Genomic DNA, 71,433 nt, shown 5'->3' on the forward strand with positions numbered 1-71,433 from the left:
GTCTACATCATCCGGGGGGGTGACCACGCGTTTTTTCCTCCTACGTGTCCAAGGTTTGCACCTCATCTTCCCAGTGAATTCTTTCAGCATCTCGCTGATATAACGGACCATAGCTTTAGTTCTTTTTTTGGGAGGGACGTGCTCTTCAAATTCACTGTCTGAATCGTCCTCGCCAGTAGAGAGGACAGAGTTGACGCTCTCAGCCACATCTAGGGCAATTAAGCTGGTCAACACCTCTGAGCTCTCAGAGCAGACCACTTCTTCAACGTCCAGGACTTGAGCAAAGGTTTGAGAAAGTGTGTCGCCCATGCTGGACAAGACAACCTCCTGAGAGATAAGACATCTCTGTTTGGTATTGTCCAGGAAGGATTTGGAAATGACCGCTATCAAGTCTCTGATCAGCTGTGCCAGGGAATATTTGGTTTCATTGTCTGGTTTACCGGAACTCAAACATGCCCACTGGTCCGGTGTGACCGTGTTAACAAAGGATTCGATCAGTGGACGAACTGTGTCCACTGTGATCTGTGGGATCTCCTCTGTCTGTTCAAGCTCCTCAAAGTCTTGGACTGGTTTGTCTTCTGGTAACTGGTGCTGAGGCACAAGGATCTCCACGGTGGTAGCCTCTGGTGAGATGCGGGCAGGGGTAACAGTAGGTGGTTTCCCAAAGATGCCACCAAATGCAGTACTCAGTCCTTTCAGAGGCAATTTCTTTTTAGACTTTGGACGTGTGGCTGGAGCAGGTCTTTCTTCCAGACCCTGGACTTCTTCAACCTCACGCTGAGCAGTGCTGTCCAGAGAGAAGGTTTCCAAGTCTTGGGCTGGTTTGTCTTCAGGGTCTATGAGCACCACAGCGGTGGGCTCTGGAAATTGCTCATCAGGAACAGTGATCAGCAAAGTAGTGACCTCCTGCTGAGGCCCAATGCTCTCTGTAGCACCAACTTCTGATGACTTTATTGATGCTGATCTGACTACAGCAGGTCGCACCTTGAAAATCCTTTTAGCAAAAAAGCCCTTAGTTTTGATTTTCAGAGACAGTTTCTTCTTGGACTTTGGGGGAACAATTGAAGACTTGCTTTCTGCCAAGCTCTTGGTCTCTTTATCAGACTGAGCACTTTCATCCTCCACTACTATGATCTCCAGAGAGGAGGCTTTCATCTGCTCAAAGTCTTGGGCTGGTGTGTCGCGTGGTATGTGATGCTCAGGTACAACCACCATCATAGAGTTGCCTGCCTGAAACTGCTGCTCAGGTACAATGAGCACCACAGCAGCAACATCTGGAAACTGCTGCTCAGGTACAATGACCTCCACAGTGGTCACTTGTGGGACGTCTGTTGACTGTGTTGATGACACTGTGACTTCAGCAGGAGGCTCTTTGAATGAAGGTTTCACAAAGAAGCCTTTAATCATTCCCCCCATTCTCTTCAGGGACAGTTTGCACGTCCTGCGCTCAGGGCTCTTGTCCTCTTCATCTTCAGACTTAGCAGCGTCATCTTCAACTACTTTAGCCTTGAGAGAGGAGGACTTTGGGGTTGCTTGTTCTTGGATCTCCTCTCTCTCTGTGTCAGCTTCTGTTTTCGTAGTCTTACAGCTCTGCCTGCTTCCTGTGGAGGCCGTTTCCCGGGTGTCTGTGTCTAACGACTGAATGTAACTTTCAGATTTTGTAGACACCACATCTTCTGACGTTTTGCCAGCGTCTACGTCTTCCGGGGGGGTGACCACGCATTTCTTCCTCCTACGTGTCCGAGGTTTGCACTTCATCTTCCCAATGAATTCTTTCAGCATCTCGCTGATAGAACGGACCATAGCTTTAATTCTTTTCTTGGGAGGGACGTGCTCTTTAACTTCAGGCTCTGAAGTGTCCTCGCCAACAGAGAGGACAGAGTTGACACTCTCAGCCACGTCTAGGGCAATTAAGCTGGTCAACACATCTGAGCTCTCAGAGCAGACCACTTCTTCAACGTCCAGGACTTGAGCAAAGGTTTGAGAAAGTGTGTTGCCAATGCTGGACAAGACAACCTCCTGAGAAATAACACGTCTCGGTTTGATTTTCTCCAGGAGGGATTTGGAAATGAGCTCTATCAAGTCGCTGATCAGCTGTGCCAGCGAATATTTGGTATCATCGTCTGGTTTACCGGAACTCAAACATGCCCACTGGTCCGGCGAGATAGTGCTAACAAAGGATTTGATCAGTGGACGAACCGTGTCCACTGTGATCTGTGGGATCTCCTCTGTCTGTTCAAGCTGCTCAAAGTCTTGGACTGGTTTGCCTTCAGGGTCTATGAGCACCACAGCGGTGGGCTCTGGAAATTGCTCATCAGGAACAGTGACCAGAAAAGTAGTGACCTCCTGCTGAGGCCCAATGCTCTCTGTAGCACCAACTTCTGATGACTTTATTGATGCTGATCTGACTACAGCAGGTCGCACCTTGAAAATCCTTTTCGCAAAAAAGCCCTTAGTTTTGATTTTCAGAGACAGTTTCTTCTTGGACTTTGGGCGAACAATTGAAGACTTGCCCTCTGCCAAGCTCCTGGTCTCTTTATCAGACTGAGCACTTTCATCCTCCACTACTATGATCTCCAGAGAGGAGGCTTCCATCTGCTCAGAGTCTTGGGCTGGTTTGTCACCTGGTAAGTGATGCTCAGGTACAACTACCTCCACAGAGTTGCCTGCCTGAAACTGCTGCTCAGGTACAATGAGCACCACAGCAGCAACATCTGGAAACTGCTGCTCAGGTACAATGACGTCCACAGAGGTCACTTGTGGGACATCTGTTGACTGTGTTGATGACACTGTGACTCCAGCAGGAGGCTCTTTGAATGAAGGTTTCACAAAGAAGCCTTTAATCATGCCCCCCATTCTCTTCAGGGACAGTTTGCACGTCCTGCGCTCAGGGCTCTTGTCCTCCTCATCTTCAGACTTAGCAGCGTCATCCTCAACTACTTTAGCCTTGAGAGAGGAGGACTTTGGGGTTGCTTGTTCTTGGATCTCCTCTCTCTCTGTGTCAGCTTCTGTTTTTGGAGTCTTACAGCTCTGCCTGCTTCCTGTGGAGGCTGTTTCCCGGGTGTCTGTGTCTAACGACTGAATGTAACTTTCAGATTTTGTAGACACCACATCTTTTGACGTTCTGTCAGCGTCTACGTCTTCCGGGGGGGTGACCACGCGTTTTTTCCTCCTACGTGTCCGAGGTTTGCACGTCATCTTCCCAGTGAATTCTTTCAGCATCTCGCTGATAGAACGGACCATAGCTTTAATTCTTTTTCTGGGAGTGACGTGCTCTTGAACTTCAGGCTCTGAAGTGTCCTCGCCAGCAGAGAGGACAGAGTTGACACTCTCAGCCACGTCTAGGGCAATTAAGCTGGTCAACACATCTGAGCTCTCAGAGCAGACCACTTCTTCAACGTCCAGGACTTGAGCAAAGGTTTGAGAAAGTGTGTCGCCAATGCTGGACAAGACAACCTCCTGAGAAATAACACGTCTCGGTTTGATTTTCTCCAGAAGGGATTTGGAAATGACCGCTATCAAGTCTCTGATCAGCTGTGCCAGCGAATATTTGGTATCATCGTCTGGTTTACCGGAACTCAAACATGCCCACTGGTCCAGTGAGATCATGCTAACAAAGGATTTGATCAGTGGACGAACCGTGTCCACTGTGATCTGTGGGATCTCCTCTGTCTGTTCAAGCTGCTCAGAGTCTTGGACTGGTTTGTCTTCATGGTCTATGAGCACCACAGCGGTGGGCTCTGGAAATTGCTCATCAGGAACAGTGACCAGAAAAGTAGTGACCTGCTGCTGAGGCCCAATGCTCTCTGTAGCACCAACTTCTGATGACTTTATTGATGCTGATCTGACTACAGCAGGTCGCACCTTGAAAATCCTTTTAGCAAAAAAGCCCTTAGTTTTGATTTTCAGAGACAGTTTCTTCTTGGACTTTGGGCGAACAATTGAAGCCTTGCCCTCTGCCAAGCTCTTGGTCTCTTTATCAGACTGAGCACTTTCATCCTCCACTACTATGATCTCCAGAGAGGAGGTTTCCATCTGCTCAGAGTCTTGGGCTGGTTTGTCACCTGGTAAGTGATGCTCAGGTACAACCACCTCCACAGAGTTGCCTGCCTGAAACTGCTGCTCAGGTACAATGAGCACCACAGCAGCAACATCTGGAAACTGCTGCTCAGGTACAATGACATCCACAGAGGTCACTTGTGGGACATCTGTTGACTGTGTTGATGACACTGTGACTCCAGCAGGAGGCTCTTTGAATGAAGGTTTCACAAAGAAGCCTTTAATCATGCCCCCCATTCTCTTCAGGGACAGTTTGCACGTCCTGCGCTCAGGGCTCTTGTCCTCCTCATCTTCAGACTTAGCAGCGTCATCCTCAACTACTTTAGCCTTGAGAGAGGAGGACTTTGAGGTTGCTTGTTCTTGGATCTCCTCTCTCTCTGTGTCAGCTTCTGTTTTTGGAGTCTTACAGCTCTGCCTGCTTCCTGTGGAGGCCGTTTCCCGGGTGTCTGTGTCTAACGACTGAATGTAACTTTCAGATTTTGTAGACACCACATCTTTTGACGTTCTGTCAGCGTCTACGTCTTCCGGGGGGGTGACCACGCGTTTTTTCCTCCTACGTGTCCGAGGTTTGCACGTCATCTTCCCAATGAATTCTTTCAGCATCACGCTGATAGAACGGACCATAGCTTTAATTCTTTTTCTGGGAGTGACGTGCTCTTGAACTTCAGGCTCTGAAGTGTCCTCGCCAGCAGAGAGGACAGAGTTGACACTCTCAGCCACGTCTAGGGCAATTAAGCTGGTCAACACATCTGAGCTCTCAGAGCCGACCTCTTCTTTAACGTCCAGGACTTGAGCAAAGGTTTGAGAAAGTGTGTCGCCAATGCTGGACAAGACAACCTCCTGAGAAATAACACGTCTCGGTTTGATTTTCTCCAGGAGGGATTTGGAAATGAGCCCTATCAAGTCGCTGATCAGTTGTGCCAGCGAATATTTGGTATCATTGTCTGGTTTACCGGAACTCAAACATACCCACTGGTCCGGTGTGATAGTGTTAACAAAGGATTCGATCAGTGGACGAACCATGTCCGCTGTGATCTGTGGGATCTCCTCTGTCTGGGAAGGACTCCTTCTGTCCATTGGAGCTGTTGTTGACGTGTTGCGATACATTACTTTGGATGTGTTCGTTTAGTCTATCAACTACCTAAATGTCGTCGGTTCAGCGAATATCAAGTGAATCTCTGATGAATTTGTGTCGTAAGAACAAAATTTAACCTGGCAAATTACCTGAATGTCGTCAGTTCAGCGAAGATCTAGAGAATCTCTGATGAATCTGGTCCTATTTAAGCTATCTGAGATCAAAGGCAGAGATTCCTTTGATCTTTTGATGATGTCACAGATTTGACCTCACCAGTGAGGTCACATTTACTGTTACCATGGTAACATGGCCGTCAACAATCAATCGAACGACAGAGATTCCATCATTTATTTAGTAGAAAATAAAGAGTTTATTACTAGATCAACTGTTTTCAGTTAATTTCCCACATTTCCATCAGCGTATTGCAGAATTTTACAAAAATGTTTTTCCTCATGATAACAATGGACTTTTGTAGAGAACACTGCAAGCTGGAGTGATATTTGTGCGGTCACTACAGCTTGCAGAACTACACTTGAGGTCTGTGTTAGGTTAGGATACGCTGTAGATATGTCTCAATATTATTCGTATATGCAAACACTGCAATCCACGCGTATGATATAATTTGCAAACGCAAAGTCAAAATTCGTGACTTGTAAATTGGTATTTGCACAAAGGTGTAATGATTTTTTCAAACGTTTGGAAACTTGCAAATTAAATTATACCCATTTGTAAACATATATCACTTCTCGCATGTGCATCTGTCTTGAAATTTCATTTGCGACCCTTACGTTCCGTGTGTGAAGTGCTGAATCTGCATTTGCAGATCATCCAACACGCACATTCATCCCTGCTTCCGTTTGGGTAATTTAGAGACATTCCTTTCGCCTTTTTCCAATCCGATCCATAAACGAAGGTCTGAACCCAAGCATGAGTCCACCTCGGCCCCCAAAACATATTCCAGTAGGTGGCGGTGTTGATCATGCTCCGATGTACATTCGTTCCCCACTCTATGAAGGCTGATTGCTGCCCATGCACTCCGGTGAGACAGACGATAAAGATGTGGTGAGTGAAACGCATCAGTTTTATGTTTACGATAGCGTTTGTTTTTGAGACAATGCTTTGGCAGTTGGCACACAAAGACAATTCCTGTCTGGAGTCTCGCCTGAATGTTAACAAGGGGCGCTAACGTTTAGCGATGTGGCTAACGATTAGCGTTAGCCTAAAATGCGGCTCAGGAAAGGATGGACTGCACTGTTTTGCTGTTAAACTTGTTTATTCATTTTGAATAAATGATATAGACAAACTTAAAATAGGCGACGTTTTGTCGTAGGGGTCGTTTCCTTTTTCCGGCTCGTTAAACATTAGGGCTACTGCCATAGCTTCTGCTAGCTGACCATATGCTAATATGCTAATTTATAAATTTTTGCTTATACTATTTTTATTTTATTTTACTAGATTTTATTTTACTTATTTTATTTTATTTAATCTTTCTTTTATCTGTGGTCCTTAAGTGTTTTTTATGTACAACTAAGCTACTGTGACCAAGCAATTTCCCTTGTGGATGAATAAAGTTTATCTAATTCTAAGTCTAAAACCATTGGCGTTTTTATTCTGCTGGCCTGGCAATTGCAGATGTATCGTGCTTCAATCCAAAAATAGGGTTTAAAAAGGCAACTGTTTTTTTTTTTTTTTTTCGAGAGAAGAAGACGTTTTACAACTCATCCGAGTAGCTTCTTCAGTTCAGGGGACTGGTGGGAAGTTTGAAGTTTTTGGAACTTATACTGAAATATTGTTTGTGTAAACAACCATAAACCGGGTCAGTTTGTTGTGTTTACAAACTGCAATTAACAAACCTACCGACTCTAGTTTTAAGAATCTTAAAGTGTTATATTTATTGATTACATATTGATAGTTTGCGTAACACTGTAAATCCTTGTTTTTACTATGCATAAATTTAAAAACTGCATTTAAATGTCTTGTACAAAGAAGTAGATGTAGGGGAAACACTTGAGATCTGAATATTGTCATCAGGATCAGTTTTAATAGAATTACAGTAGCTATATTACCTAATGATACAAAAATGTTAATTTCCAATCATTTGTGCTTTGTGTGTGTATGTTTCAGCTGCTGTAAGGCGTAACTGACTAACATCTGGGGCCACAGACCAGGAAATAGACTGGAAGATGGTTACATCTCTCTCCAGGTAGAGATGGTGGCAGACTGAAGAGGATGAAGAGGAAGCAGGGAATGGACAGCACCAGATCTTAAACTCGTGCTGAGAGTTTAAGATAATTTATCCAGTTTATGGACATGTGTACTGTGCTGACATGACTAAAAAAAATAAACATTTGCTTATAATACTGTACTTGTTGAGTTTTGTTATATTTATATAAATAATCTGGATCAAATATGACACATAAATTAAGTGACTGAGTTAAGGTTGAATTAAGGCTGACATCAGGAACCACTTCTGAAAATAGTTTGGCCAGATTAGGGCCAGCTCTGGTTGCAGTTTGTCTGAGTTGCGGCCCTTACGTGGCACACATGTTGGATGCCAGATGTGGACCACAAAAGGGCTGCAATTCATTCATGCATGTGGGCCAAGTGCAAGTGGGTTGTGTGGCCCACCACTGGGCCAGACCAGTTTTGCTATGGGGGAGGGGTTCTTGGTTCCAGGAGGATTTCTTTTATACATAAAAATGTGTTTTACAATTTCACACCGAATAACTAACCCACCTGTGCCGCCTTGACAACATTACTCTTAGTTACTTAAAGTATAAAATATGTATTAATATGTAAACTGTCAATGTTGCTTGACTGACATCTTGTGCACCTCACAGGTATGTAATATTGGCTCATTTTCCTGACAATAAATACCAAAGCCTAATACTTCTGTGATGTTTTGACTCATTTATTTTTATGTAGAAATGTGGAAAATTCTGCAGGATGCAATCACTCACCGTGGTGTTAGTTTTATGATGATTATGCAAATGCAATAACTGAACCTGTGAGCAATGAAAGCGGCGTACTGCAATGTTGCAATGACATGTCCTTTAATAAAGTAAAGTAAGTGAATCTTACACATCTCACATTGTATTTACATCACAGATGTACTTTCTCTAAAACAATGCCTTAAGGTTGCAGGTGACATCTGAGTAAAGCAAATACTTAAGTGTCAGGGTTTTGTGTTCTGCTCCCAGTCCCAGCTGATCCCTGGGTGGCTCCCCCCTCTCTCCACCCCTCGCTCCCCTGGTTGATTGAACTCACCTGCATCCCATCTACTCATCAAGCCTCCTTAAATGACCCGCTGGTCTCCGAGTCCAGCATCTGCAGCCAGTTTGTTCCGTCTCGTTCAGCGGTGGTTTTGCGACAGGGCCTTTGAGATCTGTTTGAGTTATTCCAGTTCTGACCCTTTCTTTTCTTTGTTCACTGTTTTGCTTGGTTGATCTTTAATCTGCCTCTGTGTTCACCCCAGCTCTCTCCAGACTACCACACCACAACCACATGCCATCATTTATTTTTTATTTTTTTCATTATTTGTGTCCGTGTCTGCAAAGTTCATCTAACTTAAAATGTTTAAGTCGGATAAAACTAACTCTGTTGTGTGTTACCAAATAAAGAAAGTGTACTGCACTGTAAATGCAAACAATGTCCTGACTTATGATGAAATCGTGCATTTAACTTAATTCATACTAGTTTTTTAAGTTTACTTTCTCTCACTGAGTTTTCTGCACTTTTTACCTGCATACTTGTTTCATTACAGTTTTTCTCAATTGCTAAAACACTAAACCCTATTGTCTGAACCAAATGCTCAGTTACCTGAACCCACTGATTGAATCAGCCACTCCTTTGGCAAAACCATAAGCACCTTTTGACCTGTTTAGAAAACAACTTGCCAACACATTTTCATTGTGATGCACCTGTGGTTCAAAATGGTGAGCGCAGGTGGCAAAAGTCAAACACAGTTAAAACACTTGTGTCACCGGTTGAACTCAAAATTGATCACACCTGTGGCTGATGATGTGAGGGAACATATATAAGCCAGTTCAGAGAGCACTGGTTTGTGTGGCACTACAATCGATAGAAATCTCCTTTGTATATTTTTGTACTTCATTTTTATGTAGGCTTACTGTATGAAAGTGCTAAATGCACAAGATTTCTGTTTGTTTTTGTACTGTACAAGTGCTAATGCACAGTTTTTTTTTGTTTTGCAACATGCATTTAGCCTACAGTGAACAATAAACATTTATTTCTACAGCTTCATGTCCTGAGCATTGTGTTTTCTATTTTTCTATGTAGTGTATAGTGACTGCTCAGTAGTGTTATTAATTTTGATTGACTTGGGGCACGATTTGACAACATGGTTCAGTTTTGAGCACAGATTAAACTGTTCTGAGGTGAAAGTTTGGTTTGGCAAGAAGAGTCTGAGATTTTGTGAATGTAGCTTGAAAATTGGGTTTTGAGTTCACAGTTTAGAGAAAAGGAGAGCTGCTTTTCGAGAAATGTGTCTTAGCAATCGAGAAAAACTAAGTTATATATGAACTTGGTTTTTCTGAGTGTGTAGCATGGTTTGTGGTATGAGACTTACACTACTCACAATAAGTTAGGGATATTGTGAGAGACTCAGTGGATGTCATACATACGGTGTTTGTTTCACTTCAGAGATTTTTGGGATAGGGAGGCAATTGTATTGGGGTGATAGACACACCTCATTTTGTGTTTTTCACTGTGTACAGTGTGCCTTACATATTGGGGCCAATACCAAAAATTACTAAAAGACAACCCTTTTCAATGTGGCATCAATTTTCAACATTCTGTGGGTATAAAAAGCTGGTATTGTCAGTAAGTCATTCCAAGTTCATCATTCAAACAGCCATGAACACACGACGTCACCTAATGGACGAGCAGCGCCACCTGGCCATAGCGCGCCTTCGGGTGCTGACAAAGTCATGTCTGCTTGTTTTGGCAGAATATATTAAATTAAATGTGACACAAGGTATTTGAGTTGTAACAACTTGATTTGAATTTAACTGTACTGAGATACATTAAGTTCTTACTTCAAAAACAAGTACAGCTCACTTAAATATAATTTCACACTACTTCAAAAGTTGAAGATGTGTAAAACTTCTTGCCATATATATTATTTGTTGTTTATGGCTTCTATAGTTACTGTTTTTAAGTCATTTTTACTTACTGTTAATAAAACAGGAACTTGCATTTTGTCTGTGTTCATGTGTTCTTTAGTGTTACTGAGAATATTTGAATTTTGGGATTTTGGGTTAAAGAAACATGAAAATATTTGTGTAATCTGTTTAAAAAAAAAAGATTTAAGTTCTGGAACATCTCATTTTGAGTTGAAATCAAGCAAAGTTTTTAACGACAGAGGAGTTTGAACAACTTAATTGAACTCAAAAAGTTAAGTAAACATAGCATGAATAATTTCTTACAGAGAAATGAAGTACGTTATTTTAAAGATAATAAGAATGTTCAAGTTTCTTATACTCGATTTTTATTTGTATTATGAAAACAAAATTCCTAGCGAAATGTAATTAAACAGGAATGTTTCGCTCACTCACAAAATTAAGTTAGTGTTACTTAAAATTACTAGTATAGGCTACTTAATCTATAACTATTCTTATACTTATAAAATCTAGTTACTTTTACTCAAAATTTTCGATGTAATCAGTTTAAAAAAAAATTGAGTTGAATTAAACTTATCGGGTTTTACAGTGCACAATTAAGTTCGTTTACTTACTTTTCCCAAGGTAATCAGTTTCCTAAATTTAAACTCAACTTGTTAGAATTTACTGGGTGGGGGTTTTAGCTACAGCTTGTGTTCTATGAGCTCATATACTGTATGTTTTGTATGCATAAACATACGAGTATACTGATCTGCAAAAAAGCTAAGATGAATTTAAAGTTAACTGCCCCCAGAAGACGATAGCATCAGCAGAAAAAGCCATAACTTTGTACTAAATCTTCACACGAGGAGCTGTTTAGTGTTACAGTTCTGGTGTCGTTATAGTCTTGTGAAACAAGGTGGGAAAGGCCTTTCCTTCCTCTATCCTGTGAATGCAAGAGATGCTGGGAACACAGCGGAAGCCGCATTGTTTTGCTGCCGTTTCCCGGGGAATTCTTCAGACTGTGGGAAAAGCATCCTTGAGTAGTTGGAATGAGGGAGGTCAGCGCACAAGTGGTGCACAAGAGATGTCTACTGCTACACTGGAAGAAGGTGAATTTCTGAAGAAAGGAAGGTTTATCCGTTTGGGTAAACTCCGTAAGGGAGTGTCGCTGCCAGTGGGAAGGCAAACAAAGGTGGGAGTGTTGGACAGAACATTTCAATTCACCAAAGATGGAAAAAAGCCTGAGATATCTTTTAGAGCATGGAGTATAGGGAAGTGTCCGGACCTTGGAGTTAAGGTGGAGGCAGGTTAGCAGCATCTTAAAGGCCAACAAACCTCAGCGGAGGGCATATGGAGAGACCCAGCTGCAGCAAAGCAGTGGCCGGCGCTCAACAGTTTGGTACTTGACTTAGGGGTTTGCTGCTACCACAGATGGCTTCTGCAGGGATTTTACCAGTGAGCAGGTCAGACAACAGCGCCAAGCTAGGTCTAAAAGCTCGTTTGACCACGTCATGAGTCACTTATCAGCCCCCCTCCTCTTGGTTATGCCAGTTTCTCCCTCCATTTAATTGTTGAAACAGACGCTAGCTGTTTAGGCTTGGTTGTAGCTCTGTGTCACTCGCAGGAAGGCAGATTAGATGGGATAGCATAAAAATGCAGAGAATAAATCACGGGCAGTTATGAAACTAGAACTCATTGTTCTCAAATAGGCAGAGAAATTCAGAGGGTGCCTGTTTGGTTCCAAGTTCACTGTAACGACAGATACGAAACCCTCTGTGTCACATGCAGCGAAACGAGGCGCTATTGAACAACGTTGGGTTGTCCAGGTTCACTTTTGAGGTGCGCTACCACCGTGGTTGACGTAATATTGCGTCAGACACCCTTTCCAGATGGCCACTGGCAGGGGAGCACCAGAGAGATGATGAAGAATTTGATGGACGTGTATCAGTTTGCAATGTGGTCAAAAGAAGAAGAGCTTTAGAGCCAGACTTGGTTGGCGCAGGTGTTGTGTAAGGTGAGGCAGGCTCGTGTCCCAGCAGTTAAACATGATAGTCATTCTACTGACTCCCAGGGTAACACTCTGACTTCACCGATTTACTCTAAACGATGCCACAAGAGCGTACTCACCAAGTCGTCACAGCCCAAGGTACGTGCCACCAGAAAGCGTTTCGTAGCTTCTAGAAGTCTAGAGTTCAAACCGGGCTTGCATGGATGAGAAAACGTTTTGATTGTTTATGAGGTCTTCACCAAATTTACTTTGATACTCATGGAGGCACGTTTCCCGGGACAAAGTCCTGTTCCAGGATGTTATTTGAACTTCATCACATCATATCTCCAGGAGGCAATGAAGGATTAGAGCAAGTCATAAACTGTGAAAGTAATGTATTTTATGTGTTTACTAAGAAAAGACACCGGCACCCAGAGTCTGCACCTTCCATTACGTACTTTGGATGATTAGCTTAAGCTCTGAGTGCTTTGCGTCAGCCAAAACACCAAAATACTGTATAACCATGGATACATCAGACTTGACTGAGAGAGTTATAGTACATACAGTGTGTATTTAAGGACTGTACTTACCTTTTAGATTAATATTTAGTTTGAGTTTCTGTGTCTTCTATGGACAAATGACAATTTACGTTTTTTTCGTTCAGAATAAAACCTGAACAATTTTTTATTTTAGAAAGTTGCTAAATTGCATCTTTTTGCAGAAATATCTCAAAGTCTAATGTAGGTGAACTAGGGCCGACTGGGGCCTTTCTGTGTGGAGTTTTCATGTTCTCCCGGTGTCTGCGTGGGCTCTGGGTGAGCTCTAGGTGGGCTCTGGGTGGGCTGGGTACTCCAGCTTCCTCCCACCGTCCAAAGACATGCTGGTTAGGGTCATTGGTGATTGTAAATTGGCCACAGGTGTGTGTGTGTGAATAACTGTCTGTCTCTCTATGTTAGCCCTGTGATAGACTGGAGACCTGTCCACGGTGTACCCCACCTCTCGCCCCAAGACTCCAGCTCCATCCCCCCATGACCCACCAGAGGACAGAGGACGGTTACAGAAAATGAATGAATAAATGTAGGTAAACTAAAATATATCTTCTTCTGCGTGGTGGACCAAGAATAGAACCCTGTGGTACTTCATGTTTATATGCAAAGGCTGACTTTATGGATCTATAGCACCGGTGGTAGTGCAGGTGCTGTATATTGGGGAGGTAATGCAGTGAAACACTTTACTGTACTTCCTTTCACGGCATTAAACTGTGCAAGTTTATGCAGAAATGGGTCACCCAGATAGCTGGTATGAATCAAGGAGCTTGGTAGCTCTGCAGCTTACTGAGAGACATGCCAACTCTGATCTACAGGCAACCCACAAGGAGAGAGATAGTCTGAGTGTGTATATATGTGTGTGTGTGTGTGTGTTTGGTTTGTGTGTGAGGCTGAGAGAAAAAAAAAAGAGGTATAGCGAGATCAAAACCAACGCTAGATTGTGTGAGACGAATCAAGAGACAAACAGAAAGAAACATCAAGGGGAGAGACGAGAGAGAGCATCACCGAGAGGCATGCAGGGAGCCAAAGATGCAGAGAGAGGAAAAAAAGGGGGGAAAGGAGAGTTTTAGAAAAGGTGGGAGGAGAGCGCAGACACTGGGGAGGAATCGAAATTCAAAGGGAGAAAAATTCCTAAAGCAGGAGAGAGAGTCACGCCGAGATGCAGGAGAGAACAAAGGAGAGAAATGTAAGAGGGAGAGATTGTGTGACAGCAGCGCAGAAGACAACGGGCTGAGGAAGGAGTGTAAGAGTAGATCTGACTTGATGTTTGTTGAAGGGTGAACGTGATAGTCTCGGCTCCAGCACCCTCGTCAACCCCTCACGCTGCTGTAGTGAATCTAGTCCAGTAGTGGACGGTGGGCGCCTGAAGTTGAACCGAATGCCACCGCTGGAGGAGACTTCAGGGATCCAGTCTATTCAGTGTTTGTGTTTCCGTTATCTTCCTAGCTATCTTTAGAGCGCACGCCACATTTTCCAGAGGAAAAAAAAAAAACAGCTGCTCTTAACGGTGCAATTAATTGGAGGTTATACAAAACAAACATGGGCTGGCACTGAGATATAACACTGAACAAACAGAATACAAGCACTCTGCACAGGAGATTGTTTGGAAAATACACACATATTTCACATGCCTGATCCATTAGTCTGATGCACTATATTGGTTTCAGTGCTTACAGTAGATAAAAAAGGTTTTTTAATGACAATAAAAAAAGAAATATGTAATTTTTTTTTAAAGCAATGCATGTGATGGTTTGGGGGCTGGTCTGGTCTAGGTGGGTGCTACATGTCTAAGTAACATCCACACCAATGGTCTAAAAGTTTCCCATCAGAACATTTAATTGTCACAAGATGGTCAGTGTTATTTACTTCCCCAGTCATAATGTTGTGGCTGATCAGTGTAGTTACTAAATAACACTGTAAATATGTAAATGTTTTTTTGGCCTTTTCTTAAAAATAGATGCACATCATTGCAGTTTCATCTTAAGCCCTACTAACATGGGACTAGTAATACCTAGTGACATGTCTGTAATTTGTAAAGTACCAACCATATAACTCCAAACAGAGATCCTGTCAGAATACTGGACCATTGCATATCAGTTGGGGTGTGTTTTTAGGTTTTGTTTCAAATCCGATTTTTTTTTTTCTGCGTGTGGAAACATGCACATTAAGGAAGCCGTGGCTGCACAGGACAGAGAGACCCAACCACGCCAAAGACTAGCAAGAGACCATCAGCAGAGTAAAACCCTAAAGGCGGATGACATAAAGACACATTTATACGTTTTGTTTCATTTTATTGAATCGAATAAAGTAATTAAAGTTGGTAAGACGCGTGGTGCTGTAAATACTTACCTCTGATGTGAAGTGGGGTTGAAGCAGAAGGCAGCAGAGCTTTGATGTCATATCAGGGGTTAAAGTCAGCAGTAAAACACTGAGAGTGTAGGGCGGCCATTTCTAACTGACACGATGTCCCCAGGTAATGCCAGTCCCCTGCAAATAGGGCTTTAGGCCACAAGGCAAATGACACGAGGAGGCGTTAACGTGATTTAGCATTTTCTTTGGTTGACATTTAAGCTCTAGATGGATTGTCAAGGTCGCACAAGGCAAGTATGAGAAAAGTTCACTCTATGCAAAGAGGAGGATTTTAAAAATCAAATACACACAATGACACACACTCGCTGGGGTTTCACTTATTTATTTATTTATTTATTTTTTTAAAGATGGTTCTTTGAAACATTTTCAGTTCTCACATGTGCATGACCTTTGGGGCACTGAATGAATGAAGCTTAATCATTTTCCAGTTTAGGTTTTGTTAATGGACGGCACAGCGGTGTGGTGGTTAGCACTGATGCCTCACAGCAAGAACGTTCACTCATTCATTCATCTTCTGTAACCGCTTGTTCCTGTGAAGGGTCGTGGGGTCTGCTGGAGCCTATCCCAGCTGTCATCGGGCGAGAAGGCGGGGTACACCCTGGACAGGTCTCCAGTCTATTGCAGGGCTAACACAGAGAGACAGACAACCATTCACACTCACACCTACGGACAATTTAGAATCACCAATGAACCTAACCAGCATGTCTTTGGACGGTGGGAGGAAGCTGGAGAACCTGGAGAGAACCCACACAGACACAGGGAGAACATGCAGCAAGAAGGTTCCGGGTTCTAATCCATGGGCCGTCTGGGCCTTTCTGTGAGGAGTTTGCATGTTCTCCCTGTGTCTGCGTGGGTTCTCTCCGGGTACTCCGGCTTCCTCCCACCGTTCCTAACCCTGCAATAGACTGGAGACATGTCCAGGATGTACCCCGCCTCTCGCCCGATGACAGCTGGGATAGGCTCCAACCCAGAAAATGAATGAGTGTTTTGTTTGTGCAGTTTTCTATTGAATTATTATTCTGCATTATCTCATCTGAAATCTATGTGCATATCCTGCCCTGTCCTATTAAACCCTAAGCACTAACATTGCTAGTGAGTTTATTATTGCTAAGAGTTTATTATTATTCCAGCTGATTAGAAGAGATCTATCATTGTGAACAGTGAAGGTTGATGAGATCCTGCTGTGGACCAGGGAAGAAGAGGAAGAAAGTCAAAGCAAGTTAACTGAGGAAGGCTGGGGGTGGTCTGGGAGTGATTTCACCAGATTATCCTATAAATAGCGTGGCGAGTTTCCTAAGTCATCAGTCCCAGTATGTAGCTCTGGCACACGAGTGATTTAACTGTTCTAAAAATGAGCCTTGCACCTCTCCACTGGTTAATACCGTCCTCCACGAGACGTTATGAGCTGCTGAACAGGATCTGAGTATGATGAAGTTAATCACTGCGCTGTGGGGAGAGGAGCGATCCAAAACCGAGGCTCGGGTCTTGTTTCATTTATGCCGTGGCACATTTAGCGTCCCCGTGGGAGTCCATTGTGATCTCAGCTGGCTCTGGCAGACGCAAAGACAAATTGACCTTCACGATGGATTGACTGGAGAGGGTGGGTGTATTTTTCTAAGTGATCGGAGCGGGAGAGCAGCATGTGGTAGTGGGGTGCTGCTCCTCGGTTCGGCTCAGCCAGAGAGAGCTGAGGGGTATTTTAGGTCAGTCATGACCAAGTGTTTATCCCACCTACATGTCTCAGTGTTTGGTTAATGGTGTCTTCAAAGTCACCATGCAGGAAGGATGACGTTGTAATCGAACAGTCTCAACACAAAGACGAGCTAAAGGCCGACAAGCAGATCCAGTGGCAGTGATCCGATGTCTAAAGAAAAGGCTTGAGTCAGAAGCATCTGGTTCTGCTGCTGAACCTCTTTATCACCCTAAAAGGTCAGCTGAACTCAGCCTGCATGTGTGAAGCAGGAGGGGAGCGCTTCTCACAGTTTTATCTCTAACGCTCAGTGACGGCGTCGCAGCAGGTGGAGTTCTTCACAGGACCAATCAGTTGCATCCGTTTCACAGAGGCGGTGTGATGCGACGTGACGAACGGAGACGGAACTTCCCCCGACGCGCGCCGACACGGAAAAAGACGCGAAAACCACCGACATGCCAAGAGCTGCCTTTAATGCGCGCCCATGCCGCAGACGAGACGAGACCGCGGCGGCAGCATCTGCCGTGCAGCGTGTGTCATCCACCGTCCCCATCCTGTCATCCCCTCCGTCACTCCACAGCCTCCCCCATTCATGTTCTGCCAGGCCCCTGCGCTCCACTCGGCTCCCACGCTCCCCTTGGCAGCGACCATGCAAGCTGTCAAACACATCCCATGTCAAAATAGTTCACACCTCCACCCGCTGTGACTTTGAGCCGGGACATCCGACACCCAACCTTTGACCTCTTCTCCTGCTGGAGAAGCCAACATCAGGGGACAGGAGTTAGATTTCCATTAAATCTACAGCGACAGGGTTTTAGACGCATGTGTGGTGATGTGCTGGGCTTCTTGGCTCTAATTTAAGCTGTCCTACTTCCCATCATGCCTCAGGGCTTTGGGGGAATCACAGCCACCAATGTACTTCTTAGAAGTTGCTTTGTAACTTTGCTTACAGACAGCATCACTAAGGTTAGAGCTGTACGGTGATGTTAAACAAGGAAATTCTGCAGGACCTAAGGGTTTACTGAAAATTACACGTGGAGGAACTGAGCCATGAGTTTACAGGTGGACGACTGGTCAGCATTAATTAACTCAAACACAGGTGCAGTACAAAAGAACGTTTATTACACATGTGCTATTACACAGCCCCATATTGACCCTTTGAAGATCCTTTTCATTGACCTTCGTACTGATAAAACAGATATTCATGTCAGTTTGGTTTTATCCTTTTACTAGTCAGGTAATAAAAGTGCCCACCAGGCTGGCTACTCATTCACAGCTTGTGGAAGATAAGGGACAGTTTAAGAGATAATAATTACAGTGGTGTGAAAAAGTGTTTGCCCCCTCTGTTAAAACATAACATAACTGTGGTTTATCACACCTGAGTTCGATTTCTCTAGCCACACCCAGGTCTGATTACTGTCACACGTGTTCTCAATCAAGAAATCACTTAAATAGGACCTGCCTGACAAAGTGAAGCAGACCGAAAGATCCTCAAAAGCTAGACATCATGCTGAGATCTAAAGAAATTTAGGAACAAATGAGAATGAAAGTAACTGAGATCTGTCAGTCTGGGAAAGGTTGTAAAGCCATTTCTAAGGCTTTGGGACTCCAGCGAACCACAGTGAGAGCCATTATCCACAAATGGAACAGTGGTGAACTTTCCCAGGGGTGGCCAGCCGACCAAAATGACCCCAAGAGCACAAGAGCGCAGCGACGACTCATCCAAGACGTCACAAAAGACCTCACAACAACATCCAAAGAACTGCAGGCCTCACTTGCCTCAGTTAAGGTCAGTGTTCATGACTCCACCATAAGAAAGAGACTGGACCAAAATGGCCTGCAGACGAAAACCACTGCTGAGCTAAATGAACGTAAAGGCTCGTCTCAGTTTTGCCAGAAAACATCTTAATGATCCCTAAGACTTTTGGGAAAATCTGCGGACTGACGAGATACTTTTTGGAAGGTGTGTGTCCCATTATATCTGGCGTAAAAGTAACACTGCATTGCAGAAACAGAACATCATACCAACAGTAAAATATGGTGGTGGTAGTGTGATGGTCTGGGGCTGTTTTGCTACTTCAGGATCTGGAAGACCGTGATAAATAGAGCCATGAATTCTTCCGTCTACCAAAAAATCCTGAAGGAGAATTTCCGACCATCTGTTTGACTTCAAGCTGAAGCAAACTTGGGTTCTGCAGCAGGACATTGATCCAAAACACACCAGCACCGGCTGAAGAAAAAACTAGATGAAGACTTTGGAGTGGCCCGGTCAAAGTCCTGACCTGAATCCTACTGTCATGCTGTGGAATGACCTTTTAAAAAGGTGGTTCATGTGGATGAATTACAACAATTCTGCAAAGACGAGTGGGCCAAAATTCCTCCACAGCGCTGGAAAAGACTCGTTGCAAGTTATCGCAAGTGCTTGATTGCAGTTGTTGCTGCTAGGGTGGCCCAGCCAGTTATTAGGTTTAGGGGGCAATCACTTTCACACAGGGCCGTGTAGGTTTGGATTTTGTTTTTGCTTAATAATAAAAGCCATTTTAAAAACTGCATGTTGTGTTATTGGACTAATATTTAAATTAGTTTGATCTGAAAAATTTAAGTGTGACAAACAAGCAAAAAAATAAGACCTCAGTAAGGGGGCAAACACTTTTTCACATCCATGTATCCATTGATTGATCTCTTATATTTTGTTAAATGTCTCTCTTGTCTCATAATGTTTAAATGCCATTTAAACAAAATTTGAGAAGCTGTTATTGTGCCTGCGAAAATAGAAACAGAACATTATCATGCCAGGTTTGACAGGACTAAATACGGTAGTGACTGGAGTAGAGGAAGCAGATAGAACTTAATAATACTGAATATTATATGCCATAGAGTTTTAATTAAGTAAATAATCATGTTTTATCTTGAGCTTATGTAAGCAGAAAAACAAATGCATTAAAATTGCTTGTAACACGGCATTAAGACACTTTAATGTATACTCCCTATTTCAAAGGTAATATTATATCTCAATATCCCCTGAATCCAAAATCAGAGTAACATCCCATCGCTGAAGAGGCTCAAAGACGCCTTAACATTAAGGATCAGACTCTAAACGAGCTCATCACTGCCTCAGGCTGAGCAGTTATACCTCCTCATCCAGCCTATGGCATCAACGTTTGGACCAGACCCTCCTGAGTCTTGTCACCAATACATTGTCCTCTCCTCTCTCTGCCTGGCAATTCATCTGTCAAACCTCTGAAGTCTCCTCTGCCTGATTTCCTCAGCCGTCGTTTCCCCAGAGAGGTGGAAGCCATAAGGAGGAGGAGCTCTTCTCCAGTTGTCTCCACCTAAAAAAAACTAAATACAGTTAGATGTACATACAGACGCTCATCTAAGATCACTTTAAACTGGTAAAAGCTTCACTCCAGCCAGCATCCACCTATCTAAACCCTCCTCTCTCACCTCTTTCATTCAGACTGTTTCTGATGGCGGCATCCAGCTGCTCCTCCTCTGTCAGTCCACCTGTATAAGATGCTGTATGATGTGTTGTGTAACTTGGTGTGCTCTGATGATTGGCCGAGTATCTTTCACTAGTTCCTCTGAAGCCTAAACACACAAACACACACACACACATACAAACAAAATTAAGGCTGGTACATAGTGTATTCTTCTTATTATGTACAAAGAAAGAAGAAGAAAGAAAAGCCTCAAACCAACAACATCCAGGAGATTCAATCAGTACATTTGCATCTGTAGCACTCAGGCCCAAATTCATTGGTTCTTACTGAAGACATTAATCTTAAATAAATAAATATATATAGTGTATATATAGCACAGCAGGAAGGAATACCAATGACTAAGTTCAGCCATGATTTGATACACATCTGGTACGCAAGGAGTATTTCCAGTAGAAGTGCTAATGTGGGATTATCCCAAAAATCATGGATAGTTTGTGTGTTCATTTTAAGGACAACAAACTCAGGTTTAATCTCAAAGTCATGATCATATTCTGGAAGAGCGTCTGTATGCATACAATAACTTTCCCTCAGTGTGCTGATACCTGAAGTGCCTGAAGAGTTGAAGTATCCACTGGACCGTGAACTATGTCCACTTGATGTCACAAACTCTGGTGGAAACACAAACAAACAATCTTCAGTACAGATGTGTTATGCATCTTCATTTAAATATAAGCAGTGACTATAACATACACACACACAGTATGCCACTTTGCAAACCTAAACTGATGCAGTTTATAAAAATATGAGCTGCTGTGAGGTCAGAGAATTATTTAAATCACATCTGCTTCACTGAGCACGTGAAACATTTTAACGGTTCAGCATTTCTTTCCGTGATAAATTAATCTTTACAGTTTAAATCACCCAGAGAGCTTTTACAAAACTACAAGAGCCTAAGTCGAGTCAATAAAGCAAAACACACAAATCCAGACCTGCACATTCCTTCATGATGTTCTTCAGCGGTCCCTTGGTGTAGAGCAGACCCACCAGGATACCGGACAGGTGACCGACGAAAGAGGTCCTGAAGGAAGCAAAGCGCAGATTAAATGAGAGTCTAATGAAACACCGCCACTTAGTGGACATCCACAGCATCAACTCACATTTTAGTTTAGAAAGAGACTAGAACTAAAAGAAAAAGCATCGCCTGGGGTGAAGGAAATGCAGCCAGTAACTGGTCCTTTAAGAACAGGTTATCTCATTGAAGACTGAAGTGTAACCCCAGGCAGTGCTGGTGTTAACGCAGGTATGTCTGTAGTTCATCAGAGAAGTCAGTTCAGAAATGCCTTGAACTCTTTATTGACTTTATCTGATTCGTAACTCACCCAGGTGACGTTATGTGGATGAGCACTAACTCCACCCAGCTGGCATAGCGATTAGAAACAGGTAAACCCATCACGTAGGTCACACCTCCAGGGTTATAATGGTTGTTGAGCACCTTCAGAGCAAACAGCACACCTAGAAACAAAGTCACATTACCAACATGGGTTAGTTAATGTCACCGTTTAAGTGTGTTGTGGGATCAGATACGATATAAGTGGTTAAATCCCACATTCACCAGTGGAATATCAGCGGTTCTTGATTTTAGAAACAACAGAATAACTCATACCTGAGAAGCCAACAGCACACGTCATGCTGTAGGACTGATCCAGAGTGAGCTCTGTCAACAGAGCCTCCAACAGCAGATAGACCACCCCAGTGAGCAGAGAGAAGACTGACAGCAGGTAGAAGAACCAGCCTCCTCCCAGCTGCCGCTCCAGCCTGGTGCCTTTCCACAGGAAGGACGCCATGTTGAAATACAGATGCCAGTCGTCCGCGTGGTGGAGTGGGGACAGCAGGAGTCGTGTCCATTCTCCATACCAGTATGCTTGGTGGACACTCACACAGGTCTAGGGATATCAGAGGAAATTATGCTTCATTAGATATTTAGATATTTCACATTTTCACTACAACAACTTTGTTATTTATAAAACGATCCACTCTCTTTCTATTATTAGTGTTGTGTGAGCGTATTACCTGCATCAGCGGGGCAGCAGGGAAGAGGAAAAGGTATACGTTGAGAGCCAGGACACCCAGAGTGACAGGTGGGATGTTGTCGAGACCCACCTGAAACAACTGGGACGCCAGGAGCAGCAGGCCCAGATGGGACCCCCTCCGTCTGTTACGCATACTGCTAATAGCCTGAGGAGAGACGACTGGGGGGGTCATTAATCAGTCACTTCTGGTTTAACATAGATTTAACAAGTGACCTCAGTTTTATAAAACACAGGAAACAGACATTAACATAACAAACGTGTCTCTACTTAACCTAGACAGTTATCATATGTATAGATTAGTAACTGCAGCAAGAGCCAGTAGCCTAGCAACAAACGTTTATGTTAAGTTTCCTTTAAAAACAACACATTTTAATATGTATGCATAAAATAGTGTGGAAAAGGAACCGCGCCCACACCTCTGGAGACTTTTAGAGGAAACTTACTGTTAGTTCAGGCGATTGTTGAAGCACTTCCTCCTCCTGAGATGGATTTAGCTAATGCTACGGCTAGCGCAGGACTTTAAAGCTCACATGCAAGCGGGAGTTATGCTTTTATATGTCTCAGTCAGACGTCAGCAGCGAGTATTTGTCCGAGTTTCATCATTTCTAGAGCTCACTAGTAAGTACTCGGCGACAGTTGGTTGGACTGAGGAAGGAACGGGTCGGGAGTCACGTGACAATAACAAACGGACGTAGTTCGCGCAGCCGCAGTAGAGGCCTTCAAATTAAGAGCGCTCCAGGTTGACAGATATGTTGTTCTCTTCTCCGTAGATAAATAAACTTTTTTATATATATATATATATATACATGCTCCTGTAAACTCATCAGTTATTCAATCCTGCTTTCTCTCCCTGTTGTGTATTCCCTACTTATTTCCTAATTTGGGATCAAAGTGAAAATTATACAAGTCTTTTCTCACAGCATTATCGCTGAATCACTCTCTGTGTCCCACCCCCACTTCTGTGTCTCCAGTACACGTGGAGAAAAAACAGATAAAGTTTAGTTTTAGTTTTAAAAGATACAACTGGAAGAGTCAATTGTAGTATTGTGTGTATCTAGATATTTTTTTTACTGCTAGGCCCTCCTTGCAGGAATAATTTGTCTGTGTGCAATTTTTTTAATTCAGTCAGCTTAATTCCCATTTTATTTATACAGTGTTTTATATTCTATTGTTATACTTCATACTTTATATTATCTATTTTACTGTATTTCATTGTTTTCCACCGGACAATGACAACAAAACTTCTTATTCTTCTGTATATCATGTATTTTGAGGGTGGTTTATTGCCCCCAGTGGCCACAACTAGAAACTACAACACAACGTTATAATACAAAGACTTTACTCTTTAAATATTATCATTATTATTGTTATAAAAGGGTTTATTTGAATCATATTAAAATATGTTTAGTCATCCTTCAGTACTAATCGAAGAGTTGTTTTAATTAAAATGTTAATTTAATGGTTTCACGTCCACATATAGTGTTTACTGCCATCCAGTGGCCACACCGAGAAACTACATCATACTAGGAGTCAAGTTTATAGTTTCCAAATAAATCCAAAACTAAAAACTAAAACTATTGCATCACAATAATATAATTTAAACCGTATATTTTAAAATAATTACTGTTATTATAAATTATACGCAGTTAATATGTGGGCAGTTTTACTCACATTAAAGAAGTGATTGGCTGTTTGCGCCACATGATTCAGGTGGAGAGGTTAAACCCTCCCGCTTTCCCCGGTAATTGTTAACAGTCGTTTGCATCAATTGCCAACACCTGCGTCAGGTGTAGTAGCACACACCGTTTCCCAATTAATTATTCAGGAGCACAACTCGCGGATCAGCTTTCTCGTGTCAGAACCTGAAACCTCGCTATGGTTTTCCTCCAGATAAATGTTGCAGCCTGTAGACAGACCTCAGTCTCTCCGCATCTTTCCTGCCTCCAAATGTTAAACAAGGCAGAGCTGCTGGAGAGGCTGTTGCTATAGTAACAGCGGTACGCAGGGCAGACCGACGGGGGGAGTCAGTTAGGACGATTACCGGAAGATGCGAGGCTTTCTCTTCAAAATAAAAGCTCACATTAGAAACGTAGGGCTAAACATGATGGACGCGGCTTGCAGGAGATAAACTCGCTCAATGATTTAAAATGGAAGATATTATTAGAATATAAAATTATTGAAGCGTGCAATGTTTTAAGAGAAAGATTAGGCCATAATGAGAAATATGTAGGCTAAATATTTAAGCTATTCCTCATATTAAAAGAAGGAATAGACTCAGGTGATGAATGGGGAAGACTGGTATATTTCCTTTTCAAGTGTAGAAGTAAATGATAACGTAAAAGATAAAAACTGTGAGGAAACTAATGAAAATTGTGAATAGTATATAAATAAGTTAGCCTGTATGGATATAGGTGAATAAAATGTTTTGAAAATAATATTTTATGATTGAAATGTCCATATTGGCACCAAATCCCTCACCGAAAAATAATTTCCAAACGTCAAGTGGGTGTTTTCTGTTGTGGGGTGATCTTACTTTGAAAGCAGTAACAGGAAGCGCAGCTCAGTGCAGTGTGAGCGCTTGACGCTGACGGAGTGACTGAGGCAGGAGCGGGAGTAGCGGGAGCCGAGGCAGGTAAAGGTGTGTGTGAGGGTGCGTGTGTTTGCGTGCTTATGAATGTGGGGGACGCAGGCAGGGGTGACGGCGTGAAGAAGAGACGGAGAGGGGTGAAAGGAGGACAAAGGGCCCGAGCGAGAGGAGGAAGAGTTGGAGAGGGGGAAGAAATAAGGATGTCGGAGAGGATAGCTTCGTGTGGGAGCCTGTATGACAGCACCAACCTGCTGCTACAGTACTGCAACAACGGTGAGACGCACCTCCACACCACTGCTTTAGCCTTTTATTTAATTTGGAGCAATGTGTTTGGAAATATCACCAAAATAATAAGGAAATAGGGTCCATTAAACGTTTATTGTCTGAATTCAGCATATATGAATGTTAATTTACTCTTATAGGTATTCATTGTTTGACTATATATTTTATTTCTAATGGAAAATTATGGCATTTTTTATTCAAAGACACACTACACAGCCTGGGTATCACTTTGATATTTGGTGTAATTTCTTTAATCTAGATAGTATTGTGTTACATACATTAAATGTTTATTTTTTTCATATTCTTCATTTCTTTGGGTTGTTTTGCTTGCATTCACATGTGCAGTATGTGTTTCCTGTTGCCTGGTTAGCACTTTAAAGGCTATTTTTTTTCTTGACAGAATTGTTATTTTCCTAGAGTTCAGGCTGATATTTGCATTTTTTTAAATTAATTACCAGGTGTTATTGAGCCACTTCTGACATGACTGAAGTTCCCCTCTGTTCCACGGCTACAAGACACATTTCACTCGCCTTTCAAAACATGAAATGGAATTTGAATGATGTCCTCTGATGGCCATTTAGTTTCCTCCTCTCTTCTCCCCCGCTGCGTCGCCGTGCATCTCTATCTTGCCACATCCTTCTTAACAAATGCAATGCAAATGCACTTGTGCTGCTGCCATGCCAGATCATATCTGTGGTGACAATGGAGGATTGTGACGGATGCTCCTCTAGCTCTTATCGCGCAGCCAGGGGTGATGTGCATGTTAATGCAGTCAGTTAAATGCATGTAAACTGATGTTGTTATCTCAGAGGCGTGTGTGTGTGTGTGTGTACGTGTGGATTGACACACTGTCCCTGCAGTACTTCACAGACAGCCATATTGAGCAGCAGGTGGAGAGACAGCGAGGGGTCACGGGTGTCTGAGCAGAGCTGTTGATGTTTGTTATCCAAGATGTTGCACTCCAGCCATTTTCCGAACGTTGTGGTTTAAAGTCTCCCGCAGCTCCGCAGGTCAAAATGCTTTCAGTTAAACTGTTGGGGAGTCAAAGCTTCATGGCTCAGGTGATAGTCAAATTAAACTCTAAAATAAAACATTTAAAAAAAGGGTCACGTGTTAGCTTGTTGATCGACAGCTGGTCCTGCAGTGAGGCCTCAGCTGCTTAGCTTGGACGGTTTTGTCATGTGGATAATGACTAGCTTTTTTTTTTTTTTTTTTTTGTCTGGCCTTCAAAATAATTAAATTCAAAGTGTTTATTTTATTTTATTTAATTTCATGACAAGTTTAGCTTAATTTAAGACTTCCATGTCATTAACTCAGATTCCTGGTTCGCATGTGTAGATTAAGGAGGTTGCTGTCCTCGTTCATGTACAAGGAGCTGAGTTTAGTGAGTTTTAACTCAGAGCTGGATGAATTGGTGTTCAGAGAAATAAAAACATCTTGGTAAAGCTCTTCTTAAGTGTAGGAAAACAGGCTGTATGTGGCATTTCCAGCAACTGCATTGATGCTAAAGAGGGTCAGAGGTCAGAGGTCACGCTGCCCGGCTCGGTGAAGGATTCAGTCTCGGTGCTCGCTTTAACGTCTTCCTGCAGCTCTGCCGACTTCACATCCAACCAAACGCAGCTGATTTAAACACCGTAAAGCTGTGAAATCAGCCGCTTTACTATTTTAAGCCCGGAGCACGAGCTGTAACTTCATGACAGCAGGCGGGGGGGGGGGACGCAGCGGTGAAGGTGTGTTTTTAGTCATTTTTGCATCACGTCTTACGGCAACAAAGCTCAAACGGTTCTGCTGAAAGATGAGAGAAATCATTCGCACCCTCCAAAGGGCGTCCAGATCAGTGTCACCAGTGTTTAATGTTGAATTGTATCACTAAAACAGTAACGGTAAAAGGCGTCTTAAGAGTGTGAGGTGGTCAAATTGATGCTGAAAGCAGGAACTAGGCAGTCGGGATGCAACACTGAGGTGCCTCACTCTGTTTGTGAAGGAAGATCAAGTGACTTTCTTCTCATTTTGTTTGTACCTTTCCAACCGCCTCCTTTCTCTTCCTTTCTTTTGCTCTGTCTGTCTGTCTGTCTTCGTCTGCCATCTGTTGCCTCGCTGTAACCAGAGATCCTCCATCCTCTCCTCTGACACCTGGTCTCATATCGAGGCAAAACCCGTTTGCTTGCCCCGTGTACAGTTTTTATAGTTTTATTGTGCTCTGGTGCAGCCACATGTTCTTTCTTCTTTTTCATGCAGGGCAATATAATGAGCCACATTAGCATTTTTTGTTCTGTGTGGACAGGCGTCATGGATTTATCTAAACTAAACTCACACAAACTGGGACTCCAGGCTGCTTTAACAATCTTGCACAAATGATATCATGGTCATGCTGGTGCTTATTCTCCTAGCATTATGAGAAACATTTAAAATAGATCCTGCAGTAAGTTTATACATGCCCGAGCAGATCACAGATTTAAGTCGTCACTGGTCATAGATTAAAATTTAGTACACTTTTCTCAGACATGTTGTCTTTGGCGTCTGCAGGAGGTTTGTAAAGGTTTGGTTATGGTTGTTTTTTACACCAGGAGGCCGAATGATGCTCACATCTAGAATTTGAATTGTCCGTGAACCATTTTCCTCTTTGCATGCTTATGCAGCGTATTTAAACATCAGCATGTCAAAAGGATGCCGCTGCAATCTCCGTGTCACATCAGTGCGTGATGACATCTGGACCGTAGTCACAGTTTAAAGAGACGCCGTGAAACCCGCCGAGTAGCATCCAAGCGGCGCCGAGTACAGGCTGTTCCTTCAGCTGAAGATTGAGACGAGTGATGGCTGAAGCAGTGTGTGGAGTGGTGCAGCAGCAGGACCCGTCAGTCAAGGCTTGTTGTGCTGCTGCACAGCTGTGATTCATCTTTGTTTAGCGTCGATGAAAAGAAAATATTACACTGGAGTGAGCTGAAAGGAAGGGTTTTAACTCTGTGGCTCTGTCTGGATCTTATCTTATCGAAGACGTTCATCTTTTAGTTTAATTTCAACCACAAACCAGTTCAGTCATTTGATTTGTGCAGATTTTACACCTGAGGCAGTGCTACATGTAGGGATTCAGCTGTGCATTAATACCCGTCTGTGAGCAGTTACAGCAGCAGGATATGTGATTTTATTCTTTCAGGGACAATGCACACTGATTAACATCACTGTGAATGTGCCACTGTAGCCAAAATGGGCTAATCTCCAACCATTGTTCAACTAGCCAGATGCTACATTGGTAATTAAATCAACAGTTGGAGCTAGCGCAAGGGAGGAGGAGAGAAACACAATTAAATAAAAAGCATTCAAAGAAAAAATATATTCTTGGCAAACAAGTGAAATGATCGTTTGTCATTGGTTTGAGAGAAGAGGGATGATGCAGAACATTGCAAGATCAGTTCTTTCCACAATAAAATTGCATCCTGTCATTTTATTTATATGCAGATGTGGTGTGTAACCTTTCTGTGAGTGTGTGTGTGTGTCACTGATCCTGGAGTAGTTTGGCTCTGCAGCATCTCTTCCTGGTGGTGCCTGGCTGTACAGATGCTGATGCAGAGTGTGTGTGCGTGGCCCTAAGCCAAGCCCCACCCACTCTGACTCTATTCTCTCTGCCTATAGCTAATGAGACAGGAGGAGGAGGAAGAGGAGGAGGAGGAGGAGGAGGAGGGATGTAAGGGAAGAAGGAGCAAAAGAGGAGGGAGAAGATGGGGAGGGATGGAAGGAGGAAGAGGGAGTGGTCTGGCAAGCAAGGAAGAGAGGAGGAAGTGGAGGTGGAGGAGGAGGAGGGAGTGGTTGTTGATGTGTGTGTGTGTGTGTGTGAGAGAGAGAGAGAGAGAGGCAGAGATACTGTGTGTAAAAGAGAGAGAGAGGGAGTGATCCAGCACTGGCCATGGACAGGGAGGGGAGGGAGTTAGAGTCCAGAAAGCCTTTAGGGGACGGAAGAGTGAGACAAGTGGACGACCTGACTGACTGGCTGTTAGCTCTGTGGACTCACTGACTGACTGGCTGGTTGATTGACAGGAGGAGTGACCAGGCCCTCAGCGTGGCACAATGGCAGGTAGGCAAGACGAGCTCCACCTTCATCACTATTTCAGCAGCCTTCAGTTTTCTTACTGCCCTGCGCCAGCCTCCCATTGTCCAGCTCACAAACACACACACAGGTACACAGCCTCTGCATTTCATCATCCATATCCCTCCATCCGTCTTCCCTCCATCTTTTTTCTTTACTCCCTCCCCTCCGACTCCTCCCTTTGTGTCTCCCATCTCTCCATCCATCCCTTCTTTCTTCGGCCTCCACACTCACTGGTTATTCTTCTACTTCCTGATTGCAGCCATGTGTCTGTGTCAGCGTCACTTCAGCTGGTTTTTAAGTAACGCTTTGCGGTGATGTCTGTCTGAGCAGGGATGGAGAGGGAAGTTAGCTTGTAATATAAACTGTGTGTGTGTGTGTGTGTGTCGCCTGCTGAATATCAAGTAGACGTGGTTTATTAGGAGAGTAATGAAATGCCACTGAGGTGTAACCACTGCTACTGTGTGTGTATGTGTGTATGTGTGTGTGTGGGATAACTCAAGGGCAAACTGAAAAGCATTTGGCGCTGCAGAGCTTTTAAACAGGTGTCCTGACAGCAGAGGAGATGAAGGTGAACCCTGCTGATCTCTCCATCTTTGATCGCTCTTTCTCTTTCCCTTTTCTCTCACTTGTTTTTTTTTTTCTTAGTCTGTAACAAAACAGTGATACCGGTAAGTTTTGGCATGTCACAACAACAGAATGAAATGTTCACGTCGTCATGTTTTATTTTGCATCTTTACGTTCTAGTCTGTGTTAACTCTGCGGCTCATTATTCAAACGTCGCCCTCTGTGTACCTGAAGTTGTGAACATTATAAATGAAAATTAAAACACAGGAGCGGTACAGGTTGATGTAATGTCCTTTACACTACACGCTGCTGCAACACTACACATTCAGCCACTGTGGGGTAGATAAAGGATTATCTAATCTTATCTAGTCATTTCCATGCTAACATGTTAAAGTTAGCATAGCATGGCAGCTGGACTGGACTGATGCCAGCTGATCCAACTCTGGCAAGTAGAGCCGAGGGATGTGTTAAAACCCTCTGGTTTAAGGAACAACTTGGCCTCTCCTCCGCTGACTTCATTTATTTTTCATGCACCAGTCAAATCAAAAGTAAATATATCTTTAGTTTAGTGCCGCCACAGTGCAGCTGATTAAGTGTCTTGTAATCGAGGAGATATGTATGTTTTATAGTCCACAGATGAGATTTGAATGATTGTAGACACAGACGCATTCATGTGTGTTTGCACGCTCCGTTAAGTTTGCATATTGGTCTCTGCAGTTTAGATAAACACCATGATCGCAGTCATCAGTTAAAAATTAATAATTCTTCTCGCTGTGCTCCCGCCTCCTCATCCTTTCTCCGTTCCTTTCGCTCTCGTTCTCCTCCCACCTACAGTCTGTCCTCTCAGTTAATAACGGTTTCTTTTTGCTCACTCTTTCAGTTTTATTTGTTTACTTTGGCTTCATCTGATCAGTTTGTCCACAACAAGTTATGTAAAACAACCAAATGAGTGTTCAAGAGATGAGCTGTGGTGGTTTCTCTCCATCATCTCTGTCATTACCAGATGCATTTTGTTTTTAACCTTTGCATCGATTCTGCATGGACGTTCAGATCGTATGATCAGCGATGACGTGGTTTTAGAAAGCAGCAGCTTTTTTTAGAATAAAGGGTGATTCAGTGAACCACCTTTGAAACTCTGACCAAGGTCTTAGAGAATCCGACATATTGCTGCTGGTTCGCTGGACAGCTCCGTCATGCAAATGCCCCCCGAGCTTGATGTTTGCATGTAAATCTGAAGCTTTATTTCCCTGTGACCCCTTCCTGTCTCATTTGACTGTGAGATATGATCCGGTGACAGTAACAGTGCTCCCTGTGTCCCCGGCTCAGTTTACACCGCTGAGAGTGTTGAATTGACTCGTGCTGACCTGTGAAACCTGTGAAATCCCCCTCTTTTTTTGAAGTTGAGACAAAGAGTGTGGCTTAAAAATAACAAGGAAACGGAAGGAAATTCACCGTCCTATGAGTGTGATGAGTTGTTGCCTTTTGTTTATTTTTAGGTTATCTGCGGTTATGCAGCTTTTTTCTTTTTAGCATCTGTTCTCTTCTGACAGAAGTGTAGTTATTTACAGACAAATGTATTTTAAAGTTGCTGATCCTGCAGATATCGGTGACTGGTGACAAGATTCAGTACTTTTAAATGTGGTGTCTGAATGGAAAAACCTCTGTGGTCATAATAACAGGATTCCCACCTCACCGTTGCATCAGATGCCATTAAATGAAGACTTAATTGACAAGATGTACGTCGATTAATGAGGAATCCCCACCCTAACACGTGATATTTACCTGATATCTGCTGCCAGCTTGAGTTACAGTCTGTGTAGTATCAGACCAACAGGGCAGTAGCAAATATGCAGGAATCATATTTTTCAGAAAGGAGATATCATCACCCTTTTGTCTCAGTGGTTGTAAGACTGTGAAACCTCTAGCTAGCAGACTCTTGATGTGTATTTGTGACCATGAGGACATGTTTGTGGCAGGGCTAGCGTCATGTCAGAGCTCGAGATGTTCTGTCCAACAGGAAAAACAAAAAAAATAGTTTCTGATTTAATCACTTGTAATCTTGTTGATGTAGGCCGCGGATGAATAATCTGCACTGGGCAGTTTGCCCGCTTGATAATCTGGTCAGCCGTTGATGAGGTCATTGTGGAAAGAGTGAAAAGAGTTCAGGATGAGAGGAATAAAGGCAGCAGAGCACAATTCAACAGAAAAACAATGCAATAAAATGTGGGAGTGCAGAGTTGATGATTTCAGTCACATTACATTCAGGAAAGCCCTCCTCGGAAACCGTTTGAAAAGGGCTGGCACTTCCAAAAAGATATTTGGCAGGCGACTGGATGAATCATCTGTCGCTATCGCTGTCCATCATCATCAACATCAACCGAACAGATCTGTGAACAACACGACATAGAATGAGTGTCAGAGAAGAGACTGAAACACCAACCCACAGTTTGAAAGCTATTTGGTTAGCATGTTAGCAGACACTTCTTTAAATTAAAGGCAGGCGATTACACGGCACAGTGGCGTGGTGGTTAGCACTGACGCCTCACAGCAAGAAGGTTCCTGGTTTGAATCCATTGGCTGACTGGTTCCTTTCTGTGTGGAGTTTGTATGTTCTCCCTGTGTCTGCGTGGGTTCTCTCCAGGTACTCCAGCTTCCTCCCACCGTCCAAAGGCATGCTGGTTAGGTTCATTGGTGATTCTAAATTGGCCTGCGATAGACTGGAGACCTTCGCAGGACAAGTGGTTACAGAAGAAGGAAGGAAGACAGGCAGGCAAAGGACACTGATTGATCTGAACCATAGACTGTAGATAAAGTGGACACCATGACAGCTCTTCAAAAGTGAGCTCCCCCTGGTGGCTGGCTACAGTATAGGTCATAAGCTTCACCTCTTCTATTTTAGTGGATGGGACTTAAGTACACGTCAAATAATATATTAATGATGATTTCTGTTATTTTTGGTAGTTAACACAACAAAGGTGTTTGTTCAAGTGTCCATTTTTCTGAGAAGTTTAGTTTTAGTTATTTGACGCTATAAAAACAGGATGTGACATCATCGTGATTGACAGTTGGCATTGACAACTGCTCAATGAAGCTGTCCCGTGGGACTGTAAGAGTAGTGTAGTGTATAATATGTTTGTAATGGGCGCAGTGTTAACCAAATGTAAACGCCAGCGTGTCCAGAGGGAAAGTGGGCAGGTCATCGATTAAATGGCTCCACTTTCAGATAGTACTGATCAGACTCTGGGTTCAAACTCGAAAGACGGGATCAGTGTGGCCAATGGGAGGAAGTGGAGACGCGTTGTCCATTTCTTCTTTGTCTACGATCTGAACTATTGTGCATCAATGGGTAAAAAAAAAGATCTTTCAACCAGTGCCGCTCATGTTTTGAAAACACTTCCAGGCATCTTTTAAATCTTGATGCTCACAGATGTAATAAAGACAACAAAACTTTATTTCTCTGTTTGCACCTTTGTCTCCATCCGTCTCCTCTTGTAGTCTGTCTGATCTCGCTGGTCTGATTGTTCTTTTTTTTTTGTTTTCCTTCTTTCTCTTGGGCTCATACGCTGAATCTAAATTATTTAAACCAGCCGAGACTCTTTTATGTTTTTATTCCCCCCTGAGAAACTCAAAACCTCTCATTCACAAAGCAGCAGCAGCAGCAGATATCCATAACACTCACCAAAAGCAGCCGTTTGTGTTTACGTCGAAGTAAATGGTTCTGAATGTTCACGTTTCCAGGCGTTCATTATTTTTTATTTTCATTCATGCACATGGGCCGCTCCATAAACATCTGTCCCTCACATTTACAGTTAACTTATATTTTATAGCCGTCACTGTTGCTAAATGCTTGTTGCTCTTTCAGCTCTAGCCCTTCATATCACTATCATCCATCAATCAAACATATATTTTCTGTTATCTATTAAGGATGTGATATAGTTTTGAGTGGAGTATTCATTTACTTTTCTAAAGCTTGTCCTACAGGCACCACATTGCAATTTTATTTGCAATGATCGAAGGTAAAACAATGTCAAACGCTCATCGTGTTTCCTTCGCGCCTGCTTCTTGATTCAGTTAAAGCTTAGATCTGAACTGAAGCTCTCTGTCGCCCCCCCCCCCCCACCCCCGTCCAGATGACACGGTGTCAGCCAGCAGCAACATGGACATGGAGGACCGGGTTTCCCACCTGGAGCAGAGGCTGCAGCTGCAGGAGGACGAGATCCAGCTGCTGAAGTCTGCTCTGGCTGACGCCCTGCGCCGGCTCGGTTACTGCGAGGAGCAGAGCCAGGGGATGCAGCCGGGGGGCGCCCACGCTGGAAGGAGGTCTCTGGCCTCCACGGCTCCAGCGGCACCTACCAAAGGTGAGTAAAGCAGCTGGAGAAAGGGGAGTGAAGGGTTTAGCTTTCCCGTCAGTGTTCCTGTGAAGCTGAAACACGTTGCTGGGGTTTCTCACCTTTCAGTGCGTCAGCTCCTGCAGGCTCTCCCCTCCAGACCTCTGAGCAACGGCTACGTTCAACAGAAACGCCTCCTCTCCTCCCCTTCATCTCCAAAGAAAGAGGTGCTGCAGTCCATTAAGAGGTATCACAAAAGGGAAACAACACATTTTCTACACAACAGTTTGCATTTTAGCACTCTGTAGTACATTTACACTGAAGGTTACTCCTCTCCTCTCCTTTAGAAAGAGTATGTCCACAGAGCGTCTCACTCTGGTCAGGAGGGAGATGGCAGCGGAGAGTCGGAGTCGAACCACCTCCTCCAGCAGCTCCACGGGTGGCAAAAGGTAACAGTCCTCTATTCTGGATAAGGCGCTTTATAAAGAAATACTCTGAGCACGTCCTGGTAGCCGGGGGATTTCCCAAAACTCAGTGATCCATAAAACAAACAGACAAAAAGAAAAAAGTCAGATGGAACAAAGAAACAAAACTCTCTCCAGTGTTGCCATGAAAACAAACTGCCTAACAAGCTCTGAGTCTGTGTTTGTGTTCTGTAGGTCAGCAGGGCTGTGGAGGAGCTGAGTGGGTCGCTCAGATTGTTGTAATGAGCTGTCTTACCTCTGTCCTCTGTCCTCTGTCCTCTGTGTGTAGGCAGACACAGCCACTGTCAGTCTGAACATATTCTGTGTTTGTCAGATGTAGAAAAGAATGAGGTTGAGTGAGTGTTTGTGTCAATTAATACTAATTTAAGACTTATTCGAGAGAACAGAGTCCATTTGTTGTGGCCTGTCTCTCTCGCAATGCATGCTGGGATCTGGATTGCCCCTTGTGACCCTGACAATGAATGAATGAATTGAAACAAAACAAAAACATTATATAAACGTACAGTGATTTTTAGGTGTCACAGTACGTTCAGTGTTTTAATCCTCTCATTGATAATATTTCTAAACATACAGTATAAGTACATATATGTGATACTGTATATAGTGAGACTTCAGTTATTCAGACTGACTCTGCTTTGCACCAGTTGTTGAACAGTCAGCTCTAGATGTCACCATGAATTAGCTTTAACAGTTAATGAGCTGCTGTGAGTCTGATGGACACTGAAGTATCCACGTGTCACAGTCAAGTGAACGCATCATCAGTGAACCAGCACAGAGGAAGGTCATTGGTCAGTTATTAAAAACACAAACACGCATTTCAGTCTTTGTCTTCCTGACTGTCTACGTATGTCTTCTGTTACACGTTATACATCTGTCTCCTGACTCTGTCTTTGATTTCATTGCTTTTTCATTTTCTACACTTTTTTAATACTTTACTTTCCTATTATTTTATCTCCTTTTCTTTCGTTTCATTACCTTCACTATTATTTCATCTCCTTTCCTTTCCTATTATTTCCTTTCCTTACCTTTACTATTATTGTATCTCCTTTCCTTTCCTATTTCATTTCCTTCACTATCATTTTATCTCCTTTCCTTTCCTATTTCCTTTCCTTTCGTATTATTTTATCTCCTTTCCTTTCCTTTCCTTTCCTTTCGTATTATTTTATCTCCTTTCCTTTCCTTTCCTTCACTATATTTTTATCTCCTATCCTTTCCTATTTCCTTTCCTTTCCTATTTCCTTTCCTTTCCTTTCCTATTTCCTTTCCTTCACTATTATTTTATCTCCTTTCCTTTCCTATTTCCTTTCCTTTCGTATTATTTTATCTCCTTTCATTTCCTTTCCTTCACTATTATTTTATCTCCTTTTCTTTCCTATTTCCTTTCCTTTCCTTTCCTTTCGTATTATTTTATCTCCTTTCCTTTCCTTTCCTTCACTATATTTTTATCTCCTTTCCTTTCCTATTTCCTTTCCTTTCGTATTATTTTATCTCCTTTCATTTCCTTTCCTTCACTATTATTTTATCTCCATTTCTTTCCTATTTCCTTTCCTTTCCTTTCCATTCGTATTATTTTATCTCCTTTCATTTCCTTTCCTTCACTATTATTTTATCTCCTTTTCTTTCCTATTTCCTTTCCTTTCCTTTCCTTTCGTATTATTTTATCTCCTTTCCTTTCCTTTCCTTCACTATATTTTTATCTCCTTTCCTTTCCTATTTCCTTTCCTTTCGTATTATTTTATCTCCTTTCATTTCCTTTCCTTCACTATTATTTTATCTCCATTTCTTTCCTATTTCCTTTCCTTTCCTTTCCATTCGTATTATTTTATCTCCTTTCCTTTCCTTTCCTTTCCTTCACTATAATTTTTATCTCCTATCCTTTCCTATTTCCTTTCCTTTCCTTTCCTTCACTATTATTTTATCTCCTTTTCTTTCCTATTTCCTTTCCTTTCCTTTCCTTTCCTTTCCTTTCCTTTCCTCTCTTCCACTCTCTACTTTTCTCCACTTTTCCTACCTAAACTCCAATCCTTTCCTCTCCCTCTCTCTCCCTCTCTCTCTCCCTCTCTTTCTGCTGATGGGTCATATTTCCAATGGTTCTAAGTATGAGGGGAGGTGTGTTTACCGGGTAGAATGGGAGGGGGGGCGTGCCTGCATGGTCAGGAAGTGGTCTCTGATTGGCTGAAGTGGTCTTCAGGCTGAGCTAAAAGTTTGCTGAGTGAAGGAGGAAGTCGGTGTGTTGCTGTGGCTGTAGGACAGGACAGAAACCGCTCCGACTGCTCACCACTGTTCACCAGTGTTCACCACTGTTCACCACTGTTCACTCTTCCTCTAACGGAAACACTGCAGACATGAAGAGATCGTCCAGGTAAATAGCTGCTTAACAACGGATAGTCAATGACTGACAGAGAAGCAATGAGCAGAGGGTTTATGTTGGTCTGGTGCTGCTATTGATTCATTGCATAGAAATGATGTTTTTATAGTGAAGGGAGGTGTGTAGCTTTAGTCTTTGATCAGAGGGTTGAATTTAAAGTTAATCTAAAGTGATTTCTTAGTGTCACGCCCAGTTAGTTCCTTGTGAAGTTTGATTCAGCTGGTAAAATGCAGTCAGGCTGTTTTTGTGAGTTTCATTTTATGAAAAGTCAGTTGTGGTTTTGTGTAGAACAGGACAGCCTGGGGAAGTGGAGCTGTTTTTATGAAACAGTTGTCACGCAAGCCGTCGGATGCCGTGTGTCTCTCCGTCTGCAGGGATGTGGGTGACTGTGGGGAGGGGCGGCTGCATAGTTACATGAATAAAACAGAAACAAGAGCCAGCTGTGTTAGTGGACCACAGATCAGATAGCAAGATGGCACATCTGAGGAGACACAAAAATACTGAAATGTGTCATTTGGAACACATTTAAACTTTTAATTATGTGGTTTAGAGCGTTCACCTGCTTAAAAACTAAAATCTAACTTTTCTAAATGACTTTTTTCAAGTCTATCTGTCTTATCTTGGGCTGAATGATGTGCCTTTTTAAGTGTCACAAGGGTTTCTTTTGTCTTTGAGCTTCTCACGACAGAAACGAACCAACGTGCCGCAGACATTTGTGTCTGGTTATGAAACGCAGACTCACAGTTAGAGGGTGCGATGAGGAGATGTGAAGTGACGGATCAGTCGGCAGATCTGTCAGATAACTGATTATTCTGTTAGAGCTGGACGGACTCTGGCAGCAGACGGGACACAAGGACACACAAAAAAAACGCATGTTCTCCTCTAACTGTACTCCCGCTGGGTTTATTTGCATTTGGCGGTGCAGCAGCAAATTGAGAGTCCATGCAAAATATAGTTTCATTTAGTTTGGTTTTTTTATAACAGGTTGTGGCAACAGACTGGAGGCTGTGTTTGCTGCAGGATCATATATAACGATTGCTGCTCACTCAGCTCGGCTTGCAAAACCACTGATAACATTGATCAGACCTCCTGTTTAACACACTGACCACGTATCGGATGGCCGACAAGAATTCTGCAGCACAGTCATTAACCTGTTTAACATGTCTCTGTCGTTTTGTCTTCGTTTAATTGACATCACATATTCTCTTATTGCTGTTGTGGTGTGAACAATACATTTGAAAAGTTAGGAACAACAAGAATAAATAACGTTGCATGAGTCAGATTGAACTGACGAAGAGAAACGATGAAAAGATGCTGAAAAGACTGACATCATCTCTTTTATCAGTCAAATCCACCTCCCCCCGCTTTCACTCTTTCTCCCTATGTGGGTTTTTCTGTCCGCACACCACAGTCACTTCAGAGGCAATTAGTCCGGTGCGGTTTTGTCTTGATGCATTATTTATTTATTTATTTATTTTAAAAGTTGAGTGTATTGTGAAGAAAATCAGACATGCTTGTGTCCATTAGCTGCAGTGCTTCAGGCGTAATGGACCAGGAAATGGATTAACAGTTTTCCACAGTTCAGGGGGCCTGCGAGCCATTAGTCAAAACCTCAACGTCCATTTCCTCGCTGCCTCTGTTGCTGTAATCCCTCTCAGCTGTAACATTTACCAAATAGTTGATGTGAAAAGACAAGAATTGGTCGTAACCGCTGGAAACTTTTTAAGCTAATAGTTTAAATTTGGACAAAATGATCTGCAGCAAATTAGCTAAGTCTGAGATCATCAGTTACTGTAACTGTCTGCTGTTTGAAGGCTGTTCTAATCACCTGTAAAGTTATATCTGGGCAAGGTTGAGTCAAATTTAAGTGCAGGAGGAATTATTCTTATTATAATTAAGGAGAATTTAAGCCAGCTCCCTGCAAAGAATCCTCGGCTCTTGATGACACTTTCCTGACATGATGCAGGATTGTGCAGAGGAACCTTTTAGGATAGTTGTTGCTCATTAGTCTCATCTAATTCTTACAAGAGCCCTTTGTATTGTCTAAGCGCAGGCAGCCAGAAAATACCAACAACACACTCAGTGCTGCATGTTAATGAGCAGTCTGTTTGTGCATTCCCTCTCCCTGGAAACCCGGTGACTTGGACTGCCTCCGCATGGGTTTTACACACAGAGTTATTTCACCCTGTCCGGCTGCCAGTTACCCACAATGCCCTGCAACTAATTACCGGTTCTGGATCAATCTTGTTCTGCTATTGGCCAGAACCAGGCCACACCTCATCTTCCCGGCAGACACACACACACACACAAACACACACAGTTCAAGAGACAAGAGGGCCTTTATGTGGTGACTTTAAAGAGCCGACACCCTGCCTGGTCTCCTCCAGCTCTCCAGAGACCCGACACACAGCACGCAGGTCCTCAGATCAGTCGTGTGTTTGCTCTGCAGTCGGTCTTTTAATCTTCCTCAGGCGCTGATGTTCAAACGCACACATGAAAGCTCTGATCTTGTTTATTTAACTGATTACGGTTCTTGTTTCTTGCCACGTGTGCCCCTTGTTAAATCGCTTAAATGAACGCTTTTAACTTGAGAGCTCAGAGAGATGCGTCCGTGTTGTGACTCCGTTAACTCCCAGTTAAACAAATGTCACAGCAGGTAGATACACAAAGTTCATCCTGTTATTTTAAAGATGTCCCTGTGCAGACAAACGTTATATTTACATTCAGTGTTTCTCACCAAAAATGAGACCTGAGTTTTCATTTTTAGATTGTAATTTCCTCACAGTGCATAAGAAGTGTGTTGATGATGAGGACGATGTTTTCTCTCCACCCTTCCTCTGCTTTTGCTTCCACAGAAATACTCAGGAAAGTCAACTCAGGCTCTTGACTCTCTCTGTTGCTGAGCAGGAAAGAAACGGCCTTTATCTTATCAGGCTTTACTATAGCCGCTGTTGCCACGGTGATATCCACCTGTCGGCTGAGGCAGCGCATCAACATCCTGATAATGTGACTGGTTGACAGCATCCTGACAGGTCAGGCTGAGTGGACAGTGTGGGCACTTCTGATTGGCTGACGGACGGCTGATTCAGGGACACGTTGACTCAGCTGCAGGTTCTGATTGACGGCTCTAATCATGGGTTTTGGCAAAGTGGCTGACTCTGTATCTGTCGTTTTAAATTTAGTTATCCAACTTTAAATTATTAACGTGGAACTCTTCCCGTGTGTCATCTGTGATTCTGCACCGCCGCCTGCGTCGCTGAGCTCCGTGTTTACTCATGTTCAACAGATACTGTGTCCAACAACTACAATAAAGACGTCTGTTTACTTTACGTCCGCTGGCTTGAGTAAAGCCGCTCGTCTTTATTAACCTGCATGGACAGCTGCATTAAAGAGCTTTTATTCGTCTTCTCTGTTCATCAAAGAAAATCTGAACTTTGTTAGTGGACAATGCACAAAACCAAACACAAAGAAATATGAATTAAGTTGCAGAGGCTTTTTATTATATATTGCCAGGGGGAACATGTGTCTTCACTATGATCGGCATGATATCAATAGAAATAATAAAGCCATAAAACTTTAAAGGAAGAGAACTCTTTGTACTTGTTTGTTTTCTCTACTGAGAATTATTATTATATTTTCCTACTTTCCCCAGATTAGATTTAGAAAAGAAATGTAAATTAAATTGTGGTCTGCCTTTTTCAGTGCAGCCTAAACAGATAACTATACCTAATAATTATAACTGGATTATGTAAATATGAACCAGCTACTGGGTTTGTTTGCCAAACACAAGGGAGGGAGTGAATTATCTTCTGTGAATGTGAAATGAATCTAGTGCATGTTCTGTAATTGTTTCCTTTTACATCTTTAGGAAGGTTTCTAGCAGAAAGCAGGGATGTTAAATATCGGCCACGTTGTTGAAGACATGCTGCTGCTGCTGCTCTTTGTTATTAAAAGATTTCCATGTGCTCCAGATGTAGTGTTTCCAGTCTTCTCCTGCCTGTTGAGACACAGGTTTGAGCTGTGTCTGCAAAGATTCACCAGGCATTTAATGATAGCTGGAAGTCGAGGTAGTTTACAATTTAAGTTTGTAAATGATGGTCATGTTTCTCTATGTTGACTGAAAACGCCATATCAGATCCTGAGGAGCCTAAATGCATCATCTCAACCTCAGGAGGTTAAATGCTGATTATATGATGCACGGCCTGCCTGTGTGTTTCTGCTGACTCTGAGCTTTGTAGCTCGTCCGTGGACATCGCTGCGGTCCAGTTAAACTGAGTAACGAGGGAATAAATCATTTAGACTAGAACAATGGAATGGAATGGAACAACGTCTCGGGAGCTTCGGAAAATCCTTGCATTATGTACGCTGCCTATATTGTTTGATGCACTTAAATGGGGCCTCACAGCTTCTTCCATCATAATGAGTGGAAGTCAGAGCCTGAAGCTCATTAAGCTGCAGGTCAGTTTTCAAAGGAGACGGTTCGTCATCTTTTCTTTCCTCTGTTTCAGCAAATCCAAAGAATGCACCTTCAATGCAGGTAAATATTATTTTATTTGCTTTTCAGTTGTGTGTATTTTGACTGCATTAATTATTATGTCTTACCCTCCAACTGCTTCCATTATTTAATGTGCTGTATTAAGAGGATGAGCAGTCTCTGACTTGTGAAATGCAATTATCCTCCATTAGTTCCTTAATTACTCAGGAGGGATTTTTATTACTGTCATTTTCAACTAATATTTCTCGTTTATGAATATTAAACTTCTATTTGAGTGATTTCTTTTCCCTCTCGCTCTCGTCAACAGAGGACGGCTACGTGAGGATGTTCCTCCGAGGCCGTCCCGTCACCATGCACATCCCCGACCAGCAGAGGGAGGGCTACAGCCTCGACCAGAAGGTGGCGGTACCGGACCACAAGCTCAAACTGCAGTGGGTGTATCCTTGGACCTGAGAGAGAGAGAGAGAGAGAGAGAGAGACAGTATGAGCAAACTAATAATGAACCAGGACGGAGTGGATGAATGAATGAGACGTTAATTCATGCATGGATGGACGTATGTAATTATGTAAAGTGACAATGGAGCTCTGAACATTGAATAGTATTTTAAATTTTGCAGTTTATTCATCGATAATTTAGCAATTGTAAAAACAGGGGCCTGGGTCACCAATTTATTGTCTTAAGCAATAATATTAATGTTCCATCCAGCTTCAGCCATCTTCCCTAACTTAAGCCTGGACCAGGTACGGCTACCGCGGCCGAGACTGTCGCTCCAACCTGTACCTGCTGCCTACAGGTGAGATCGTCTACTTCAATGCGTCCGTGGTGGTGCTGTACAACACGGAGGAGCAGCAGCAGAGACACTACCTGGGCCACAACGATGACGTCAAATGGTGAGAGAAGAGAAAGCTTTCATATTTAACAAGGCTGTGCAATCTCCTGCAAGGAATTTCTTCTCCTGTTTGAGTCTGGTTCAAGTAAAGAGGACGAGGAGGATGTAGAGAGAGATTAGATTCTACTTAAATTATTTTTCTTCTAGTTAGAGACAAAAGACAAGCGTTTCAAGCTGCCGTCTCATCGTTTCTGTGTTTATCATTCATGAAATTTGCGGTTTACTTAATGAGCACGGATAGACACCCTGAATGAGCTCTGCTGCTGGAACAACTGGGACGTAAACAGTAAACCCTCCTGGGGCTCGCTGGGAAAGCTCCTCATCTCTGCAGGGAAACAATCATGCTCCGCTCTCCCACGCAGTCATATTGAGTTCTCCGCTTCTGCTCCAGCTTTTATTTTATTTTTACACATGAAGACAGTCTGACTTATATTGAAATATATTTGTTTTTTATGTTTCAACAATTTTTATTGACTTTTTAACAGTGAGTTAAACAGACATACAAACAATAATAATAATGAAAAATGAGTAAATGAAAAGAAAGAAAAAAAATAAAAAATAAAAAAAAAAATAAAAAAATAAATAAATAAATAAATAAATAAAAATAATAATAATAAAATAGAACTTAGAGTATCTTGCATATGCACATATTTATGTGTACATAAACAGAAAATAAAGTAAAGAATTTATGCAACAAAATGGTGGTTACATTATACAAACAGTGATAACCAACCCACCCTCCTCCCACGCCCTCCCGGACCCCAAGAATATACAGGTCCTTCTCAAAAAATTAGCATATTGTGATAAAGTTCATTCTTTTCCATAATGTAATGATAAAAATTAAACTTTCATATATTTGAGATTCATTGCACACCAACTGAAATATTTCAGGTCTTTTATTGTTTTAATACTGATGATTTTGGCATACAGCTCATGAAAACCAAAAATCCCTATCTCAAAAAATTAGCATATTTCATCCTACCAATAAAAGAAAAGTGTTTTTAATACAAAAAAAGTCAACCTTCAAATAATTATGTTCAGTTATGCACTCAATACTTGGTCAGGAATCCTTTTACAGAAATGACTGCTTCAATGCGGCGTGGCATGGAGGCAATCAGCCTGTGGCACTGCTGAGGTCTTATGGAGGCCCAGGATGCTTCGATAGCGGCCTTAAGCTCATCCAGAGTGTTGGGTCTTGCGTCTCTCAGCTTTCTCTTCACAATATCCCACAGATTCTCTATGGGGTTCAGGTCAGGAGAGTTGGCAGGCCAATTGAGCACAGTAATACCATGGTCAGTAAACCATTTACCAGTGGTTTTGGCACTGTGAGCAGGTGCCAGGTCGTGCTGAAAAATGAAATCTTCATCTCCATAAAGCTTTTCAGCAGATGGAAGCATGAAGTGCTCCAAAATCTCCTGATAGCTAGCTGCATTGACCCTGCCCTTGATAAAACACAGTGGACCAACACCAGCAGCTGACATGGCACCCCAGACCATCACTGACTGTGGGTACTTGACACTGGACTTCAGGCATTTTGGCATTTCCTTCTCCCCAGTCTTCCTCCAGACTCTGGCACCTTGATTTCCGAATGACATGCAAAATGGATACACCATGTGGACCACTGAGCAACAGTCCAGTGCTGCTTCTCTGTAGCCCAGGTCAGGCGCTTCTGCCGCTGTTTCTGGTTCAAAAGTGGCTTGACCTGGGGAATGCGGCACCTGTAGCCCATTTCCTGCACACGCCTATGCACGGTGGCTCTGGATGTTTCTACTCCAGACTCAGTCCACTGCTTCCGCAGGTCCCCCAAGGTCTGGAATCGGCCCTTCTCCACAATCTTCCTCAGGGTCCGGTCACCTCTTCTCGTCGTGCAGCGTTTTCTGCCACACTTTTTCCTTCCCACAGACTTCCCACTGAGGTGCCTTGATACGGCACTCTGGGAACAGCCTATTCGTTCAGAAATTTCTTTCTGTGTCTTACCCTCTTGCTTGAGGGTGTCAATGATGGCCTTCTGGACAGCAGTCAGGTCGGCAGTCTTACCCACGATTGCGGTTTTGAGTAATGAACCAGGCTGGGAGTTTTTAAAAGCCTCAGGAATCTTTTGGAGGTGTTTCGAGTTAATTCGTTGATTCAGATGATTAGGTTAATAGCTCGTTTAGAGAACCTTTTCATGATATGCTAATTTTTTGAGATAGGAATTTTGGGTTTTCATGAGCTGTATGCCAAAATCATCAGTATTAAAACAATAAAAGACCTGAAATATTTCAGTTGGTGTGCAATGAATCTAAAATATATGAAAGTTTAATTTTTATCATTACATTATGGAAAAGAATGAACTTTATCACAATATGCTAATTTTTTGAGAAGGACCTGTATTTGTTTTTTAACAAGGAAGTGGGGACAAATGATTTCTCCAGTTGCATTTACTTTCATTTACTGTATTTCTATCTGAATCAGTCATTTGAATCAAAAATCAAACTGTTCTCTGGTATTTTAAACCTTTTCCAAAAAAAAAGAGAAAAAAGCCAGAAGCAGCAAAACAAATTACCGTGAAGTAATAATTCATATTTCTTTATCTTTTTAGCCTGAGTGTGCATCCTGACATGGTTACCATAGCAACGGGGCAAGTGGCTGGGAACTCTAAAGATGGAAAGGTAGTGTGAACATCCCACTTACATCCTTCTACGGTTCTGTTTTCCTCAGTTTACTTATTACATCTCAGATATTTAAGGTGTATCCACGAGGAGTTTTAAACTTTTGAAGGGAGAAAAACCTGGACATTTTTTATTTTTTTTTTTTATAAAGGACAGAGGACAGAGTGCCTATTGGTTCACTTCTAATTCTGCGTTAGAATTTCTGTTTCTGGTCATCGAATAAGTTTAACGCATCTGTTTCTTTGTCTGTGTCCTCGTCCGTTCAGCTGCTCGCTCCCCACGTTCGAGTCTGGGACTCTGTGAGCCTCAACACGCTCCACGTGATCGGGATGGGCGTGTTCGACAGAGCCGTCACCTGTGTGTCTTTCTCTAAGTCGGTGAGCAGCATCCCTTCCTGTAGAGTTTCCTCATATCAGGGAAATAACTTGTGATTCACAAAAACCTCTAATTTATTTATGCATTTATTTATTTATTTATTTCAGAACGGCGGCACCTTCCTCTGCGCTGTGGACGACGCCAACGATCACATCTTGTCAGTCTGGAACTGGCAGAAGGAGAAGCAATTGGCTGATGTCAAGGTACTGTGACCCTTGACCCTCCCTCCCCCTAACTAGTGGCCTTAACTCTAATAGTCTAACAGTACACATGTTCCTCAGAGCAGTAAATGATTGTGCCTCGTGTCCCTGCAGTGCTCCAATGACTCTGTGCTGGCCGCCGTGTTCCACCCCATGGACACCAACCTGATCGTCACCTGTGGAAAATCTCACCTCAACTTCTGGACCATGGAGGGCAACACGCTCACCAAGAGGCAGGGCCTGTTTGAGGTAGAGATACAGCCTCACTAAAAAATACTGTTAGAAAGGTAGAGAAAGTGAAAACCGTCTTACTATCGCTGTCTCTGTCTTTTTCTCTAGAAACACGAGAAACCAAAGTATGTCTTGTGTGTGGCATTTGCTGAGAATGGAGACGCCATCACCGGAGACTCCAGTGGAAACATTTACGTCTGGGCCAAAGGTAGAATCTACAGTACAAGTCACCCTGATCCCAAAGATTTAAACTGAAGCTCAGTGAAGCACACAAATCTTGATGCAGAAATGTTGAAATAATTATATACTCCACTAATAAACTATAGCCATAAAAGGAATCACCATACCTGGATAAACACAACCACATGTAGTTTTCTTTTTAAACTAGGTAATTAATTCCGTCTTCACTTTGAATCTATCAGAGACCGTGATGTGTTCTGATCGCCTGTGTTCTTCCAGGTGGTAACCGCATCAGTCAGGTGGTGTCGGGGGCCCATGAAGGCGGCATTTTCTCCATTTGTGTCCTGAAAGACGGCACCATGGTGTCTGGAGGAGGGAAAGACCGCAAGGTGGTGCTGTGGGACCACGACTACAGAAAGAAGTCTGAGATGGAGGTGAGAGTGCTGAACTGAGCAGTCGTGAGATTTGGGGAGAGATTGAGACGGCAGTTAGCATTCGCAAGCGTTGTAGATTTACCTACAGGTCTACCTTTGTTTCAGTTCCAGATATAAAGTGTGTAAAACTCTTTCTTTGACCCCGTTTGTGTTTGTGTGTGTGTGTGTGTGTGTGTGTGTTCAGGTTGGTGACTCGTTCGGTCCCGTTCGGGCTCTGGCTGAAGGTAAACCAGGAGAACTGTTTGTAGGAACCACCAAGAACGCCATCATCAGAGCCGCCTTCCCTGATACTTTAACTCCTATCGTACAGGTATACACACACATAAGGCACATTTCTATAAAGATGATCAGCCACAACATTATGACCACTGACAGGAGAGGTAAATAACATTGACCATCTTGTGACAGTTCAGTGTTCTGCTGGGAAACTTTTGGACCTGGCATTCATTGGTGTGGATGTTACTTAGACATGTAGCCTAAGAAGGTGGTCATAATGTTATGCCTGATCGGTGTATATGTTGATAGCAGGTGGTTAATTTTGTTAATTTGTCACAGGGTCACACAGATGAGCTGTGGGGTCTGGACGTCCATCCCTCCATGGAGCAGTTTGTGACCTGCTCCCAGGACAAACTGGTTCACCTCTGGGACACCCACTCCCATCAGCCCCTCTGGAGCAAGACCATCGAGGTGAGGAGGGACGAGGAGGACACATTAAGAACAAACCGGACAGCACTAGAATACGATTAAATAATAAAAACCATAAACACTTTATTCTCTGTGCTGTGCTTCAGGATCCAGGGAGGTCTGCAGGGTTCCATCCCAGCGGGGCTGTTGTGGCTGTGGGCACCATGACTGGAAGGTCGGCCTCTCAGACATATTGTTCCCACAGTTACAGTTCAGAAGACTGAAATATCTTCTGTGCTTGTACTTGTGCTAGTTCCCACTCAAAGACACCATCTGTGTCATCTAATGGTCCTTCTCCCCTGATGACTGTCCCGTGTGTGTTGCAGGTGGTTGGTGCTGGACACCGACACTCGGGATCTTGTTTCTATGCACACAGACGGCAATGAGATCATCTCCAACGTCAAGTACTCTCCAGGTAAAACATCAGCTGTTCAGCTCCAGACATACTGTCACGGTGCAGAGCTGCTGCCATTTCTGTTAACTCTGTTCTCGTTGTGCGCGCAGATGGCAACTTCCTGGCTGTTGCTTCCCACGACAACTTTGTTTACATCTACGCTGTGACGGAGAGCGGCCGAAAGTACAGCCGCGTGGGCAAATGCACTGTAAGTATATCTTCACTTCAATAAAAAATAAAGCCAGATATAATTATTAAAGCAACTGGTACAGCTTTTAGGAGTCAGTACTTGACTTTGCACTTTAATTAGAAGTATTAAAGGAGAAGACTCCCTCCAAAATAAGACCAATAACAACAGAATCTGACTTTCCCAGAGAGTTTTAAGTACAATAAAATATAAAATGTAGTGAATAAAACTCAAACCTTCATACTCTCTGTGTTCACCCCCTCTCCCAGGGCCACTCCAGCTTCGTTACCCACCTGGACTGGTCCAAAGACAGCCAGTACCTTGTGACCAACTCAGGAGACTACGAGATCTTGTTCTGTAAGTCATCCTCTTCTTCTCTGCTCAGATACGATGTGTAGCTTAACCTGTAGATTTATCATAGCTGCACTGCTGTAAGTATTCATCCTAAAATAAGAAATGTAAAGCAAACATCCCAGAGCATAATAAAAGATTTCTTTTTCGTTTTGTTTTCAGGGGAGGCATCTAATGGAAAACATGTGACCAACATGGACACAGTGCGCAACCTGGAGTGGGCCACGTCCACCTGTGTGCTGAGCTTCAACACCTTCGGTAGGTCCAGAAAACACACCCTGTGTTTTTATCTGACACATCCATCTGCAGCCAGGTGACCCATCACATATAATATTAATATGAAACTAAAACCACTGACAGGAGAAGAGAATAACGTCAACCATCTTGTGACAGTTCAATGTTATGCTGGAAATGGATGTTACTTAGACATGTAGCACCCACCTAGACCAGACCAGGCACCCCCCCCCCCCACCCCATAGCAATGACACTCCTTGATGGCAGCAGGATGCAGCCTGACACAGACACGCACACAAAAACACTTTAGGAACAACTAAAAAAAAAAACATGAAGAACAGCACAAGGTGTTGACCTGGCCTCCAAATTCACTAGATCCCAAACTGATCAAGTATCTGTGGGATGATCCACAGAGGCCCCTCCCCTGAAAGGCCCCCCCACCACTAACAGCATTCTGCTGCCAGACACCACAGGACACCCTCAGAAGGCCCATGTCCATTCTCTGATGAGTCACAACTGTTTTGGAGGCACAAGGGAGACCTACACAATATTAGGAAGGTGGTCATAATGTTATGCCTGATCGAAGTATTATGTGCATTATGGGGTCAGTTCTTGTTCAGCGTAGCTGCACTAAAAAACGATGCACATTTGCATTTAGATGTTTAGAAACTTTAAACTTTACAGTCTTATATTTTGTAGTTAATCCTGCTGAAACAACACTTTCATCTTTCTAGATTTTGTCTTGTCCGTTCAGTAGAACATGAAGTGAATATCAGTGTCTGCCTGTCTATCGTCAGCTCCCCCGTCGTCTTTCTTACCCTTTTTGTCCCTCTCAGGAATTTGGCCAGATGGAGCGGACGGCACAGACATCAACGCTGTGTGCAGGTCACATGATGGATCCCTGCTGGCCTCTGCTGATGACTTTGGCAAAGTGCACTTGTTCTCCTTCCCCTGTTCTCAACCAAGGGTGAGTCCTGTGTTCACTCACAGTTAACCACTTGTCTGCATGTTTTTTTGCACATTTTTTTGCACCTTTTTCAAATGTTCTCTGCTTCCTGCGCGCACACGTTGATTTTTACTTCAGAGCCGAGCGGCAGCGCGGTTCATCTCCAGCCAACAGTTGTCGTTAAGTGATAATGACCACGGTGAAAGCCAATGAAAGCTCAGCAGAAATAACAAAATACTTAACCACACAGTGTTTAGTATCACATTACCAGACCTATAATGCTCACAATTTCTACCAGGTGTTTATTTTGTGCTTACGACCCAGTCCAGCCTGTTAGACTTCTGGTTTTTACAACTTTTCAGCCCAAACCATTTAAGTAGTGTTGTAAACTTAATTGTCCGTTCAGACAAACTGGCTCCCATTAGCCCAAAAAAAACCAACAACTCAGAAGCTGCAAATAGTTACAGCATGTTTTAAACAAACTGAACGTTTATACATGCATGTGGTGGCTCAAACCAGATCAGCTGTTTTGTATGTGCAAAAATTATACATTATGCATCCAGAATCAAGAATACTTTATTGTCATTATGTGAGAACATAATGAAATTTTGGACGGTAGCTCCTGGATTAAATAGTGCAAGTATAGAAACGGTAAAATAAGCACTATAGGAGTCAAATAAAATAAAATAAAAATAGAGCTGTGCAGATATGTCTAGTCAGCAGCAAACCTTACACTGTGCAAACACTGCATGCATAGATTTTGCTTTAACATTTGTTGCTGCAGTGAATCCGTGAAGGTTCCTGAGCTGATGCATGTCTTAGGGAAAGAAGGAAGCACATGAATTAAACTGTTTTTGCCAAATAATTGACAGATCTGACAGATTTCACTCAGGTTGCACATAAATTCACAAACCTTTGCAGCAGACGTTAGATGGCACATAAAGTTATATTTTAAAAAGGAAGAATTTGATAACTCAGTCAACTTGACCACGACCCTCCTCTTCTTCATCCCTTGCATGTACAGGCTCCAAGTCATGAGTACGGTGGCCACAGCAGCCACGTGACCAACGTTGCCTTCCTGCACGATGACAGCAACCTCATCTCCACTGGCGGGAAAGACACCAGCATCCTGCAGTGGGTGGTTGCTTAGGCAGCATTATCCATCCATCCGCGTATCTGATCCGGGGACCAGCATCATCTCTGACCTGTCACCTTCCTCCGACCTCCAGGGGGCAGCACCTCCTCTGTGCCTATTGGAAATAAAAAAAATTTAAAAAAAACGCAAATACACAAAACTGGTCCGACACACCGAGTAAGATGATGAGCATCACTGTAATAAATGGAAGTTTCCTGCTGTTTGTAATAGAATGTAGAGAAAACGACGACAGGAAGTGAATCTTATCTGTTCCCAGAAAAAAAAAAAAAAAAACAAGCAACTGCTGCAACTCCACCCCCATCTGGATATGTTGCTGGTGGCAACCACACAATAAACCTGTGATTTTAGCATTAGTACTAACTGTGCCTAAACTGTATTTATTTTAAACCCCTTTAATGGGAATTCCATCTATTTTAAATTACACGTTTGCCGGCAAGTTTGAGCTCCTTCATTTCAAATCGGTCTGCGCTGTTGAGACCACCATCACCCTGTAGGAATAAAAACTGACAGATAATAAAAGCAGAATGGCATGGATATCAATTAATGTTTGAGAAATGAACACCAGCTTGGTTTGCAAAATGAGGAGCTGTGATGTTAAGCATATATGATTGTGAATGGCAGAGTTAAAACCTTTAATGAATCGAGACTTTGTGAAACATGCATGGGTCTTTCCTAAAGCTAGACATTAAAAAAATTCCCTCTAAAAAATATTAGACTAACTTGTGCAGAATGTAACCTAGAAAGACTGACGCACGTTTGACAGAAGATTGTAGAGGACTTCCTAAAATGGTTGGAGTTCCCCTTTTAAAATCAACCACAACCCCACGGCCTTTGTTATCGTCCACTTATCCATCCCTCGTCCTGATTAGCTCACACGGTGCAGTTTGTTTGTAAGTATTACAGGTTTGCTGTTGGAGACTGTGAACGGTACTAAAGTGGCTGTTTTGTCCCATGCCTTTTCATTTCACCCCTCCACCCCCTCCCTGTCCCAGGCTGCTGTGTTTCTGATTGTACTACTACTGTAACTGTGCTGAGCGGACGCTAGATGGCGCTGCAGTACAAGAGAATGAGCATGACTGAGGCTGCCCTCATTCCATAGATGCTGTTAATGTTGCAAAAGGTCTCTAGAGTAAATATATATATATATATATAAATCTATATATATTATGCAGTATATCCGAGTGGCTGTGTTATTTTAATATTTAGCTGTAACAATGATGGATGTTATTATTATTTTCTTCTTGTGGCACTTTTAGCGATGGACAGAGGAGTAACGTAGGCTGCTGTGAGCTTGAGCTGTGCTTTGCCTTCTTCTGTTTTGTTAATAAAGTTTTTACCCAAGTGCTATGGAGGATCCTTTTCTTAGTTTACACCGGCCAGATCTCTTTCAGGAGAAATGGGTAAAACAAGCATGACTCAGTTTGACTTCAATCCGTTTGAGATCAGATGAAAGTTAATAAAAAGTAAAACTAGACAGGTCATAAATGAAGTGAGAGGGAGGATGTTGTGACGGTTGTGTGTTGACAGTCAATATGTGTATGATGGTTATAGGTGACGTAGGCCATGGTCAATAGGTGGGCAGTAAACAGAAACTTCCAGTTACCTCTTTGAACAACGGCCCCTTGAGCTTTGATGAGTGCCGAGTGCCACGCGGTTGGTTTCCTGTGAAGACACCGGCTGGGACGCCTCCGTTGTCTTTCCATAAATAAGCTGCTCAGCCAGAGTCGGCCAAATAAATAAGGGTTTTAAGTGGAAACACGGATTTGTGTTGATGCTGTCATCATGCTGATGCTGAGCAACGTTACAGAAAGGGAATATCTTCCAAATATAACGGAGAATTGTTCGTAATAAAACTGTTACTCTTATTCATGATCAGCCACAACATTAAAACCACTGACAGGAGAAGTAAATAACAGCGACCATCTTGCGACAGTTCAGTGTTCTTCTGGGAAACTTTTGGACCTGGCATTCATTCATGTGGATTTTACTTAGACATGTAGCAAGAAGGAGATGGGGAGTCCTAGAAGGCCGAAGAAGAAGGTGTCGGTGTTTGTCCAAAGACCAGCAGGCCGTGAGCAGGGTCGGGTCACTCTGCAGTTGTGGTCGTGGTGGCTTGTTGTCCGTCAACACCTCTCAGGTCAGGATGAGGAGCTGGAGGAGGAGGAGGAGGGAGGGATGGAGGGACGACCCTGAACCCCCTGCCTCAGTAGATTAATAGGGTCTTACAATTCATGCATCCATCTTCAGCAGGACGAGTTGGTAAGGGTTTATCTGACAAGGTAAATTCTTTGCATGATACAGAAGTCAAGGGTACTTAAAAGGTTCGGATTTTAAGGTGCAAAATGAATGGCATCCCTTGTGCCTCCAAAACACTTGTGACTCGAATGAACATGGGCCTTCTGAGGGTGTCCTGTTGTGTCTGGTAACCGAATGTTGTTAGTGGGGGGGGGGGGGGGCTTTGAGGGGAGGGGCCTCTGTGGATCATCCCACAGATACTTGATCAGTTTGGGATCTAGTGAATTTGGAGGCCAGGTCAACACCTTGTGCTGTTCTTCATGTTTTTTTTTTTTTAGTTGTTCCTAAAGTGTTTTTGTGTGTGTGTCTGTGTCGGGCTGCATCCTGCTGGGGATGACTGCTGAACATCAAGGAGTGTCATTGCTATGGGGTGGGGGTGCCGCCTGGTCTGGTCTGGTCTAGGTGGGTGCTACATGTCTAAGTAACATCCACACCAGTGAATGCCAGGTCCAAAAGTTTCCCAGCAGAACATTGAATTGTCACAAGATGATCAATGTTATTTACTTCTCCTGTCAGTGGTCATAATGTTGTGGCTGATCGGTCTACGTTGTATGGCAGCTTTTTTCCTTCAGTAGTGGCCGACCTCCAGATCACATGACCAGCCAAGACCTGTTAAATAACAATGTACTTGAACTTTACCAGCAGCAGACTTCCATCAACATTAACAGCTAGTCAATAGACAATTATTCAGTGTATAGTAATAATATTTAAGGTATAAGTACTAATTAAAGTAGAGCCATGTGTGTGCTGTCTGATTTGAGTTGAGTAAAGATCTGTCCACATTAGTTGAACTTCTATAAGTCCTCCAGGATGTACTGACAGCAAATAAACAACACAAGGACAAAGGACGTCCCCAAGAGTGAAAGGAAGAGTGTGAGAAACTTTACCATAATAAACACTGACCTTTAAGACGAGGGTGATGGAGGAGGAGGAGGAGGCAGGAGCATAGAAGATAACTGCATTACTGGTGCTCTGAAGGTAATTGTAGTTTGCCTTGAATCTGTGCTAAAGGGCAGACTCATGCACTACTGTAAATTACAGGGTGAGGAGCTGACTCTGGATGCTCTTCAACTCTTCTCCACCACCGCCAATTATCCCAGGTCTGTTCTGTTGACTAATCACACCAGTGCACTGCTTCCTTAAAAGCTGTCTGTCCAAATAGTTGATTTATTATGTCGTGCTTTCGATGTAAATTAATGGACGGCCTCCACATGTGCAACATCTGTTCTTGAACCTTTTAGATTATCAGCGTCTGCAGAAAAGCGTTTGCTCTGCACATGCAGCCGATATTTCTTTAAAGAGCTTCGTCATTAGAATGATTATTTTTAGTGACACTAACATTTTAGCAGTCTAATCACTGTGTCCGCTTTTATTTATTGATGTTTTCTGAGCAACAGCAGTGACGCTTCATTTTATTATGGTCGAGAGAGATTGAAAGAGGAGACTTCAACAATAAGTGGAGAGTAATCACAAGCACTTCTACTGAGTATGATTTTGATTATTTTTTTAAATGCGGTTATAATGGGAGTCAATGGGACGTCTTTTTTTCCACTAATAATAATAATAATAATAGCTTGGACTTATATAGCGCCTTTCATAGTACCCAAGGTCGCTTAACAATGGGAGGGGGGGGGGGGGGGGGGGTTAGGGGTCAAAGGACTTTGTGAAAAGAAATGTTTTGAGGTGCTTTTTGAACATGGGCAGGGACGGGGCAGAGCGAACATGGAGTGGTAGAGTGTTCCAGAGTGTGGGAGCATTGACAGAGAAAGCTCTGTCCCCAAAAGTCCGCAACCTGGTCCGGGGGATGGCCAGCAGGTCCTTGTCAGAGGACCGCAGGGAGCGTGACTGAGTGTAGGGGTCTGAGTGTAATGACTCAAGAGGGTAGTAAATTTTAAATATGATGTTACACAAAAACTAAAAATGCATCCAAGTCAATATTTTAGCTAATCGTGGTCATATCCAAGATTGAACTGAAAAAAATACAAGCCTCCCAACATTAGTTTTATGGAAAATAACAATTTTTGTGTGACTTTAAGTAATCTAACTGGCATTTAAAGGGTTCAGATCCTCAAAATGATTGAATTTTTGGTAGTTTTGTAAAACGCTGAAGAGATTTATGCAGGGGAAAAAAAAGCAGAAAGGAATATTAAGTTTTTATAGCAGTTTTTTGGAAGTGGACATTTTTGTCCTTAATAACTCAAGAGGGTGGTAAATTAAACTGATGCCTCAGGGTTAATTCAAACTAGTTCATACCAGATTTCAACATCAGATTTAACTTTTTACTTTACAGTTACAACAACATGATTTAGGACGTGGGGATGAGCTGAGCTGGATAAGAACGTGCTGAAGGGAAGGACTGGCTGGGATCACAGGGAATTCAGTCTTGGGGAGGTTAAACGTGCTGTCCCATCATCAGTTCAGGTCCCAGAGGTGATTAGGTTTGCCTTATTCCCGCACATTTTAAATGTGCATTAAGTGACTGGAATAAAACAGGAAGAATAGAGAGCGGAGATGAGCCACAGACAAAGATCCTGTGAGCTATTTTTAGAATCTTATTCCAAAGTTATCGTAAGCCCAGTCCAGTAACCGTTTACTTCTGTTCAACAGAGTTACATGACTCATTAGGGAGTTGTACACGGTGGACAAGGAGTATGTGTGAGGTGAATGTTGTGGAAAACGTTTTCCTATTTAAATGAGATGACGTCATGGCTGAACGGGAAACAACTTTTCAGTTGCCAGAACTTTCTTTTTTTTTTCTTTTTTTTTTTTGGTGGAAATATGTGTTCATATGGTGGTTCATGAACGAGGAATCGTTTCTGTGTTAGTCTAGCCTCACTTGGCCACTAGAGTCTGTTTTCCCATAGACCTCCACATTAGAATGGCCAACTTTACAGCAGAAATAAAAATGTTAACATCCTGCTAGACTTGTAATTTTGGTCTCTGTAGCTAATTTCTTCATTCGTGACAGCTGTGCGGGGGAGAATTTTTATATAACTCACCTGTTTAAACTATATTAATTCTTAAAGCTGTAGAGTTTAATCTTTGTAGTTGATTTATATATAGCTCGCTGCCGAGGTCTCACCCACCCACCTCATCTCCATTCACAGTCCTCTCTTTGCCCACTTTTGAATTAGCCGGGAGTTCAGACACTGCCAAGGTGGCGACATCCAGAGGCAACGCATTGAGCTTCAAAACCGGTCGACAAAAACCCTACGAGAGACGAATCATCCATCTTTATATACATATTTATTAGTTTCAGTCCATCCCAGCATCCCTTGATATTCACACTCCACTCAGAAACCAAACAGCTACTCTCATGACTCGCCTTCAGACGATTAAATATAACATCCAGCATATCACTGCCGGAGCTCATCAGACCTTTCCTTTTTCCCAGAAGATGACTCAGATTATTGCCGGCAAGCAGTTTGAAACCAAAGACACTGAGTGATTCCATCAATTGTTGTTTTTAATAACTGTATAATTCATTGGTAATGCCTTGAGTACATCTTAATAGATAATGAAAATACTTTTATATATACATGATATATTTTGAAGTAAGAACATCTAGATGAAAGAAAGAGGTTTCTCTCTGCTTGGACCAACAGAGTAATAGTATTCTGGCACAAATCAGCTGAGCAGAACTGGGACACCAAGCTGCAGAAACCCAAGAACAATTAATCTTTCTGGGGTATTGATCCAAACAAATGTAAGATTAGAAGACGTCTTGCTCCTTAAGCACTCGGGATGCTTTCACCACTCCCCATTTGGTCGGATAGACAAAAACGAGGGAGTTATCTAAAACATGCAGATTGGACAAAACCACCAAAAGTTTGCGGGATTTTTTTTTATCTGAAGGAAGACGAGGCGTGAGAACAGAAGACAGACTGAGTTTTTCTCAGAGACACTTCATAAAATAACAGGATGGAAGACTGTGGCAGTCTGGGGTCTCATCCGCAAAATGTACAACCCTGAGGCTGTCACACACTTACACACACACATCATCTCATTCACATTAAATCCTCCACTAAATGTAGCCATACTGTATCCACCACTAACCCCTACCATAAACTGGGGTCTTTGCATTAAATGTGATGTCGTGACCTTCTTTTTGTCCACTTAAGGGGGTTGGTCCACTAGATGTGACCGTGTGAATAGATTCATGTCCCCACATGTGTAATAAAACCACACATGTGTACAGTGTTACATGCCAAGCAGGGGGCAATGTGATTTTTGTGTTTCCTTCTCTCTCCTCTCTCCTTTTTGTTTCTGTAGGTGTTAATTCCACAACTGGATTTCACCTGAGAGGTCTGGTGGTGTCTACTGATTGGTTGGTTCGGCCCCAGATTGTCCAATTGCGACCCAGGGCCTACTTGAACAGGATCCGCTCTCTCTGCTTGTTCTGCTGCTTACTTTGATTACCTACCTAGTTAGTTATTCAGCCACATGGACTCTACACCTCCTCACGCAGGTAACCTTTTGTCTATACGCTCCAGGGTTATTGGTCGGTGCCACCAGTGTATTTTCAATTACACCTTTTAGTAAATAAGATAATTAGGCCTCTTGTTTGTTGCTTTCGACTTGGAGAAGCTCATTAGTCACGTCTAGTTTTGTCTCATTGCTTTCATTTATGTGGCCCAACTACGCGGTCCAGTCCTTCCCCACCGTGAGAGCTTTCAAGCAGTTTTCAGTGCAGTTTTATTTTGGTGTTGAAACGAACCTGTTTAAGTTTGCCTTACATCCCGACTCGACTTATTTGGTTGTCCTTGATCCACCTAAAGGGGCGCAGCACCACGCACAGACTTTATTAGATTTAAACTAAGACTTTATTGAGCCACAAGAGAAACTGCTTGGTCATGGTAGCTCAGTTGCACATAAAAAAACAAACAAACAAAAAAAAAACGCTAGGTGTAAAATAGGTGTAAGAAAGTTAAAAAAAAAAAAAGTTTAAGAAAGAATATACAAGATTTGCATTTGTGCAAGTCTACAAGAAAAACAGAACAGGAAGTAGGTAAATGATAAGGTGCAACAATATGGATGGAAAAGCATTGCCATGAATAAGATGGAGATCATTATTAAGGGAATTAAACAATAAAAGGGCAAAAACTGTCATCTTCAGTCTGTCCAATACAAGATTAGTCTCACAACTCCGTACACAAACACATGCGTGACCATAGAAACCATTTTTATGCATTTACTGCAGATGATGCACCAACAGCTGTGCTCTTTATGCTTCTTTTAGCACAGCTCTGATATCAGCGGTGGACTAAATCAATGGAGGACACATAAGTTAGAAATATTCATCAGATAAAAATGGTTGTAATTAGTGAAGATATTCTAACTCCATACACAGCACTGCAGATAAACTCTGTGTCGAGTAGATTTTGTACTTTTAAAGCTTCAGTGTGTTCTTATTTTAATCCTTTTTTGTAGATAAAACAAGTTCATGCCTCTGCCTGATAGGAGATAGGAACTGTCCTGGCTGATTTCTCCAAAAAAAAGAAATGTGTGTACTCCTTTAAAGGTCATGGAGAGGGTTGGGTTTTTAGATCAACAGATGTAACCCCATTTAATGCTTCTGATGGACAGCATTTGGGTTTTGTAATGATAAAACATTTGGGTTTGTTGTTACAAAGGACACTTTAACCTTTCCATAGAGGACTGGGCTCGTGACAAATGAGGAACTTTGCTCATCTCTATTCTATTGGATATAAACAAGTGTTTTTGTAGGTTTGAATTAACAGGAGTCAACCGAGGTTAAAGTCTGTGATTTACAGATTTGAGTCATTTAATCATTTAGAAAAGTGACATTTTTTTGGCGGTTAATATTCACCATCTAATCTATACGATGCTGTGCAATAAAACTTATTTCTGCTTTTGCAAAATTATCTTTCTTGTGAAAATGCAAGTACGATTATGTATATCCTAGTTTGTGGTTGATTTATTAGCAGCTCACACACTGAACTTTTGCACCAGTTTATCATCTGTGCGTGTGATGCAGTTCAGTTAACGCACACAGCATCTGCCAAGATAATGAAAACATCAATTAATATTCCAGACGCGGGTTGAGGAGGGAGGAGAGTATATACGGTAACAAAATAAAAATGACACTGTGAGACAAATGTGGGATTAGTACGCTGCCATTCTGTGTGATGTTGGAAATACAGTGACCTCTGACATTTTTCTTTAACATCATGTGTTGATGTTCATTCAGGACATCAGGTGGAATCAGAGTGGAAAAGGTCAGATTTTTAGTGCAGTTATTCGCTTACATTTTATAAGGAACTGCAAAAAAAACAATAAATGAAACAGCATTATAACAGAGAACAGTGAAGGTGGTTGCAGGATTCTTTAATATGGCTGCAGAAATTTAGATTAGAATCCATGGTTCAGACGTGGTTTGTGGTTTTTAAATGTAGCCTCTGAAGACGAGTACTAGCTTTTGAAACTTCATGGCATTATTGTATGTATATATGTTGTCTGCACTATTCTGGTGAGATTTTTGATGATGCAAACATGTCTACAAAGTGCTGGTGGACTGGGGAATAGGTATGGGGGTATTTATTTCTTATTTCTCTTGTTTTTAATCTATTAAAACAACAGATTTGGCAATTAAAGGTGCTTTTAAGGTACTGCAGGACCTAGACGCGTAACCTACGTAGCCAGTGCCAGTGTCACTGTGAGCCATTTATACTTATGCCACGTCAGTCTGGCTCGCTCTTTAAAAATGCCACTTGAACACCAGTCGGCGCTGTGTCTTTTTTGCCAGTCGGGTTAATTTTTGTTTCTACTTCCTGCTTCACTTTCAACAATGGCGAACGAAACTTTGGCCAAAATTTCGCCGGAGACGAGTCGAACAAATGTTTGTATCTCCGAACCTCCTCAGTTAACCTTTCCTCAGTGTGTTCCATCTTTATTGATCCAAAACAATCAATTCCATAATGGCGGAGATGGAAAAGCAGCCAGAAATACGCAACAACCAAGCTCGCCGCGGTCTGCGTAGGGGTCTGTGCTGTCGCCGTTGCTTCTGCGTCATCTTAACGCACAACCGCCTAAAGTGTCAAGCGTTTTCAATGACTAAAAAGATTGTCTGTGGGAATTTGAAAACACAGAAACGGTTGGGCAGAAGAAGTCATGAAAGAGCATCAGTTCCACTTGTTCTCATTGTTGTTTGGGAGATCCATCATTTACCCTCACTCCACGGACCAGATCTACGTGAAGGGCCGGTTATTCTGCTCAAAAGGAGCTGGGACACACAAACAGAGAGAAAGATCTCGAGAGCTGTGGAATAAAACATCAGAGAGAGGGAGTGGGGGAGAGGAAAAAGCCGAGGGAAGAAGGTCAAGAATGTAGATTGTGTTTTAGCGGTCTATTCTCTGTACCACCGGGGCGTTGCCGCGACCCGTTGAGCAACGTGTTGATGTATGGGGTGTTTCTGAATAACAGCGGTGTGTCCGCTGGTCGTCCTGCGGAGCGGACAAGGCCCGCATGAAAGTCATTTCACGATCAGTAGGATTCCACTGGCTGCGGATTCAGAGGGGTTGCACAACACAGTAAAAGAGCATGTGTCTTCCATATGTACGGATCTGCACAGATGAAACTGAATCTAGATATTGACGAACAGATTTCACAGGTGAAAGACAAACGGCGAACGTACAGGTGCCTTCGATTATTCAGTAGGAATCAGCTGTGAAACATGCATGTGTAGCAGGTTGAAGGCTGTAAATCACGCTGAAACAGAGCAGGGCGGCACAGTGGTGGGCTGATGCCTCACAGCAAGAAGGCTTTCTGTGTGGAGTTTGCATGTTCTCCCTGTGTCTGCGTGGGTTCTCTCCAGGTACTCCAGCGTCCTCCCACCGTCCAAAGACATGCTGGTTAGGTTCTTTGGTGATTCTAAATTGGCCGTAGGTATGAGTGTGAATGGTTGTTTGTCTCTCTGTGTTAGCCCTGCGATAGACTGGAGGCCTGTCCAGGGTGTACCTCGTCTCTCGCCAAGTGACAGTTGGGACAGCCTCCAGTCTCCCCCAAGACCCTCCAGACCCTTCACAGGACATGAATAACACATGCAATATGTTGGAAAATGTCAGCGAAGGCAGCAGCGTCTTCCAGGAGGCCAGAGCGTCTTGAGCTGCAGCTCTGTGAACCTAAACACACTAAATCCAGTCCAGACAAGTCCAGTTGCCTTTTTTGAACCTTTTTTGGATATACCATGACCTGGATGACTGAGAACCTTCACAGACCTAAACACACTAAACACAGTAAACTTTTCCAATAAACTGTTGGAACTTTACAGAGAAAGTTCAGAGAAAGTTACACTATTAGCTCTTGTAATGATGTAAACAAATCCCCAAGAAGGTTTCACTTTTTTTTCATGCGAAGCTGAGACAGACGGCAGTGGTAATTAATGCTAAACTTAGACCTGATGATGGGTTTGGAAGAAAAGTGAGGTGGGGGGAGGGGTCCAAAAGATTCATTGTCTGGTTGAGATATCTGACAGCTTAAATGAAAACAAAGAGCCGCTGCTCGTACAGTCAGAGTCATTAAGGTTAATCTTCCGGTGGTCTTTGCCAAATATCATGGTAATCCTCAGATAGTTCAAATATTTATGATGAGTGATTGTTATACTTTGGCATGGTGGTTAGCACTGTTGCCTCACAGCAAGAAGGTTCTGGATTTGAATCCATCGGCTGACTGGTGTGGAGTTTGCATGTTCTCCCTGTGTCTGCGTGGGTTCTCTCCAGGTACTCCAGCTTCCTCCCACCATCCAAAGACATGCTGGTTAGGTTCATTGGTGATTCTAAATTGGCCGTAGTTGTGAGTGTGAATGGTTGTCTGTCTGTCTGTGTTAGCCCTGAGATAGACTGGAGACCTGTCCAGGGTGTACCCCGCCTCTCGTCCAATGAGAGCTGGGACAAGCGGTTACAGGAGGTGACTGTTATACTTAACATCAATTCAAGTGGGAGATGAATGTAAATAGCTAAAAACCTGCCGATGACTAAGCTGCGTTAGAGAAGAGAATTGCTCCAGACTCACTCACCCCATAGAAAGCCCACCTGGTTCATCTGGAAAAAGCCATAAAAAAAAGAAGAAGCTGTGTTTAACCCAGCGATGGAGACGCAGCTTTAGTCTTTCATCTCGGCATGGTGTTGATTCTTTCTGTGTTTCACACTGGCCTGGATCAGCTCCAGTGTTTGGGAGACTCCACCTGTCTCAACAGAACCGGTGCAGGCTGCTGGGTGCGATACACGTGGAGAAACTGCATGCTGGTGTGAGCACGTTAGATAACACCGAGCCTTGTACGGCACTTTAGAGAGCAAACTTTCAATGTGCAGGCTTGAAGTGTAGCGGGAACTACACGATTGAAGCTGTAGATAAATATTTGCGACATACCGTGATGGAGTTTTGTTGAAAATCCATTTTTCTTAAAGAAAAGTTCCTCGGTTTTTACTAACAGACATAGACAGAAAACATTTCTATCTTAGCACTCTGCTGCTAACACTGCAGCGTTTTTCATTCTGTTGTTTTATTTCTGCACACAAACGAATCAGTGTTGGCTTAGGGACAGCTGTTTAGCAGCCGTGCCGAGAGCCTTAATGGGAAATGACTCAATCCTCGGACCAATTTGCACCGTCATCGATTTTTGTTTGAAATCCAAACCGCTGCTCAGTTTTCCATGGAGAGAGAGGTCATTTGAAACCATCACGGTTCAATTTTGCAAGCGAGCCGCAGTTAACGCGAAAACACGGTTAAGTGATTCTTGGACACGGGTTACGGGTGACGTGGTCGAAGACCGGATCGGACCAGAAGCGTGCAGACATGGCTGAGAACACAGAGAACACAATGCTTGTCATTAATGACAGAAGGAGTTTGAACAGTTGTCTATTTATAGTGGGAAGGCTCTAATGACTGAGCTGAGAACAGATGTGCAAGAAGGTGATTAATGGAATGGAAAACTGAACAGGTGTGACCAGAGGAAATGTGACAACCAGAACTTTTCTTTGCAGTAGACACTTTGACTTCAACTTAAAACACAGAGTAAGCGAAATGATGATCTTTTGTTAAGCATGCGTTTGCTTTTTCTTTCGATAAGGCCCTGCAGAGTCCCGTTAGTGGAGGGAGAGAGACCAGATACCCCTGTGCAACTGTGCAACTCAGGCATTAAAGAAATAAAAAACATTATATTTTGAAATAATTATATTGTAATTATTCTCCCAGTTAACCAATAAATTATTTACGTTTATTCCTGCAGGCAGACGTGGAGATAGATTTAAGTAGAATCTGCAAAAACTGCAGTTCCTCTAACGGCCACTAGACGGCCAATTAGACCTCCAACTTAAATTCTCCAACTTTACAACAGAAATAAACTGTTTTGGTCTCTAATCTGTAATTTATTCAATGGAACAAAGGTTTTTTTTTCGTTTAAGTTATATCAAGTCATGGAGTCATGCAAAACAGGTGAGTTCCCGCCACAGATTTTTAGCTGTCCACATCTGCATCACTTCCACATTGAGCTTCAAAACTGCTCTTCAGGAAATTTGTCATGTCGTTTTTTTTTTTTTTTTTTAATTTCATGCATCTGTCTTCTGTTGTGATTTATTATTTATTATCCGTACTACCTCTGCAATAACTCAGATTATCATTCTAAGTATTGTAAATTTATAATCCCCTCTTACTCCTGTTTACATTTACCCTGTCTGCACTTTATCCTCTTTATTCATACAGCCATGTTTACTTCCTCAATACACATTGTGTATTGTTGTATTTCTGGTTTCTTTAAAAGTGTCTAGTTTTGCACGCCATGCTCTCACATGTGCCTTAAATTGCTTCCCGGGGACAAATAAATTTAGTCTGAATCTGAATTTATATCGTCCATATGTGCTCATTTCGTGTTTCAAAATTAAAACCAAACAAGGATTCGACCAAAACATTTCCAGCATACCATCTCCAATGGGTGTTCCTCTCGACATCTGCATTATATGCCATGCTTTTCTGTTTATTTCTTTGGGTATGAGTTGCTTTTTTTGTCTGTCTTTTGTCCCTTTTTTTGCTCAGAAACATTCATTGGTGTCTTGGAGTTTATATCTTGGTAAATTAACAAATGCCCTCTCACTCGAGGTTTGGAAGAAACCTAAAACCTTTATGGGAACAGATAAAGCAGAGGAAAAGCGGTGTGCTCCCCCACATAAATAAACAGAAATAAAACCAAGGAGCCTGAGCCAGGTCCTCTGCTGTAAGTCTAAATCAGCGTACTGCTGAGTTTCCATAAAAACACAGCGTAAATGAGCTGTGTAGTGTTTTAATGGGCTTTAATGAGCTGACTACTGCGAGGGGTTTAACACTACCGAGCTCGGCTGTGTTTAGATAACACACACACACACATACGTCAGACATCGTGTTCACTTAAATAATTCGTGGAAGCTCACTTGTCTTCTGCTTCTACTGAGTTTATTTCCCAGAGAAAACAGGCTGAACTCACGTCATCAGTTTTATTATACCGTACTGTTCACAAACATGACAAAAATCAGTTTATGAGAGTTTATGAAAGAGTTTATGAGTTTATGAAAACCGTACTGTACAGTAACCCCTCTCACTGTCTTCCTGCAGGTTCAAGCACACTGTAAATTTCATGGTGACATGACCACACAGCCAGCCCCCTCCAGCTTTCACACACAGAGTCCGATGATCAAACACGAAACACATGGAGCCCAGAAACTCACGGACATCGGTTTCTGATTTTCTGCACAAACACCACCGGCGACTCCCACCATCGTCTCCCACCATCACCTCCCACCTCTAGATTGCAGACGAGCCAGGAAGCATGTCTGCTGCCAGAGAGCTTCATGTGCCGTCCAGATAACACTTCTGATATTCCCTAGTGACAGGGCGTGGACCTGCCACAGGATCACATGTCTCATCTAATACTCACCATGGATATAAGATTAAAGGCGCTTACTAGTCATTTACATACAAAAGAGAAGGAAAGAAGTCCACATTTAGAGTTTTTTATTTTGGCAAAAGTAGAACATTCTCATTTACTCAAAGTATTCACAGCCTTCGATGAGGAACAGGTGCATCCGGTTTGCTTTGATTGTCTTCTGAGATTTGACTAGAAGTTGATTGAGACCACCTGTGTCTGAATGTATTGAGCACAGTTAAGAAAAGCACATGCAAGATGCATGTTGATGCATGCATTATGGTTGCCACTGCAACGTCTTCCAAACAGGTAGCTATAGGCTTATTTTTCCTGTCCTGACACTGCACCCCTGGGCATATTTAAATGACTCCTAATACAAAAGGTCATTCACAAGCTTTAGCCACGAATGTATTCAGTCTTGGATTCATCTATATGGTCACTTTGGAGGATTTAGTCTGACATGATGATGAATAAATTGATATCTAGTAATGCACTGGATGTACAATAGATATGGGATTTATGGCTCTTTGAAGGGAGCCGGATCTTGAGGAGCCGTTCCTTTTGAAGAGCCGTTCAAAAGGCTGGCTCGATGTTACAATCATTTATTTATTTAGAAGTTTTTATCAATGAAACAATCACTGGTAGCAAACATTCCACAGGGTGGTGCCATATCCCCATGCTTTGACAGTGAAATCACTATTTTGAATTTTCCCTCACTTAAAAAACTTTGGTGCACAATAAAAAACTACACCGGCTACAGATAACTTCCATGCAAAACAACTTTACTGTAAAAAATGTCCACACAAGAACCAAATGCAGCTACTTTTCCTTTGACTCTGACTCATTTAGTGTTTGTTTTTTTGTTTGTTTGTTTTTGTCTCCAGTCAGACAGACTCCAGTGGTGCTCACACTCCTCATCCCCATTAGTTAGCTAATAGCTGTGTATATACCTATAGCTGTGTTCAAGTGAATGGAGCTTGCAGCAGATAACTCAAACTCGGAGATGTCCATAGTCGTTCACCTGAAGGCAGCATGCACAGTGCAGACTCATGGGGCACACTTGGTGACACGTGAGGAAAGCGTAGGCAATTTGCATATGAGAACAACTCGCAAAGGAATGGCTGCAACTGCGAACCGAGTCTTATCGTTCACCTAAGAGAGCCATTCAAAAGACTGACTCGTTAGCGAACGTCACATCACTAAAGTACAACAAACAAGAAAGACGCAGAGATGAGGTGAGGTAGGCAGTGGGGGCTCTGATTGATGTGATTGATGTCACTTCATGCGTCCAAAGCAAACTTAAGGAAAGAAAACAGGCAAATAGACGGACTAGGTAAACCTGTCATAGGGTAAATAGAAGGGGCACTGCAGGACCATCGTAGTATTTTTTATTTTTTTTTATTTTATTTTTTTGGGGGGGGGGGGGGGTTCGCTGCAAAATATGGAGACAAAATATGTCCTGATGGTGCGTCCCAGCATGAAGGCGAGAACAGATTGAAAGAGTTTTAGTGGAGGGTGACGAGAAGGGGCGGAATTCTGCATGAATTGATGACTCTCTCTCTCTCTCTCTCTCTCTCTCTCTCTGTCTCTCTCTCTCTCTCTCCCTCTGTCTCTGTCTCTGTCTCTCTCTCTCTCTCAGTCCACCGGCTGTGGTCGCTCTCACCACTCCGTTTCTCGCTCTGACCGTCTCGACGCGTTTTCGCCGCGGAGGCTGAATGAATTAAACGCTCTTTATTTCTGGATACGTGGATCTGTTTCTGAGGCGGCAGGAGACCCGGAGAGCCTGAGTGTGTGAGTAAAAAGACAAGAGAAAAAAAGCGTGAAGCGTTTAATGATCCGTGTCTTTAACTGCCTGCTTTGCTCTCTCTGTCCTTCAACTGTGAAACTGTCACCTGCTACTGGAAAGTACAACTCAGCTGTTTGGGACGCTTTAGCTCAGAGGCTCCACGTCTCTGCACTCATCTATCTATCTATCTATCTATCTATCTATCTATCTATCATTACCATGCATTGCCATTGTAAGTGAACCTGAAGCTCTTACTGTACAGACAAACTGCCTGATTGATTTATTTTAGACATCCAGGAAAACAGATGTAATCAGGGAGCTCATCTCATCTCCTCTGCTCTCTGATCTGATCTCACTCCCATTTCTCACCCATTTGCTCCCATTAACTTGTTGCAAAAGCAAACTCAAACTGCATTAGCGAATGGAAAACAGGCTGATCTTTACAGTACAGCCGGCTCCCGTGTCCCTGCTCTGCAGCAGCTCCAGGGGTATTGACTGCAGACAATTAATAAATCATGAGAGCCAACAATGAAATCTGCTGGGGTTTTTTTCCTGTCATTGAACCCCTCCAGCTGTGCACTGCTCTGTGCATGGACCACGCGCCGTTTTCTTTGCACGAGCGAGAGATGGAAGTTGTGTGGTTCACTGTTAACCAAGCTGGCATCGTTCCGCATTCAGCCGACGAACTCTAAAGACTTGCCCGCTCATTTATCGCCCACGTGTAGTTGAAATCTTGCCATTTAGTCAGTTTGCGAAAGGCACCTGTTCATCTTAAATCTTTGCTTCTGCCAATAAGAGTTGAGTTCTCGAGCTTCGGTCTGTGAGTTTGAGGTCTGAAAAACAAAAAGGTCAGACAACATCGCCTCTTCCTGAGAAGTTAGTGGATTAATATTTGATGTTCCTCCTTTTTTTTTCATCAGAAGCTGATGATTAATAAAACTGTGACGGGAAGGAAGCTGGAGGTTTACAAGCTGATTAAGTACTTTCTCTACCGGCTGTCAGAGAGATTTTGAATTGAAAGATATGGATTTGTGAGAAAGTTTGTTGGATTTGAAGTATATTTTCTTTACTATCATTAGTTTTATTTAATGCCGACGTCTGGAAAGGAGCAGCTTTAAGTATGAAACCAAAATCATGGGTTACTATTCATCGTGAAGGATTGTGTCGCCTCAGACATTTTTTAGTTTGAAAATGAAAAAGTGAAGAGCTCCAGTTCTGAATACTCCACTTGTAAAGTCTTTGTTAAGCAGCTGAGCAGACGAGTGACTCAAAGAGACGCCGATCTCTCAGGAAGCATTGTGATTCATGGAGCTGCAGGGAAACGTTCCAGCAGACGTTAATGGACTTTCTAGTAACACGTCAACACAATGAATCCTCCGCGCCTCCTTCAGAATTCCTCTTTTCTACTCCAGCCGGCGTAATATTAAAATCAATACTCATTTTCTTTCTCGCCTCCGCGTCCACACCCTCACACTCTCTTTTCACCCACTTTCCTTCTTTCTTTTTGCTTCATCCTTTCCTCCTTCTCTGGTTCAGATTTATCAGCTTTGAACTTAAAATACACGTACAGAAAAAAACATCCAGTCTCAACCTAAATTAATTTACGAACCCATCTACCCTTTTTTTATTTTTCTCGGCTCTCCTTTTTCCTAAATCTCTTGCGTTGACGTGTTTCCAACCTCTTTGGAAAGCCAATCTGCGCCGTTTATCGCCGACCTTGACGGCGGGAGGAGGACTGTGGTTAGCTAAGAGCCCCAGCTTTACTTACCTGCCGGTTCTACGTTATGCTCGTGTGTACACCACCTCTTCCTCCCTCTTCTTTGCCCCCGGCCCAGATGGATAGATCTCCCCCTCCTCCCTAAGAAGTCAGACGGCAGTGTGACCTTTAGAGGAACGTGTTCAACCCTTGGGTGAAGTTTGGAAGACAAGCACAGCTTATCCTCCAGAACAGTTCTCTGTTTGATCGGTTCTCTTAGTGCAGTGCATGACTGTTTGTTGTTATCAAAGAGTACCATTATATAGACTAAACCAGACGTTTTAGTTCTCTAAGCAGTTTTACATCCATTATCTTGCTTCACATCAGCATGGTACAGACATATGTATACTAATGACTTTTCAAATAGCCCCTGCAGCAGGTCAGAGTCTTCACTCATCTTGTGAACTACACCATCTAATAAACGGATTAGAACAATTGGATTAGGAAAAGTGAGTCAAAGATAGGAGATAAGACGAGAAGAACAACTGGCAAGAGAGAAGAGAAGACAGGAGACAGTGAATTTAAACGACAGAATGGAGACAAAAGAAGGGGGCAGAGGGGAGAGGTGGAAAAAGATAACAGATGATGGATGGATGGCTGACGACAGGAGGATAAAAAAAGGAGCTTCAGAGGAGGCCGACTGTGAAAGAGATAGCAGCGATGGTGTAATTGCTCTCCAGAGGAGTTCTGATAAGCAGCACTTAAGAGCCTGTGTGGTTAGGTAATCACTGTGATTAGCCGCTATGGCGGCAGAGACAACGTTAAAGGAGGATCGACGCTCACTGCATTCACATTACACTCCAACATAACTCTGCGCTCATGTGAACTAAGACAGTTTCCGTGAGGAGAGTTTAAACGGGCTGCATCGGCGCGGACGTGATGAATCTGTCCTTCGCCACTTGGAGGCAGTGTCAAAAAACATGTGTGGGACAGCCAGAGATGGTTAGACTACTTCTGTTTGTGATTGGGCTCTTGTCAGCCCTCAGCTTTGCCCCGGCTTCAGAAAAGATTGGACAAAGAGCTTCTCTGTAGTTGAGCGAAACCAGGTTTTATACGCAGCCATTTTCTGTTTTTCCTCTCTCTCTAGTTGGTGCTTCTTCGTTGTTTCTCATGTTGAACTCCAAGCCAGCCATCAAATCAGCGTTTGATTGAAATTCAGATCCACTTTTTTTTAAATCACTTAAAGGGATTGCACTAGGTTCAGTCTGGATGTTGCTTTATAGACTGAAGAATGATTTAATTTTACTGGTAATACTATGAAGAGCCTCTTGACTCTGATATGTTCAAGTTGACCTCAATAAGCTAATTAACTTCAAATGAATAAAAGATTAAATATGCTATTTTTTCATCTGCGTATGACAACGTCTGTAAAACACATGCATAACTAGAGGCTGTACACTGCGTAGAGAGGTGAGAGGTAAGAGAAACCAGGTAACTTTTGAATCAGCATATTTCAGAATCAGATTTGTCACAGCAATGCGCGTCAATTTGACGTCGCACACTGTAGCCTGATGTGCACTTCCCCAGAAATGTAACTACGTGTCGCGGCGACGCAGACTGCAAGAGCTGTGATTAGGAGTGTTTCCGGTTTAGTGTTTCCGGCTGCTTCTCCATCTCCGCAATTTTCAAATTGATTGTTTTGGATCAATAAAGATGGAACACATCGAGGACAGGTTAACTGAGGAGGTTCAGAGACGCGAACATTTGTACGACTCGTCTTCGGAAAGTTTCAGTCGCCGTTGTTGAAAGTGAAGCAGGAAGTAGAAACAAAATACAAGCACTTGAGTGGTGTTGTTACAGAGCGAGCCAGACTGACAAGGCACAAGTATGAATGACTCGCATTGGCATAGGCTACGTCTGTATTTTACGGCGTCTGTGTCCCGCAGAGGCATAAACCGCACTTAACTCATCAGGTTAATGGTGATGTGTGGGAACTGATCTACCAGGCTGGTCAAGTAGTTTGAGTGGGCTTTATGTGATGGAGAGAAGAGTAACATCTGAGCGCAGTGGAGGTTTTGTTTTTCTCTGTATTGGTTGAAACATGCCCTATAACTAAATCGGAATCAGAAATACATTCATTAATCCTCAGGGGGAAATTGGGTTCCTCACAGCTACTCTAATAAACCACAGTATAAAAATACAAAAACAGAATTATATAATATATAAAAGAAAAAAATGAGACTTAAATACAATAAGACAGTATAGACAAGACAATATAAACACTTAAGATACTATAATATATGCTCTGTATTTATTTCACACAATAAAATGGCATGTTACCAGACTTCTATTCTGATAGGAGCTGAGTCTGGCTACTCCAGGATGCATGAAAGGAGGAAAATACTTCAAAACAAACCTCATGATTGGTTTCTGATGCTGCTAACATGTTATCTAAAGTAATTTATATCAGCCCCCAGCAGACGCAGACCAAAACAACAATCCTAAAAGGGGTAAAAAGCTGAAAATAGCCAACTGATACTGGAGACGCATGATGTCCTGTATGCAATTAGATTGACACTTTATCCTGACACCGAGATCAAGGTCATTTTACTGGCGTTAGCCGGACAAATGGATTTAACTGCAAGAAACGGCAGCCTTCGGGCTCTAATTGGATAATTGCTCTGGAGATTAGAGGTGTCGATTCGGGTTTCTTAATTAGAGGGATGACTCATGAGCAAGTGAAGGTGACAGTGGGCTGAGTCACACCTACGCATCTGTCCACTCTCCATCGCATTTAGAAAGGTACCTCCATGGTTTATGGAGGGTTTGTATTTCATGCTGGTGCGTTTTTGTGGGTGTGGGTGCTCGCTTTTGTTTTCCCAGAGTCAAGAGCTCATTTGCATCAGCAAAAACGCCTCCTGCCAATCTCTCCTTTGTTGGTTGTCATGGCGATTAGACAATTGTTTCCTGGAATATCTGTTGCTTCACAGTAAAGTAGAAATACTGAACTTTTCTGTTTGGCTACTTACCGTCTTCTTCCTGGTGCCGTCTGTTAGTCTGTTAATAGTTTAAATAGTGACGTTCAGTGATGTGACATTCTGCTGCTTCATCCCTTCATTAACACCACTGATGAATCATAAGCAGTCCGTTATTTTCTTCTGATGAATAATACAAGAAAAATGATTTAATAATTCTTGAATTGCCATCATTGCGTCATGGCAAAATGTACCAGGTTGTGTGTCACTGGAAATAAT

The 71,433-nt window shown here is 42.8% G+C and overlaps 3 protein-coding genes across 6 annotated transcripts in view; 2 read left to right on the top strand and 1 right to left on the bottom strand.

Moving 5' to 3' along the window:
- Positions 1–17,952: 17,952 nt before the first annotated feature.
- Positions 17,953–23,063, bottom strand: rhbdd1 (rhomboid domain containing 1). 3 transcript variants are annotated; one of them, XM_084559291.1, is made up of 8 exons: positions 22,829–23,063; positions 22,366–22,530; positions 21,959–22,238; positions 21,675–21,807; positions 21,285–21,373; positions 20,898–20,963; positions 20,300–20,443; positions 17,953–20,184 (listed from the first exon to the last, which is right to left on the bottom strand). In XM_084559291.1, exons 2-8 carry the CDS (start codon positions 22,516–22,518, stop codon positions 20,078–20,080), a joined length of 972 nt encoding a protein of 323 aa, XP_084415417.1. In that variant the 5' UTR covers positions 22,519–22,530; positions 22,829–23,063; the 3' UTR covers positions 17,953–20,077. The 3 variants fall into 3 exon arrangements, with proteins under 3 accessions (XP_084415417.1, XP_084415416.1, XP_084415415.1); XM_084559290.1 differs by having other exon boundaries at positions 22,366–22,544; XM_084559289.1 differs by having other exon boundaries at positions 22,366–23,063.
- A 1,757-nt stretch (positions 23,064–24,820) lies between these two features.
- Positions 24,821–51,025, top strand: eml2 (EMAP like 2). 2 transcript variants are annotated; one of them, XM_084559603.1, is made up of 22 exons: positions 24,821–25,245; positions 34,033–34,260; positions 34,360–34,477; positions 34,578–34,679; positions 41,592–41,620; positions 41,886–42,015; positions 42,320–42,469; positions 45,050–45,119; positions 45,386–45,496; positions 45,602–45,697; positions 45,809–45,943; positions 46,034–46,133; positions 46,385–46,539; positions 46,724–46,849; positions 47,095–47,226; positions 47,331–47,398; positions 47,550–47,638; positions 47,728–47,825; positions 48,074–48,161; positions 48,318–48,413; positions 49,226–49,356; positions 50,360–51,025. In XM_084559603.1, the coding sequence occupies exons 1-22, from the start codon at positions 25,056–25,058 to the stop codon at positions 50,483–50,485; spliced, it is 2,568 nt and encodes an 855-aa protein (XP_084415729.1). In that variant the 5' UTR covers positions 24,821–25,055; the 3' UTR covers positions 50,486–51,025. The 2 variants fall into 2 exon arrangements, with proteins under 2 accessions (XP_084415729.1, XP_084415730.1); XM_084559604.1 differs by lacking the exons at positions 24,821–25,245; positions 34,033–34,260; positions 34,360–34,477; positions 34,578–34,679 and adding an exon at positions 36,900–37,077.
- Positions 51,026–66,386: 15,361 nt separating this feature from the next.
- Positions 66,387–71,433, top strand: part of gpr4 (G protein-coupled receptor 4) — a 44,760-nt gene continuing 39,713 nt past the window's right edge. The window contains exon 1 of the mRNA XM_084558997.1: positions 66,387–66,488. The gene's annotated coding sequence lies outside the window, so the exon portion shown is untranslated. The remainder of the gene's footprint in view (positions 66,489–71,433) is intronic.

Source organism: Chelon labrosus (assembly GCF_963514085.1).
Source record: "Chelon labrosus genome assembly, chromosome: 13".
NCBI lineage: Eukaryota > Metazoa > Chordata > Actinopteri > Mugiliformes > Mugilidae > Chelon > Chelon labrosus.

Excerpts from the sequence above, each read along its gene's own strand:
- eml2 (XM_084559603.1), top strand. The coding sequence starts at position 25,056 with ATGAATGTGGGGGACGCAGGCAGGGGTGACGGCGTGAAGAAGAGACGG. Across the intron at positions 45,698-45,808 it reads AGCAATTGGCTGATGTCAAG|TGCTCCAATGACTCTGTGCT; the intron begins GTACTGTGACCC and ends GTGTCCCTGCAG. Across the intron at positions 45,944-46,033 it reads AGAGGCAGGGCCTGTTTGAG|AAACACGAGAAACCAAAGTA; the intron begins GTAGAGATACAG and ends CTTTTTCTCTAG.
- rhbdd1 (XM_084559289.1), bottom strand. The coding sequence starts at position 22,557 with ATGACCCCCCCAGTCGTCTCTCCTCAGGCTATTAGCAGTATGCGTAAC. Across the intron at positions 20,964-21,284 it reads CATCATGAAGGAATGTGCAG|AGTTTGTGACATCAAGTGGA; the intron begins GTCTGGATTTGT and ends TGTTTCCACCAG. Across the intron at positions 20,185-20,299 it reads AAACAGTCTGAATGAAAGAG|GTGGAGACAACTGGAGAAGA; the intron begins GTGAGAGAGGAG and ends AGTTTTTTTTAG.